This window comes from Zingiber officinale, chromosome 4B (genome assembly GCF_018446385.1).
Source record: "Zingiber officinale cultivar Zhangliang chromosome 4B, Zo_v1.1, whole genome shotgun sequence".
Classification (NCBI taxonomy): Eukaryota; Viridiplantae; Streptophyta; class Magnoliopsida; order Zingiberales; family Zingiberaceae; genus Zingiber; species Zingiber officinale.
In genome coordinates this window covers 36,626,162-36,698,250 of record NC_055993.1, presented here as the reverse complement: position 1 = coordinate 36,698,250, position 72,089 = coordinate 36,626,162, and the positions used below count along the sequence as shown (strand labels likewise).

At 38.6% G+C, this 72,089-nt stretch overlaps 2 protein-coding genes across 2 annotated transcripts; one reads left to right on the top strand and one right to left on the bottom strand.

Annotated features, from left to right (window-relative positions):
- The first annotated feature begins 31,868 nt into the window (after positions 1 to 31,868).
- LOC121978205 lies at positions 31,869 to 34,160 on the top strand. Its single transcript, XM_042530582.1, has 3 exons — positions 31,869 to 32,209; positions 33,459 to 33,770; positions 34,031 to 34,160. The coding sequence occupies exons 1-3, from the start codon at positions 31,869 to 31,871 to the stop codon at positions 34,158 to 34,160; spliced, it is 783 nt and encodes a 260-aa protein (XP_042386516.1).
- An 8,322-nt stretch (positions 34,161 to 42,482) lies between these two features.
- On the bottom strand, positions 42,483 to 44,080 carry LOC121974959 (uncharacterized protein At4g06744-like). The gene is made up of 2 exons (XM_042526259.1): positions 43,232 to 44,080; positions 42,483 to 43,116 (listed from the first exon to the last, which is right to left on the bottom strand). Exons 1-2 carry the CDS (start codon positions 44,078 to 44,080, stop codon positions 42,625 to 42,627), a joined length of 1,341 nt encoding a protein of 446 aa, XP_042382193.1. The 3' UTR covers positions 42,483 to 42,624.
- Between the last annotated feature and the right edge of the window lie 28,009 nt (positions 44,081 to 72,089).

The window sequence follows — 72,089 nt, the reverse complement described above, 5'->3', positions numbered from 1 at the left end:
TGTCAAACTTCCATGCTTGACATCCAATCTCTGATCCACCAGGTCTTTCCTCGCCTCAATGTCTGTTCTACACTGACCCGCTGAGTCCTTTTGCCGGATGTCTAGTCCTTCTAACCAATCTAGATTTTTTAGCAGTCTTGTAACGACCCACCTTCTACTGGCTAAGCTGTGAGGCCGATCGTTACATTAATATGTGCTAAACTATTCCCTGACCATTACTAAATCTAGATGTGGAAGCTATACTAAATAAAATTTTGCTAAACTATTGACATTTCCTGATTCTATACATGCTAAGGGGTGTAACCTAACTATTCATGACACATTATACTTCCCCCATGGTCAAGGAACTGAACTAGAGGCTTCCTAGCACCTTTCGGACCTCCCAATCGATCCACAGGTCGATTGGAACAGTTAAATCGATCCAGTGATCGATTCAGCCGGCTATCGTATGGGGGGCTTGGGTTGGATCGATCCAACACGCTACTGTGCCCGGGACAATATTCTGGATCGATCGGCTGATCGATCCAGACTGGCCAATCGATCCAGTGATCGATCCCAGAGCCTTTTATTCGTGACCGAATTCACTGGATCGATCGGCTGATCGATCCAGAGGCCTACTGTTCGCGAGGCAAGTTGCTCGATCGATCCTTCGATCGATTGGAGACTCTCGAATCGATCAGCTGATCGATTCAAGTTTCTGATTTCGACCAAAGGTCTGATTTCAGCACTTGTTCGTGCCAAAATCACCTATAACAATTCTAACCCAAATACAAAACATTCTAACATCAAAAAATGGTGTTCTAAACACGATAGGAGGCATGATTAACTAATTCATAACATTTAATATACTAAGGTGCAAAATAACGAAAAGCTAAAAGTTCCAATGCTTAAAACAAGCTTGCTGAAGTTCCCTAGATCCTCATTCCAAGTTCCATCCACACACATCTTCATCGCATTGTCCTCCAGCCTCCACTAGTCCATTTTTCCTTTACCTTTATCTGCAGTATAAGGAAAAAGTATCTGTAATCTTGAGAGCTTAGTAAGAAACCATCTACCTCACTAAAACATGCATACGATGCAAATCATGATTTTTAAAAAAAAAAACATGCTATTACACATATGTTAAACTTGTTAAAACATGGCATACTGAAATCACTGAACATGAACACTAAAGCATGGCATAGAAAGCTAATCATAAACTATCATGTGTATCAATAAGAAAGAACTGAGCTGAAACATGAATTGAGCTAGACTGAAGCTGAATTCAAACTCAACTAATATAACTGATCTTTGTGAGTTTTGAAAAGCTAATAACATAATAGATTAAAATAATAATCATGCTGTTGTTTAGGCCCCGGCAACTGTACATGCTATGTGCGCATCCTTAACTAGACCCGGGGTTGCAAATCCCGAATTTAGTAAGGTTTACTAGGTTATCTAAATCAAGGGACCGACTATGGGAGCCCAGCCCAAGGACATCTAGTCCCGTACAGTGCCTCTACTGAAAGTAAAATACTGGATCATAGCTAATTAATTTATCTTTCTTTTACTAGGTTATCTGAACCTAGAGGCGACTGTGGGTGCCCACCCATTGGACCGTAGTCCTATATATGCTGTAGCAAGACTAACTAAGCTATTTTAAATGCTTCTATTGCATTTACTGAGCTATTAAAAATGCATACTGTAGCATTTTACTGAGCTAAGCATTTTATCGAACACTTAGTGTGCTCCAACTCTCCCCTCTATTAGGGAGACCACCTCCAGGCACCCGACAACGTCCAGAATCTCCAACTGAAAGGAGAAAACGTATCTGGCCCATCTAGAGGTGCTCAACTAGATCCCTAAATCTGTGAGGAGGGTTAAATACACCATATGCGTCGAAAAATTTACATATAGCTAATTTAAAAGCATTCTATCGTACGAAAAGCAACTTATACCGCAGGTGAGGGGTTTCTTACCTCCTGTTCGGATTTTCTTACGATTCTAGTCGCTAGATCTCCGGAGGAGACGAACCTTTCGACGATCTTCTTGCGTCCACGCGTTCTTCTCGCGGAGGGGAGCGTCCTCGTGTCGAAGTCGTCGCCGGAAGGTGCCCTTGGGCGGAACTCTAACCTTGCTTGTGGTTGGCGCCGAGAGAAGGAGAGGAGAAGTGGGCGGCGGAATTAGGTTGGGGAGAGGAGAGATCACGTTAAAAATTCACTCCTCACCAATTAATTCCCTATTTCTATTAAGTGGGTATTTCGGCCCAACTTAAACTTAAATTTAATTGTCTTCCTTTCCTTTCAGCACGACCCTGCTGGGTTCACCTAGTTACCATGATTCACCATAAGTCATAGGACCCAATAGGTCTCGGGTTCAATTCCCGCGTAGGCTATTTTACGGTCCTATTTATTTTTGCTACTTCAGCTACTCTAAAAATTCCATAAAAATACTCTAAAATTCCAGAAAAATTATAGAATATTTATAAAATAAGTTTGAGAATTTTCGGGCGTTACATAAATATTCTCAACTTAGAATAACTCTGGGTACTTCTGTCTCATACTGGCTTCTGTCTCCCAGGTTGCCTCTTCTGTTGTGTGACTGTGCCAAATAACTTTGACTAATGGTACTTCCTTGTTCCGTAATTTCTTAACTGATCGGTCTATTATCTGAATAGGCCGACTGTCATAGCTGAGGTCTTCGCGGATTTGTACCGACTGGGGCTCAATCACCTGGGTGGCATCTGGGATATGCTTCTTCAGCATGGAGACATGAAATACATTGTGGACAGCTGACATTTCCTGGGGTAGCTCTAACTCATATGCTACCTTGCCCACTCTTCTGCTGATAAGGTATGGTCCCACATATCTGGGACTTAGCTTGCCCTTCTTCCCAAAACGCATTACTCCCTTCATGGGAGCTACTCTGAGGAACACTGAATCCCCAACTGAAAACTCTAAAGGTCTGCGCCGTGTATCAGCATAGCTTTTCTGGCGGCTCTGAGCTGTTTCTATCCTCTAGCGGATCTGCTGTATAGCTGCTGTGGTATCTGCCACTAGATCTGTCTGAAGTTCTAGTTCTTTCTGTTCACCACTCTCATACCAGCAGATTGGAGATCTACACCTCCGCCCGTAGAGAGCCTCATAAGGTGACATGCCGATAGTGGCCTGATAGCTGTTGTTGTATGCAAATTCTGCTAAACTCAGATATTTGCACCAACTTCCCTTAAAATCTAGGGCACATGCTCGGAGCATATCTTCGAGTACCTGATTTACTCGCTCCGTCTGTCCATCTGTCTGAGGATGGAAGGTTGTGCTGAACTTTAACTTCGTGCCTAAAGCTGACTGTACACACTCCCAGAAGTGTGATGTGAATCTACTGTCTCTGTCTGATATAATGGTTCGTGGGACTCCATGTAATCTAACGATCTCCTTGAGATACAACTGAGCTAGCTGTTCCATGGAGTAGGATATCCGGATAGCTAAGAAGTGGGCTGATTTAGTCAACCTGTCGACTATTACCCAGATGGTATCAAAACCATTCGTGGTTCTGGGTAGTCCCACTATGAAATCCATAGAAATGTCTTCCCACTTCCATTTTGGAATCTGAATAGGTTGCAAAACTCCTCCTGGTCTCTGATGTTCTGCCTTAACCCTCTGACAGGTTAGGCAGGTGCTGACATATTGAGCGATGTCTCTCTTCATCCCAGGCCACCAAAAACGTTTCTTCAAGTCCTGGTACATTTTGGTGGAGCCAGGATGCATCGCATAGGGAGTCTTGTGAGCCTCCTCTAAAATCTTGCTTCGTAGTTCCTCCTGATCTGGAACGCATAATCTGTCACCAAAGTATAATACCCCGCTATCTGATATTATGAACTCTCCACCTTCTGATTCTGCTATCCCTTGCTTGATTTTCTGAATTTCAGGATCCTGTTCCTGAGCTGTCTGAATGTCACCAAGCAAGGTAGACTCTAATGTCATAGTAGAGAGTTGTCCAACTATGAGTTTGAGACCGAAATCTGCGATCTCTTTCTGTAGGGGCGGTGACATGGCTGCTAGTGATAATAAGGTAGCACTGAACTTTCTGCTAAGTGCATCTGCTACCCTATTGGCTTTCCCTGGGTGGTAGAGGATGTCTATATCGTAGTCTTTGACCAGCTCTAGCCATCTGCGCTGTCGCATATTCAGATCCTTCTGAGTGAAGAAGTACTTCAGACTCTGATGATCTGTATACACTCTACACTGAGCTCCATACAAGTAATGTCTCCAAATCTTGAGGGCGAACACTACTGCTGCAAGCTCGAGGTCATGAGTAGGGTAATTCTTCTCATATTCCTTGAGTTGTCTGGAGGCGTAGGTGATTACCTTGCCATCTTACATCAGCACTGCTCCTAGTCCCAACTTAAAGGCATCACTATATATATCAAAGCTATCTATGTTCTCTGATAGAGTCAGAATAGGTGCACTGGTCAATCTCCTCTTTAGCTCGCTAAAGCTGTTCTCACAGTCCTCTATCCACTGAAATTTTCTGTTCTTTCTGGTAAGAGCTGTCAGTGGGGAGGCTATCCTGGAGAAGTCTTCTACGAATTTTCTGTAATAACTTGCTAATCCCAGAAAGCTCCTGATCTCACTGGCATTCTTGGATCTTTTCCAGTTACTCACCGCTTCTATTTTACTGGGGTCTACCATGATACCATCCTTCGAGCGGCCTGCATTTGATGTAACTGAGCTGGCTGGCCTCCATACTGAATCGGCTGTGGTGGAGGAAGACTAGTCTTGTTCGGACACTGCTTGGCCATATGTCCTTCTTGCCCACACTCAAAGCATCCTCGTGTGCCCTTACGACAAACTCCAGGATGGAATTTCCCACAAGTAGCACACTTTGGATAACTGGGTTGCTTACTGGTTGGTCCGCCTTTTGGGTAACTCCCTAGCTTGCGCTTGTTGCTGGAGTTCCCTTTCCAGTTAGAGCCATGGGAGCCGTGGCCCTGGTGTTTCTGGGTGCCTGAGCCTCCTTGACCTTTCGACTCTGAGAGAACTTGCTTCTGCTGCTTGATACTGTTCTGGTAGTGCTCGGTGGTCAGAGCACTGCTGACTAGTTTCTCGGTGGTTTGCGGCCTGTGAACGCCGCCAGCCACGTTCATTGCTATTTCTGGCCTCAGCATCTTGAGCATCAACCGAACTCGTTCTTTTTCTGTACTGACTAGTTCAGGGCATAAACGAGCCAACCTGTTGAATTTCTTCACGGCTTCCTCAACTGATAGGTTGCCCTGACGAAACTCAGTGAACTCGTCGTAGTGGCGGTTTGTGACCCGCATGTGAAAGAATTCTTCAAAGAACTCCTTCTCGAAGTCTGCCCATGTCATCTGGTTTATTGGGCGCTTCGCTCTAATTCTCTCCCACCACATGCGTGCATCTCCTGTCAAGCAGAACTGGCCAGTCTAGAAGCTCCATCGTACTCTCCAGTGTTTTGAACCAGGCTTGTGCATCCCATGGTTCACTGGTGCCTGAGAAGTTCTCGGGCTTGACTCTCTGCCACTGGATCAGATATGCTTCTCTCTTTGCCTCTACTGCTGCTGGGGCTACTGGTGCTGTAGGCTGGACTGGTGGAACCTCTAAGACTACTGGCATTGCTACGTTTGGTTCCGGGGTGACTGTGGGAGTATTCTGCTGATTAGCCTTTAAGGTGGCTATCTCCTGCTGCTGTTCAGCTAACTGCTGCTGTAACTGAGCCACCAATGCTGTCAGGTCTAGGGGAGGCACTGAACTGCCTGCCTCATGTTGGGGCTCAGCGGCTAGTGCCCTCCTAACTGGGCATCCTCGTGCCATCTCTAGAGACATGGAGGACATACATGACTAACACAATCATAAGGGAGTAACTATTGTTATCATGTCAACTAGTATCATGAACAAGCATGCTTTAGTTATATCTAAACATGAAACAAGAAACATAAAGAAAGTGAGAGATGTTCTTACTTGGAAGCTGCAGGTTCAATGCTGTTGTGTGTGTAGGAAGTATGGAAACTGCTCTGATACCACTCTGTAACGACCCACCTTCTACTGGCTAAGCTGTGAGGTCGATCGTTACATTAATCTGTGCTAAATTATTCCCTGACCATTACTAAATCTAGATGCGGAAGCTATACTAAATAAAATTTTGCTAAATTATTGACATTTCTTGATTCTATACATGCTAAGGGGTGTAAGCTAACTATTCATGACACATTATACTTCCCCCATGGTCAAGGAACTGAACTAGAGGCTTCCTAGCACCTTTCGGACCTCCCAATCGATCCACAGGTCGATTGGAACAGTTGAATCGATCCAGTGATCGATTCAGCCGGCTACTGTATGCGGGGCTTGGGTTGGATCGATCCAGTGATCGATCCAGCACGCTACTGTGCTCGGGACAATATTCTGGATCGATCGGTTGATCGATCTAGACTGGCCAATCGATCCAGTGATCGATCCCAGAGCCTTCTGTTCGTGACCGAATTAACTGGATCGATCGGCTGATCGATCCAAAGGCCTACTGTTCGCAAGGCAAGTTGCTCGATCGATCCTTCGATCGATTGGAGACTCTCGAATCGATCAGCTGATCGATTCAAGTTTCTGATTTCGACCAAAGGTCTAATTTCAGCACTTGTTCGTGCCAAAATCACCTATAACAATTCTAACCCAAATACAAAACATTCTAGCATCACAAAATGGTGTTCTAAACACGATAGGAGGCATGATTAACTAATTCATAACATTTAATATACTAAGGTGCAAAATAACGAAAAGCTAAAAGTTCCAATGCTTAAAACAAGCTTGCTGAAGTTCCCTAGATCCTCATTCCAAGTTCCATCCACACACATCTTCATCGCATTGTCCTCCAGCCTCCACTAGTCCATTTTTCCTTTACCTTTATCTACAGTATAATGAAAAAGTATCTATAAGCTTGAGAGCTTAGTAAGAAACCATCTACCTCACTAAAACATGCATACGATGCAAATCATGATTTTTTTTAAAAAACATGCTATTACACATATGTTAAACTTGTTAAAACATGGCATACTGAAATCACTGAACATGAACACTAAAGCATGACATACAAAGCTAATCATAAACTATCATGTGTATCAATAAGAAAGAACTGAGCTGAAACATGAACTGAGCTAGACTGAAGCTGAATTCAAACTCAACTAATATAACTGATCTTTGTGAGTTTTGAAAAGCTAATAACATAATAGATTAAAATAATAATCATGCTGCTGTTTGGGCCCCAACAACTGTACATGCTATGCGCGCATCCTTAACTAGACCCGGGGTTGCAAATCCCGAATTTAGTAAGGTTTACTAGGTTATCTAAACCTAGGGACCGACTATGGGAGCCTAGCCCAAGAACATCTAGTCCCGTACAGTGCCCCTACTAAAAGTAAAATACTGGATCATAGCTAATTAATTTATCTTGCTTTTACTAGGTTATCTGAACCTAGAGGCGACTGTGGGTGCCCACCCATTGGACCGTAGTCCCATATATGCTGTAGCAAGACTAACTAAGCTATTTTAAATGCTTCTATTGCATTTACTGAGCTATTAAAAATGCATACTGTAGCATTTTACTGAGCTAAGCATTTTATCGAACACTTAGTGTGCTCCAACTCTCCCCTCTATTAGGGAGACCACCTCCAGGCACCCGACAACGTCCAAAATCTCCAACTGAAAGGAGAAAACGTATCTGGCCCATCTAGAGGTGCTCAACTAGATCCCTAAATCTGTGAGGAGGGTTAAATACACCATATGCGTCGAAAAATCTACATATAGATAATTTAAAAGCATTCTATCGTACGAAAAGCTACTTATACCGCAGGTGAGGGGTTTCTTACCTCCTGTTCGAATTTTCTTACGATTCTAGTCGATAGATCTCCGGAGGAGACGATCCTTTCGACGATCTTCTCGCGTCCACGCGTTCTTCTCGCGGAGGGGAGCGTCCTCGTGTCGAAGTCGTCGCCGGAAGGTGCCCTTGGGCGGAACTCTAACCTTGCTTGTGGTTGGCGCCGAGAGAAGGAGAGGAGAAGTGGGCGGCGGAATTAGGTTGGGGAGAGGAGAGATCACGTTAAAAATTCACTCCTCACCAATTAATTCCCTATTTATATTAAGTGGGTATTTCGGCCCAACTTAAACTTAATTTAATTGTCTCCCTTTCCTTTCAGCACGACCCTGCTGGGTTCACCTGGTTACCATGGTTCACCATAAGTCATAGGACCCAATAGGTCTCGGGTTCAATTCCCGCGTAGGCTATTTTACGGTCCTATTTATTTTTGCTACTTCAGCTACTCTAAAAATTCCATAAAAATACTCTAAAATTCCAGAAAAATTATAGAATATTTCTAAAATAAGTTTGAGAATTTTTGGGCGTTACAAGTCTGGTCCTCCCAACCCATCTAGATTTTTTATCTAGTATCTGGTCCTCAGGATCCATCAAGTCAATTCAATCTGCACACTTAACAAGTATATCAAATACTGTTGGTGTGGTTAGCACTAATGGTCTAACTCAAGTTTTAATGAATGACAAAATAGGTTAAGTTAGTTTTATTGTTATCTAACACTCTGACCGAGTGTGCAGGAGAAGCCCAGACAGGTCGACGGGCTGACCTAATGTCTGGCACGAAGCCCAAGTAGGTCGATGGGCCGACCGGATAATTGGCACGAAGTCCAAACGGGTCAATGGGCTGACCGGACATTTGGCACGAAGTCCAGCTAGGTCGACGGGCTGACCAGATAGCTAGCACGAAGCCCAGATGGGTTAAAGGGCTGACCGAACGTCTGGAAGGTAAGTGAAGGTAAGTCACTGGAGGGGAGTGACTGTGAGGGCGCGTTCCCCGGAAGGGAACATTAGGCGTCGATCCAACTTAGATCTATTTCGGATATCTAAGTCAAGATAGTGACTAGATTCCGGTCTCGAGGAGATCGAATCTAATTAATATTTTATTTAATGATAAACTGTGCTAACACTCTATTTTACAGGATATATATTTGCCTCGGACTAATGTTTTCTTGCAGGAAGGAAACCGCTGGAAAACAAGGGTCCGGGCGCGCGGAGGTAAATTTTATCCCCAACGTCACTTCTGTTGATTGCTACTCGGAAAACCTAATGGTTCCACTATACAAAAATTTTGAACAAAGGTCTGAACCTTTTTCCTAGCTACCATGTATTCTTTTAAATTAAACTTGGATCGCCTGCGGAACTTAACACGTTTGATCCAAATTTAATCATTTGTTCTTTTAGGTTTTGACTTGGATCTCCTGCGGAACTTAACACGTTCGATCCAAATCACCTAGGTTATTAATTCCATTAAATATTAATTTCCAAAATTAGTTTCCAGTACTGACGTGGCGAGGCACATGGTCTTCTTGGATATGGGAGCAACCACCACCGACTAGACAAAACCTTTTAAGGAAAACTAATATTTAATTTCCTAAAATAACTTTAGGTCAACCGAAAAGAATAATCAAATCACAAGGAAAAGAAAAACAAAAGAACATTACATCAAAAACAAATTCAAAACACTAAAATCGTATGCCTCTTGTATTTGGTATTATTTCCAAAAATAACTAGTATGATGCGGAAAGAAAAATACTAGTTATACCTTCTAGAAAGACCTCTTGATTTTCTACCGTATTCCTCTTCTAACCTCGGACGTTGTGTGGGCAACGATCTTCCAAGATGAGGACTACCAAAACACCTTCTTCTCCTCCTTGCTAGGTTCGACCAAATCAAAAGCTTCACCAAGGATGAAGAAAAACACCAACCAAACTCTAAGGGTTGAAAGCTTTCTCTTCTTCTTCTTCTCCAAGTAGTATCCGGCCACCACAAGAGCTCCAAGGAAGAGAGGGTTTCGGCCACCACAAAGAGGAAGAGATGGAGAGAGGATGGCCGGCCACAACACCAAGGAAAATAGGGAGAGAATAATAGAGGTTGTGTCTTGTGAAGGCACCCCAACCCCCTCTTTTATATTCCTTAACTTTGGTAAATAAGGAAATTTAATTACAATAAAATTTCCTTAATTTTCCTTCACAATAATTAATTAATAAAAATTAAATAAAATTTCCTAATCAATTTATCATGGCCGGCCACATCAACAAGATCAAACAAGACAATTTCAATCAACAATTAAAATTCCTTATTTGTCTTTGAAAATTTTTTAAAAAATAAAATTTCCCTTTAAAATCCCTTCATGGTTGATAAAAGAAATTTCTATAATTTTAATTTTTCAACATGTGATTAATTTTCAAAGAGAAAAAATAAAATATCTTTCTTATCTACAAATAAGGAAAGAGATCTAATTTATTTTCTTAATCTTTTGTAAAAGAGATATTTTAATTTTAATTCTCTTCAATAAATTATATCTTCCACATAAGAAAATTTTAAAATTAAAATTCTTTTAAATTTAATGGGGGGCGGCCACCTAAGCATGGGTTCAAGCTAGGGCCGGCCACCCATGAACCAAGGCTTGGCCGGCCCTAGTTTGAACCACAAGCTAGCTTGGTCGGCCCCCTTAAATGGGTATGAAGGTGAGTATAGGTGGGTATAGTACTCTATAAATAAGAGGCTACGATAGGGACCGAGAGGAGGAATTGGTTTTGGTCTCCCGATAAAATTAAGCATCCCGGGTTCACCCCGAACACACAACTTAATTTTATCAATAATAATTCATTCCACTAGAGAACTATTATTGAACTACTGCACCAATCCCAAATTACATTTTTGGGCTCCTTCTTATTATGAGTGTGTTAGTCTCCCTGTGTTTAAGATGTCGAATGTCCACTAATTAAGTGAGTTACTGACAACTTATTTAATTAATATCTTAATCCAAGAATAATATCACTCAACCTTATCGTCATGTCGAACTAAGTCCACCTGCAGGGTTTAACATGACAATCTTTATGAGCTCATCTTGGGGACATTATCAACCTAGATTACTAGGACACAGTTTCCTTCTATAATCAACAACACACACTATAAGTGATATCATTTCCCAACTTATCGGGCTTATTGATTCATTGAACTAAATCTCACCCATTAATAAATTAAAGAAATAAATATCAAATATATGTGCTTGTTATTATATTAGGATTAAGAGCACACACTTCCATAATAACTGAGGTATTTGTTCCTTTATAAAGTCAGTATAAAAGAAACAACCTCAAATGGTCCTACTCAATACACTCTAAGTGTACTAGTGTAATTATATAGTTAAGATAAACTAATTTCTAATTACACTACGACCTTCCAATGGTTTGTTCCTTTCCATTTTAGTCGTGAGCTACTGTTTATAATTTATAAGGTACTGATAACATCCTCTTCTGTATGTGGCACCACATACTATGTTATATACAATATAAATTAATTGAACAACTACAACTAAATGTAGACAATTTGACCAAATATGATTCTTTATTCAAAATAAATGTTTACAAAAGCTTAGGCTTTCAGTATACACTCTAACAACTTCGCCACATGGAGATCCCTGGTTGGCTTGGCTACGTCATATTCAGGGCGCCCGAAGGGATCCAGGCGCCCCGAACCTCCTATATAAGGAGGGTAAAGGTTAGAGTCACAGAACAACAACGAACGATCTGTTCTCCCGTGCTCTTGCGACGTCTCTCCGACAAAGTGCTGCTCTTTTTCCTTTTCTTATTGTTGGTATTAATTTTCTATTAGCATTCTTGTACTTTAATTGTTGTAGGATCGAAAAGAATTTAGATATCTCCATAATGACATGATATTGTCCACTTTGGGCCTAAGCCCTCATGGTTTTGCTCTTGGGCTCTACCCAAAAGGCCTCATGCCAATGGAGATATCTTTCTCTTATAAACCCATGATCTTTTCCATGTGTTTTCAATGTGGGACTATGTTTACAACCTTGCAACCCCAACAATCCCCCCCTCAAACAAAGGACCATGGGCTTCCCACGTCCGATCCTCGACCCACCAGGTCTTCTTGCCCCTCAGTCTACCCAACCTACTAGGACTTCCTTGCCTAGCCGCAACTAGGACTTCCTGCCCCTCGGTCCACCCGACCTACTAGGACTTTCTTGCCTAGCCGCAACTAGGACTTCCTGCCTGGTGTCTGGTCCTCTTGATCCGAACATAGGAGTCCCCACTTTCTTTTGTTCGAGGTCAATATTGTACTCACATGGTTCAATCAGATCATAACTCTTGTGCACAGTCGGCGGTTAAACCTTCTGGCAGTCCGGGCTCTGATACCAATTGTAGGATCGAAAAGAATTTAGATATCTCCACAATGACATGATATTGTCCACTTTGGGCCTAAGCCCTCATGGTTTTGCTCTTGGTCTCTACCCAAAAGGCCTCATGCCAATGGAGATATCTTTCTCTTATAAACCCATGATCTTTTCCATGTGTTTTCAATGTGGGACTATGTTTGCAACCTTGCAACCCCAACAATTGTAATAATCATTTTTAATTGCTAGTGAATTGCCCAACGAAAGGACTCAATGAGTGCGGGTCTTGGAGTAGGAGTCGACAAAGGCTCTGAACCAAGTAAAACACCTTGTGTTAGCGTTGCTCTCTCTTTTCGCTTTTCTTATTCCGTTGCGTGCTTACTCGATAATTTTTAATCGCTAATCACCCCCCCCTCTAGTGAAACTCTTCGATCCAATAAATGATATCAGAGCAGGTACCACTCTGATTTGGTGCAACCACCAATCAGGCAAAGGGGGGGTCTTTTTAAAGAAAAATTAGATATCGCTTGTTCTTAAAATATATTCTTACACCTTTCATTTATTTCCCTTCAAAAATATTTTTAAAAAATTTATTTTCATTTTTTCACCGTTAGTTAATATTAATAAAATATCACATTTACCAAAATTTGAAATAATATTTTTTATTAATATTTTATTATTTTTTTAATTAGTGAAATATTATATTGTTTCTCTAGCACTGCTAATCCAAGACCAAGTCTTGAGATTTTTTTATTTGTTTCCTTGTGTGCAAGACCAATGTCTCTTCTAGAAGGATGGAGCATCCATGAACCACCTCTATATGAGATGTACGAGAGACATGAATTCAATCTGTGGAGGATGCAGATGGAAACCTTTATTCTTATGAACGACCTCGATGGTGGCATGGCACTGAGAAGACCAACACAAAACTCAGAAGCAAACTAAAGGTAATAAAGTTAGTTTCAGATTTATTACCTAACGAAGTTATTTGTAGGATAGGGAAGGTCAAGGATGCCCACGAGTTTTGGACCTACCTTACCAAGCTTCATGAGGAGCCATTGGAGTTAGATGATCAAGTCGAAATCGAATTCAGACTCGAGCCAAATCCAACAGAAAAGCCTACTGAATTAGGGTATGCGCTTAAGGTTAGTATAGTTTACCAAAATACCCCATCAGTAGTAGGTTAAATAATCTACATAATGATTCAGATAAGTATGAAATTATCCCAAGTATAGTGCATGATAATCTAGATCTATATGATTTAAATTCAATATCACAAAATAATCTAGATTCTGATCAAGTCAATCAAGACTTTGATCAATTTGACATCAACCTTGACTTGGTCAAACAGAACAATGACCAAATCAATTCAAATAATTTAGTTAATTCAGAAAATTTAAAATTAAGTCAACATTTAGACATAAGTCAAACATTAAAATAAATTTGAATTTAAAAATTAAAAATGAGAAAATGGATAAAACTAATAAACACCTTAATAAAGTATTTAATAATCTAGATAAAATTAGTCTAGAAAATACTATCCAAAACCAAGATAATTTAATTAACAAAAAATTAAATTTTAAATATAAGACTTATCTAATAAATTCCACTAATCTAGAAAATTCAAAATTAACAATTAATAAAAGGTTAAAAGATAAACCTTTAAAGAAATATAATTCAAACAACTTAATTAATTCAAATTTAAAAATTAATAAAAACTTAAACTTTAAAAATATGCTATTAAAGAAAGATAATTCAATTAACTTAATAAAACTAAAATTGAATGAAAATTTAAACTTTAAATACAGGACAATTTGACTCATCTAATTAATTCAAAATTAAAAACTTAAATTTAAATTACAAATTAAGAAAAAAAATAAAAAGAAAATCAATAATTTAGGGGGAGGCTCCAAACTAGTTGGCACCTTCAAAAATAATCTATCCGACAGGATAACCAAAAGTAATCTACCCGACAGGGTAAGCAAAAGTAACCTACCCGACAGGGTAATTAGGATTAGAATAAAAAGGAACAAAGTTTAACTTGACTTATGGTACTGGTAAAGTTTAGTAAGTTAGGGAAGCTTAGTCTATGCATGTCTAGGAAGATGTAACTTCGACATGGTGCATTAGATAAGTGGAACTAACTGAAGCTACCCCTTACGGATCCTAACTAGTTAGACCAAGGTTTTGTACTAAGTTCAATGGATAGGACTATCTGGAAAACCTCGAAGGCATGGTTACTCTAATGATTTCCAAGTGACTCACTATAACCCAGAAGTTTGTCCAAAGAATGTCTGTTTATTGAGCCCAAAGCCAAACTTGAATCTAACACAAAGTTAAACCAAACCCTAAAAATTGAATTTAACTCATCTCACAAAATTATAGGATTCCCTGATTGAAAATTTAGATCGGATGAGATGACTAAGGATTTAAAATTAAAATAAAAATAAATTAAAATAAATAAAAATTAAATTAAATTAAAATTAAAATTAAAATTAAAATTAAAATTAAAATTAAATTAAATTAAATTAAATTAAAATTAAATTGAAATTAAAATTAAATTAAAATTAAAATTGAAATTAAATTACATTAAATTAAAAAAAATTAAATGAAATTAAAATTAAAATTAAAATTAAATTAAAATTAAACTAAATTAAATTAAATTAAAATAAAATTAAAATTAAAACTAAATTAAATTAAAATTAAAATTAAAATAAAAAAAATCCTTAAAAAATTATCTTCAAATCTTTAAATTTTTTTAAAAATCATTTTTAAAAATATTTTTAAAAAAAAATTAATTTTTTTTTTAAATTCTTTTGAAAATCATATTAAAAATTCATTTAAAAATCTTATTAAAAAATTCTATTAAAAATCATTTTAAAAATTCTATAAAAATCATTTTAATAATTCTTTTAAAAATCATTTTAAAATTTCTTTTAAAAATCATATTAAAAATTATTTAAAAAATATTTTTAAAATATTAAAAATGTTTTAAAAATTCTTCTAAAAATTATTTTAAAAATCATTTTACAAAATTCTTTTAAAATTCATTTTAAAAATCATTTTTTTACAATTCCTTTAAAAATCATTTTAAAAATTCTTTTACAAAATTCTTTTAAAATTCATTTTAAAAATCATTTTTTTACAATTCCTTTAAAAATCATTTTAAAAATTCTTTTAAAAATCATTTTAAAAAATCAAAAATCATTTTAAAATGATTTTAAAAGATTAAAAATCTTTTAAAAATACTTTTAAAAATCATTTTAAAAATTCTTTAAAAATCATTTTATAAATTCTTTTAAAACTCATTTTAAAAATCATTTTATAAATTATTTTAAAACTCATTTTAAAAATCATTTTAAAAATTATTTTGAAAATCATTTTAAAAATTATTTTTAAAATCATTTGAAAAATTATTTAAAAAATTATTTTTAAAATTCTTTAAAAGATCATTTTAAAAATTCTTTTAAAAATCATTTTAAAAATTAATTAAAAATTCTTTTAAAAATTCTTTTAAAAATTATTTTAAAAATTATTTTTAAAATCATTTCAAAATTCTTTTAAAAATTCTTTTTAAAATCTTTTTAAAAAATTATTTTAAAAAAAAATTAAAAATCATTTTTTAAAAATGCTTTAAAAATTCTTTTAAAAAATTATTTAGAAATCATTTAATAAATTATTTTAAAATCATTTTAAAAATCCTTTTAACAATTATTTTAGAAATCATTTTTAAAAAAAATTTAAAAATTATTTAAAAATCCTTTTAAAAATTATTTAAAAATTGTGTTAAAAATCCTTTTAAAAATTATTTTAAAAGTTATTTAAAAAACCATTTTTAAATTCTTTTAAAATTTTTTAAAAAACTTTAAAGGTCATTTTCAAACTAAGACACTTTAGATAATTAAAACTTAAATTTAAAACTTAAATATAACTTAAAAACTTTAAATATATACCTAATTTATAACTTAAAATTTAAACTTAATTTAAGATTTAAAATTAAACGCAAATCCTTTTATTATTTTTAAAATTACTTTAAATCATCTTAAATTTCTTCAACATTATTTTAAAATCTATTTTTAAAAATAATAATAAGAATAATTTAAAAGTTAGATATTTTATAAATGATTAAATCACCCAAAATTTAAACTTGAAACTTAATTAAGTAATTAATAAGTAAATAACTAAAACTTAATTGTTTAAGTCTAACCTTATTTGAGAACTAAGGCTGACTTGATTAGGAGCTAGATTTAACCTAATTAAAAACATTAAATATACTCTAAATCTTTTTTCATCAAGTTTGACTTTACATTAAAATATTAATGAAATTTTTACTAGTTTAATTAATATATATTTAAAGATGGGCTTAAATTGAACCTTACTTAACTTTGTTTAATAACTTTAACAAATTTAACTTCAAATTATTACTAACCTTAAACTAAGTTAATCCTACTTAAAAGGAAGTAATGGAAAAGTTAAATTATAACGAACACTTTCATTAATCAACTCAATCAATTAATATAAAATTTAAATTATTTTAATTAAATAAGTATTAAATTATTGAATCAAGTAAAAGTTAACTAATAAATTATTGATTAACTGTTATTGAATTAATAACAACTTATCTTATTTAACCTTAAACTAAAGTTTAACTTATTACACCTGAATCTAAAGTCAATTATTTTTAGAATAATTGATTAATCAAATTTAAATGAACAATTATACCCAGGATATAGAAATAATTATATAAATAATATAAGTATTACTAAATCCCCTAAAACACTTAGGCATAAAAATGTGTTAAATTTAACATACCCAAACCTTAATGTTAAATTCAGGGGAAGTAATAAATTCAGGGAAAGATAAATTAAGGGAGAGTAATAAATTAAGGGAATATTAAATTCAGGGGAGATTCAAATTTTTTTATATATTTACTTAAAAAAAATTATGTCAGGTTCAGGGGGAGAATTAATTGTTTTCATACTTATTTTCCCTTTATTTTGAAATTAGTTTTTGAAAAATATTCTCTTAAAAATATTTTCAATGTGTTTGAAAAATCTAACTTATTTTTGCAAATCTAATTTGATAAACCTATATTTGAAAACTAATTCATATAAAACTAAGTTGTTTTTAATAATTGGATCCAACTTAGTTTTGAAAATTGATTTTGAAATTTAGAGTTTACTTAGTTTTGAAAATTTGATTTTTCAAACATATTTTGAAAATGTAATAAAATCAGACTTCCTTGCACTTCTTTCTAAAATAAAAGTTATCTTCTATGCTTCTAGCTTAAAACTCCCCCAAGTTATATGACCTACACTTCTAGACTTCCTTGCATTTTTAATTATAAATTTGTTCTATATTGATTTTTGATGAATGCCAAAGGGGGAGGGTTAGGTGGTTAAAGTTAGTTAAACAACAAAATTTAAAATAAAGCTAACTTAACAACCCTATAAATGCTTTTTTTTCTTGCATATTTTTCACTAACTTAACCAGGTTGTCATTGAGTCAAAAAGGGAGAAATTGTTGGTACGGTTAGCACTAACGGTCTAACTCAAGTTTTGATGAATGACAAAATAGGTTAAGTTAGTTTCATTGTTATCAAACACTCTGACCGAGTGTGCAGGAGAAGCCCAGATAGGTCGGCGGGCTGACCTGATGTCTGGCACGAAGCCCAGCTAGGTTGACGGGTCGACCGGATAGCTGGCACGAAGTCCAAATGGGTCGATGGGCTGACCGGACGTTTGGCACAAAGTCCAGCTGGGTCGACGAGCTGACCAGATAGCTGGCACGAAGCCCAGATGGGTCGAAGGGCTGACCGGACGTCTGGAAGGTAAGTGAAGGTAAGTCACTGGAGGGGAGTGACTGTAAGGACGCGTTCCCGGGAAGGGAACATTAGGTGTCGATCCGACTTAGATCCATTTCGGATATCTAAGTCGAGATCGTGACTAGATTCCGGTCTCGAGGAGACGAAATCTAATTAATATTTTATTTGATGATAAACTTGCTAACACTCTATTTTATAGGATATATATTTTCCTCGAACTAACGTTTTCTTGCAGGAAGGAAACCGCTGGAAAACAAGGGATCCGGGCGCCCGGAGGTAAATTTTATCCCCAACATCACTTCGCTATGTGGAGATTCCTGATTGGCTCGGCTAAGTCATATTCAGGACGCACGAAGGGATCCAGGCGCTCCGAACCTCTTATATAAGGAGGGTAAAGGTTGGAGTCACAGAACAACAACGAACGATCTGTTCTCCCGTGCTCTTGCGACGTCTCTTCGACAAAGTGCTGCTATTTTTCCTTTTCTTATTGTCGGTATTAATTTTCTTTTAGCATTCTTGTACTTTAATTGTAACAATCATTTCGAATTGCTAGTGAATTACCCAACGAAAGTACTCAACGAGTATGAGCCTTGGAGTAGGAGTCGACAAAGGCTCCGAACCAAGTAAAACACCTTGTGTTAGCGTTGCTCTCTCTTTTCGCTTTTCTTATTCAGCTGCGTGCTTACTCGATAATTTTTAATCGCTATTCACCCCCCCCCCCCCTCTAGCAAAACTCTTCGATCCAACAAATACATATGTTCTAACTTTAAACTCTTTAATATACATCAAAATATAAGTTTGATTATCAGTGCATTCTGCACTAACATGTACATATCAAAGTCATTAACAAATAAATTGTATCTCAAGAAAAAGTTATATGGACTGAATATGATAGAGAGAACCAATCTGATCTAATACATCAACTTATTCAACCAGATCATGAGAGATTTGAAGTGAGTTGATGTGAATATTGAGGATGAAGACAAGACACTGATGTTGCTGAATTATCTACCTTCATCTCCTATGTATGAAAATTTGGTTACCACTTTAATGTAGGGTAAGGAAACTCTTAAATTAGAGGATATCATAAGTGTGTTTCTATATTTTCACCAAAAGAATAATACAAGTGATAAAGTTTCTCAGGGAGGACTTATAGTAAATAGCAACCAAGAGCATAGGAGCAAATCTTGACATAGATCGAGTAATGACAATAACGCTCATTTTAAGTCAAGAAGGAAGAAGATGATCACTTACTACAAGTGTGGAGGAAAAAGTCATATGAAGAGAGATTATCTAGAGATAAAGAAACACATTTTAGAGAGTAAAAGTAGTTCAGGGAAGTTTGCAAAAATAGTTGAAGAGTAAAATTTAGAAAGCGGTGATGTATTCTATTAGTTATGTCAAGTTTAGAGTAGCTGACGAATGCATGGATCTTACACTCTGCATGTTCATATCACATGATCCTAAACGAGGAGTAGTTTGACACCTATAGGGCAGTGAATTCAGATTTAGTGTTAATGAGAAATGATACATCATGCAGAGTTATTGACATAGGGAATGTCAGAATTAAGTTGTTTGATAGTGTGATTAGAATCCTATGTGATGTCAAACATATACTAAAGTTAAAGAAGAACTTGATCTCATTAGGCACACTGGATGATCTTGGTTCTAGTTTAAATTAGTGAGTGGGGTGATAAAGGTCAACAAGGGAGCTCTGATAGTAATGAAAGGATAAAAGCTAAGATAAGAACATCAACAAGTTGGTAGGGACTACAGTTGTAGGTGAAGTCACCTCGGTGGAGTCTAAATCAGATAGTATAGTCTTGTGACATATGCAGTTAGGGTATATAGGTGAACGTGGAATGTTGAAACTATTGGATCGTGAAGAATCGATAGAGGGGGGGTGAATATCGAAAAACGTTCGAACAAAGTAAACGCAGCGGAAAAGAAAGAATAAGCCAAAGAGAACACAAGGATTACTTGGTTCGGAGCCTTTGGCGACTCCTACTCCAAGGCCCGCACACGAGGGTGCTTTCGATGGGCAATCACTATCAATTCAAAAATAGAATTATAAGATTAAAGTACAGGAATTGATAGAAAGAAAATACCGACAAATATAAAACAATAGAAAGGAACAGAGCTTTGTCGGAGTAGCGTCGCAACGTCGCAGGAGCACAGGAGAGCAGATCATCAATTCTGAGTTGTGTTTTGAGCTTCGCCTTTGACCCTCCTTTTATAGGATGCTTGGGGCGCCTGGATCCCTTCCGGGTGCCCTGGTGTGACGTAGCAGTCCCAACCAGCGAGCTCCACGTGTCGACGCCGCGTCTTGGATAAAACTTGCCTCTGGGCACCCAGATCCCTTCCAGGCGCCCGAACCTCTGGGTGCCCGGACTCCCTTTCTCCAGAAGCTCCTTTTCCTGCAAGACAAGGTTAGTCCAGGGCAATGTATATCCTGCAAAACAAAGTGTTAACACAGTTTAGAGTATGACTTAGATTCCATCTTTCCGAGACCGAAATCTAGTCAAGATCTCGACTTAGAGTTCCGAAATGGTTCTAAGTCAGATCGGCACCTAAGTTCCCTTCCCGGGAATGCGTCCTCACAGTCACTCCCTTCCAGTGACTTACCTTTACTCACATGCCAGACGTCCGGTCAGCCCTTCGACCCGTCTGGACTTCTCGCCAGCTATCTGGTCAGCCCATCGACCTAGCTGGACTTCATGCCAAGCGTCTGGTCAGCCCGTCGACCCGCTTGGACTTCTCGCCAGCTATCCAATCGGCCCATTGACCTAGCTGGGCTTCGTGCCAAACATCCGGTCAGCCCGTCGACCTGTTTGGACTTCGCCTGCACACTCGATCAGGGTATTTAGACAACAACAAACCTAACTTAACCTAATTTGTCATTCATCAAAACCTGAGTTAGACCGTTAGTACTAACCGCACCAACAGAAACTTCACAAGAGAGCTATTGAAAGGCATCAAGACATGTAAGCTTGAATTTTGTAAATTATGTGTTATCAGGAAATAGAGCAAAGTACAATTCAAGACGACAATGCACAAGACGGAAGGAATTCTGGACTATGTACATACAGATCTCTGGGAACCGACCAATGTAGCAAGTGGAGGACTAATAACTAGCATTTTTATCTATTATTTTGGCTCTTATACTTAACATTTTTACCTCCTCGTATGATAAATTCGGTGTTTATATCATGTTTTATGAGTAGAAATTTATTTTGGACTAATTAATTATAAATTTCCTATAATTATGGAGTTAAATATCATGTTTTTAATGTGATTTTGTAGGAAGTCCAAAGAGCCATGAATTAAGGTCAAGTCAGTTTAAATTTGGTTTAATTTGAATGTCAAATAGAGGAGATCAAGCAGAATCAATATGAACCATTGATCAGTTCTGTCGTTCAGATCTAACATCTTGCCATTGATCTAGATCTAAACTAACATAGATTGTTGGATTCAAGTTGGGGGGAAATTTGATTCGGACCACTCATCTCTTTATCATTTAGATCAAATGGTCAGATTTTAATCTCTCATCCTCATAAGAATGGATAACCCAGATTGAAGGAGAGAAAACCCTATTTTCTCTTATATTCTCACGCGGATGTATAGTGAAATCTGGCTTGGGTTTTCTTTTCTCTTCACTATTGGGGGGTGTTTGGTTGGGGGTTATCATTGATAATCTTGGTAGGTTATCAACAAAAACCTTGTTTGGTTTAGGTAATGAGTGATTCCCGGTAATAAACAATTCCCGCCACGTCAGCAAAGTCGGCATGCAACCCAGAATTGCATTACCTCCGAAATCTAAGGTTTTGGACGATGCCGGGGTTATCAAATTATTTATTCCAAAATTACCCTCGTGTGCGGCTTCCTGATCGGTCTGGTGACCGATCAGGGAACCTCCTGATCGGTCTGTAGATCGATCAGATCATTTTCTGATCGGTCAGAGGTTCCCTGACCGATCAGGAGTTTCCCTGATCGGTCTGTAGACCGATCAGGAGGTTCCCTGATCGGTCTGTAGACCGATCAGGAGGTTCCCTGATCGGTCCAGAGACCGATCAGGAATATACGTGCCGCAGCATAAGCACCGCAGGCTAACATTTCTCATATATATATATATATATATATATATATATATATATATATATATATATATATATATATATAGAACGAGATAGAATTAAAATTTTCAATCAAATATTTAACTTTATTTTAATTATATATATATATATATTAAATTTTAAAAAATTTCAAATCAATTATATTTATTTATTACATATTTCATCAACTTATTATTTATTAATATTATTAATTTAATTTAATTTATTTTCAAAAATTAATTGAATATCAAATTCAACTAAGGGTAATATAGTAAATGTTAAATTAAATTATAGTATTAGCTTGATTGAACCAAACAGCGTTATGGTTATATTTTATTCCCCATAACCTTGGTTATGTGATTACCAGGTAATCACATAACCAAGGTTATGTTTGATAACTTGAACCAAACACGCCCTTGGTGTTTTCCTTATCTCCCCCGACACCCCCTTTCCCTCTTCTCCGATCTTCTCTAATTGCGACAGACGACGACAACTCTGACAACCTAGATGAGCAACAACATCCTCATCCTAGGGTAATATGCCAGTGGAGTGGCTTTGCTCTGGGCCAGTACCTCCAAATCTTGTCTTTGTTGCGATCTTCTCACATAACAACGAACAAATTCAACTCAGGCGACTCTTGTGAACGACGACCTCAACTAGGGTTCACTTCTCTGCGGAGTGGTTTTGCTCTAGCACGGTGGTGAGTCCTCTCATCTCCCGATTCTTGATAGACTCCAGCAGCTCTAAATTAAGGCTTCCTTGCTGGAGTGGTTCTGCTCTGGCAAGGCATCCCTTCCTCAGAGGAGATTTTATTATGGGCATGGTTGCAAAGACAGAGGACTCCAAGGAGGAAGCCAGTTGTTCCTCATCTTCTTCTCCGGCATAAGACCAACTGAGCATTATCTTCACTGTTATCCTCTTTTGAATCTCATTACTGAACATTGTTGTGGACTTTCTGTGGATGTAGTTGCGAAGGCTGGCATGATCCCAGCAACTTTAGTCTTCAATTTCGGTAGAGTAAATTATGTTTTGGTTTCTATTTTTATTTCTATTGGTGTTGGAATTTTGAGTTGTTTTCGTATCCATCTAGCTGCCAACTTCGTGTGGTTTGTGCTAAAGGGAGCAGTCAATCAGAGGTCAATCATTGGTGTTGTTGTTTATTAGGGCTAGTGGTTTTATCTCCGGGACTTTCGTGTGACGGCGGAGGGTAGTCGATTGAAGTCAATCGTGGAAGAGTGGTTTGGATGGTTTAGTTTATTTTCCTATTTGATTGTTTCATGTTTAGTTGTTAGTTCACTTTCATGTTGATTTTTGTACTTAAGTTCTTATGCATGATAGGTTGTTTGTTATTGCACTTTGTTAGTTTCATGTGTGCATGATTAGTAATTTTGTAGCATAATGTGACAATGTGGTGTAGGTTGATCGATTATGCATAATTAGGTTTTGATAATTGCTGTTAAATTATTTAGTCCATTCGTGTTCATATTTTATCTATTGATGATGATTCTTGTATCGTAGTGTGATAATGCAGTGCAGGATAGTCTTCGATAATTAGCTAGGTTTGATAGTTAATTTCATTTATGCATGTTTATGGTGGTACTTGTAGCGTAGAGTGACACTGTCTTATGAGTTCATCGTTGCTTGTTAGATAGGACTTTCATTTATTGTATTAGGTTTCGAGAACAAACCCCCCAAAACATACCCTTTGGTTCGATTTGGTCTGAAAATAAATATCCTGTCATTAGTTCCATGTGAGAGACAACCCATGCCCTTTACTATACTACCTTAGTGTAGTAAAGGATTTGGTTAAGTATAAATTGTTAATTTGATTTGAGCGAGTGATAGACATTTCTATCAAGGACACATGTATTTTATGAGTTTTATTGATGACTACTTATGAAAGGTCTGGGTATACTTCATGCATCACAAATGTGAAACTTTTTTGAAGTTTAAGTTGTGGAAAACAGAAGTGGTGGATCAAACCGGAAGAAAGATCAAATATTTTAGGTCAGACAATGAGACTGAGTACATGAATTCAAAGTTTCAGAAGTTTTGTGAGCAACATGGGATTATGAGATATTTCTCGATTCGCAGGATGCCACAGTAGAATGGTGTGGTGGAAAAACTAAATAGGACAATCATTGAAAAGATAAGATGTCTCAAGCTGAATGCATGATTAGCAAAGAGTGTTTGGGCAAAATTGGTTAACATGCCATGTTATCTCATCCATAGATCACCAAGAGCTGCACTAGAAAGCAAAGTATAAGAGGAAGTATGGATAGAGAATCCAATAGATTACTCTTATCTTTGAGTTTTTAAATGTCCAACCTATATACACATATCTAGTGAGGAAATATCAAAGCTAGATGCGAAGTCAAAGCAATATATTTTTGGGGTATCAGAAAGGAGTTAAAGGCTTCAAAATTTGGGATTCTAAGGAAAATAATGTGGTTATCATCAGAGATATGGTGTTTGACGAAAAGATCATGTTAGAGAGTACTTAGGAAGATGAAAAAGAAACATGACGAAACAACAAACACAAGGACATTGTGAAGGTGGAGCCAAAGACACATGACTCTAATAATGATAGCTCAGGGTACATGAAACATCACACTATTGTTGGAACCCCAAAGTGTTTTGATGTGATCAAACAAGCTAAGTTAGGTCCTGCGTTGTCTAACCCTTGTGTCTAAGTGTGCAGGAGCTTAGGAACACAGGAAGTCGAGCGGAAGACGCGGCTAGCGAGAAGGACGGCACGGGAGAGAGCCGACGGGCTCGGTGCGTCCGAGGGACGAGGTGACCGCGGAAGAGTACACCGGTGGAAGAGAAGAACGTGCATGGCGTTCGAGGGATGAGAAACCGAGAAGGAAGGCTGCTCGAGGAGAAGGTCGGAACTTGGGTTTGGGTGAGCCCTATTTCGGATGGCCGAAATCACCCAAGCTAGCAGAGCTGGAGCGAAAGACCCGGACCGAGGCGAGACTGAACCAGAGAAGAGGTCCCGGACAAAAAGTCAACAACTGTTGACTTTTTGCTCCTGGGCGCCCGGAGCTAGGGGTGGGCATCGGCCGGTTTGGTCCGGTTTTACCCTACTACGGTTTTATTTTTTCGGTTTCGGTTTTAAAGATTTTTGATCCAAAACCAAACCATTTTATTACGGTTCGGTTCGGTTTTTATGTAATACGGTCCGGTTTATACGGTCGGTTATATACGGTTTATACAATGAATTAAATTGATTTTGTGCTACTACAAATATTAGTTTAGAGACAAAGAAAAAGTATTAATTTATTAAAATAATTATGAATTTAAAGTAATATTAAAATTTTGTTATCCGGTAACAATAAGTAAATATAAATATATAATTTGATTATGCTATTATATTATAAATAATTAGAAATTAATCCACTTGTATGATCAAATATCTATAAAAATAATGTTTTAAGTATAATACGACCGGTTCGGTTTTTTCGGTTTTTTGGGAGTCAAAACCGGAAACCGAACCGAATAACCGAATTTTAAAAAACTTAAATCGAAACCGGCCGAAACACCGAAAAAATTGAACAAAAAAAACCGAAATTTTTCGGTTCGGTCGGTTTTTCCGGTTTGAACCGAATTATGCCCACCCCTACCCGGAGCAGTCCGGGGCGCCTGGAGCAGCCCGGGGCGCCCGGAAGTGGATTTTGACCAGGATCGAGGTTTGACTCGATCTGAACGTTGGGGGATAAAATTTATCCCTCCCAGGGCGCCCGGAACCCTTCCAAGAGCCCCGACCAAGGCTATAAATATAGCCTTGGTCCAGAAGCTAATCAATTCATTCAGAACAACAACTTGTAATCAGTTCTTTCATTTCTACTTTTTTGTCTGTGCTCTCAACGCTCTAAAGAGGCTACTCCGCCCAAAGGAGATCATCAAATAGTGCGCTTACTTTCCTTGGATTAGCATTCCCCTGATTGCAAACCAAGTAAATCCTCTGTGTCTGATTTCTGTTTATTTAGTCTCTGCTTTTTTAATTACAAGTTCTTTTAAATTAGTTGAATATCCAAGAAAGGTTTTTGGTTTACTTTTTGTAGGTCAATTCACCCCTCCCCTCTTGTCGGCCTCCAAAGGGACCAACAAGTGGTATCAGAGCAAGGACGCTTTAGGAGGACTAACCGCCAATCGAAGCAACAAGATGGTCGGACCAAGCATCGTTCCACCAAAATTTGAGGGGGACTTCGCAGACTGGAAGCGTTGTATGGAGGTATTCCTAAGAACTGATTTCGAAATTCGGTCTATTATAAAGTATGGTTTTGTAGCTCCGATGAATCAAGATGGAGAAGAAAAATAGGAGAGCCATTGGACAAAGAAGGAGCAGAATGAGTCTGTAGTGAACAGCCGTGCGGAATATCACCTACTGAGCGTACTGCCGCCTCAGGAAGTTAACCGCATCGGAAGCTACCCGTCGGCCAAAGAACTTTGGGAGAAGTTCCTGGAACTCCACGAAGGCACGTCCGAAGCGAAGCTCGCTAGAAGAGACATCCTCCGGAACAAACTGATGAACATCCATCTGGAAAAAGGTGAGAAGGTAGCCAGTCTACATACGAAGGTAAAAGAATTAATTATTGGTCTCGAGAACCTCGGTGAAACGGTAACAAACCGGGACACCATATGCTATGCACTCAATGCATTTCCTCGAACTCCGGAGTGGACATCAATCATCGACGCCTACTATATTTCAAAAGACCTGGAGGTAAGTACTTTAGAAGAGTTGTTTTCTACTCTTGAGTTACATGAAACCAAGTGTGCAGCTACAACAAAAGACTCAAGTCAGATAATGGCGCTGAACGCAACCAAGAAGGATGAACCCGAGTCAGACTCCGAAGAAGACCAAGAAGCATATATGGTAAGAAACTTTAAAAAGTTTTTTAGATCTAATAAATTTAAAGAAATACAGAATAAAAAGAATCCAAGAAATAGAAGAAAAGTGCGTTGCTACCAGTGTCAGAAGGAAGGACACTTAAGAGAGGATTGCCCAGAACTAAAGAAGGACAAAATGAAGACACCCAAGAAACACAAGAACCTAAAAGCCACTTGGCACGACACTTCATCATCTGAGTCCAAGATTTAAGAATATGTCGGGATAACACTGATGGCAAGCTACGAAGGACAAAGTACATCTGAACCCAACATCGATGAAGGGGGAGAGACCTCAGATGGAAGTAGCGAAGCAGGGGGAGATTCATGCTTCAAGTCTGATATGGTAAGTGAGGTATGTCTCTTACCCCCTGATGAACTTTACTTTGGTATTAAGGCAATGGCAAAATCCATGTATAAATTAGAAAATAAAAATACCAAATTAGAAAATGAAATTCTAGAAATAAAAAAGAATTTTGGCAAAATCATGTCTTATAGAGGATTTTGAAAAATTAGAAATTGAAAATGAAAAACTAAAAGAAGAAATAAAAAGATTGAAAAAAATCTAATGGTTCAAATATTTCTACTTTTAGAAATTATAGAGGTTTAATTATAGATTTCATCAAAGTCAAATTAGAAATATATCAAAAGTCTATGTACCTAGGAAATACTTGGTTAATCCTGTAGGTAGGAACCTCTACTGGGTTCCAAAAACCTGTTTAATTTAAAATTAAAATTAGACTTAGCATTTTCAGCAAGGAAATTAAACAATTAATTTTATTATGAGGCTTTGTCTAAGGAAGTGGTTCTTGCTCCAATAACCAAGAAGGCCTAGTGTCTCGCCACGACCTGGAAGCCAAGTATCGAAATGAAAAGTTTAATTGACTAATTGAAAAAGCATTAATTTAAATTACTTAATGCTTTAAAAGAGTTATTCAATTTGTGTTAGAAAATATTTTTAAAAAATTTGACTTAGAAATTTTTTGAAAATTACCTTAGAAATTTTTTATGAAAATTGACTTAGAAATTTTTTCATAAAAGTTATCTTAGAATTTTTTTAAAAAAAAAATTGCCTTAAGATTTTTTTTTAAAATTTTGACTAAGAATTTTTTTTTTATGATAATATTGCCTTAGATTTTTTTTTAAAAAAATTGACTTAGAATTTTTTTAAAAAAATTGACTTAGAATTCTTTCTTATGAATATTAACTTAGAAATTTTTTTCTGAAAATTAGAAAAAAAAATTTTGGATTGTTTTTAAGTTTGCCATAGAAATTTTTTTTTACCTTAGACTTGTTTAAGAACCCCTATTTTTTATGTGATCAAAGGGGGAGAAGGATGTTAAGTCTAGGGGGAGGTAATATATTTTTTAATTGAAAAATCTTTAAACTTATTTGCAAATAAATTGTTTTTATTGCATATGTTTTCCCTAACTTAACTTAGGTTGCTCAAATCAAAAAGGGGGAGATTGTTGGAACCCCAAGGTGTTTTGATGTGATCAAACAAGCTAAGTTAGGTCATGCGTTGTCTAACCCTTGTGTATAAGTGTGCAGGAGCTTAGGAACACAGGAAGTCGAGCGGAAGACGTGCCTAGCGAGAAGGACGACACGGGAGAGAGCCGACGGGCTCGGTGCGTCCAAGGGACGAGGTGATCGCGGAAGAGTACACCAGTGGACGAGAAGAACGTGCACGGCGTTCGAGGGACGAGAAACCGGGAAGGAAGGCTGCTCGAGGAGAAGGTCGGAACTTGGGTTCGGGTGAGCCCTATTCCGGATGGCCGAGATCACCCAAGCTAGCGGAGCCTGCTCCGGGGCGCTCGGAGCAGTCCGGGGCGCCCGGAGCAGTCCGGGGCGCCCGGAGCAGCCCGGGGCGCTCGGAACCCTTCCGGGCGCCCAGAAGTGGATTTTGACCAAGATCAAGGTTTGACTCGATCTGAACGTTGGGGGATAAAATTTATCCCCCCAGGGGGCCCGGAACCCTTCCAAGCGCCCCGACCAAGGCTATAAATACAGCCTTGGTCCAGAAGCTAATCAATTCATTCAGAACAACAACTTGTAATTAGTTCTTTCATTTATACTTTTTTGTCTGTGCTCTCAACGCTGTAAAGAGGCTACTCCGCCCAAAGGAGATCGTCAGATAGTGCGCTTACTTTCCTTGGATTAGCAATCCCCTGATTGCAAACCAAGTAAATCCTCTATGTCTGATTTCTATTTATTTAGTCTCTGCTTTTTTAATTACAAGTTCTTTTAAATTAGTTGAATATCCGAGAAAGGTTTTTGATTTAATTTTTGTAGGGCAATTCACTCCTCCTCTCTTGCCGGCCTCCAAAGGGACCAACAACTATATCTAGAAGCAAGATGAGATGGGTCATAAAGCCACCCACCATATATGGTTTTGAAGACTTGGTATCTTATGCGCTTCTCACTAGTAGCAGAGACCCTACATCTTTCCAGGAGGTAGTATACAACTCTGAGAATGATAAGTGGATGAGTGCTATGGCGGAGGAGATAGAGTCGTTATATAAGAACCAAACATGGGATCTAGTGAAACTTCCTAAAGGAAAATGAGCTATAAAGTGCAAGTGGGTATTCAAGATAAAGGAAACAATGTCAGAGAAAGAAGAAGTGAAGGTCAAGGCTTGGTTGGTAGCAAATAGGTGTTTATAGAGAAAGGGGATTGACTATGAAGAGATTTTCTCTCCAGTAGTAAGATATACATCAATTAGAGTAATGTTGCCTTTGGTAGAACATCATGATTTGCAGCTAGAGCAAATGAAAGTGAAGACGATATTTCTTCATGGTAATTTAGATGAGTAGATTTTTATGTCGCAACCTGAGAGATTTAGTCAATTCGGACAAGAGTAATTGGTTTACAAATCGAAGAAATCACTCTATAGATTGAAAAAATCTCCTAGGTAATGGTACAAATATTTTGATTCATACATGATTTAAAACAGATATAGAAGATGTGAGTATGATTGTTGTATATATACGAAGTGTCTTGAAGTCACTAATTTTTTTACTACTATACATGGATAACATGCTCATTGTTGTAAAGAAGATGAAAGAGGTCGACAAATTGAAGAGGCTACTGAGCCAGAAATTTGATATGAAAGATTTGGGAGAGACCAACAAGTTTCTTGGGATGAAGATTCACAAGGATAAAGTTGCAGAGAGATTATGGTTGTCTCAATATAGCTATGTGGAGAAGGTTCTAGATAGGTTCAATATGAAGAATGTAAAGTCGATGAGCACACCCCTGGTGCATCATTTCAAGTTATCCAGTACACAGTGTCCAAAGATAGATGAGGAGATCCAAGAGATGTCAAAGGTTCCTTATGCTAATAATGTTGATTGTCTGATATATGTCATGGTTTGTACGAGACTAGATTTAGCGCAAGCTATTAGTATGGTGAGCAAGTTTCTCTCAAATCCTGATCGACCATATTGGGATGCAGTGAAGTGAATTTTTAGATACTTGAGAAATATAACTAATTATGACATCATGTTCAGTAGACAACGGGAAAATCCTTAAGTTACTTGGTATGTGGATGCAGACTCTATAGGAGATTTAGATGACAAAAGGTCTACTATAAGATATGTATTCACTGTGACAAGAGGAACTATCTGTTGAAAGTCAGTGATACAATCTATTATTGCATTGTCCACTATGGATTCAGAGTACATGATAGTAGCTGAAGCAACGAAGGAAGTTTTATGACTTACAGGGTTGGTTAGAAAATTTAGTATTCAGCAAGGTGGAGTCAAGTTATTATGTGATAGTTAGAATGCTATCTATTTGGCGAAGAATCAGATGTATCATGTAAGAACCAAACACATTAATGTGAGGTTTCATAAGATCAAAGAGCTGATTTGTTCCAAGAAAATTTAACTTGAGAATGTTCACACTGTAGATAATGTTGCAAATATATTGACAAGGCCAAGGTCGGACCTTCTATAAGGCCCGCGAGGCAGCCGCCTCAGGGCCCAACTGAAGAAGGGGCCCATTTTTTTATTAAAAAAATTATATTTATCGAAATATAACCCTACAGATCCATATGAAGTGTGCAGCCACTGCCGCTCAGGGCGTTAAAGGATAGCTAAAATTATCGCTCTATCTTCCTTTATCTCTACCGCTAGAAAAAGAGCCACGCTGATCTCTTGATTCTCTTTAACAATCAAAGTTTTGTTGATCTCTTCCTCTCTTCGAGGAACAGAATCCTTTAAAAAAGGTAAGTAGGTCACTTTCTTTCTATTTTTATATGTCATGCAACTGTTGCTTCTTTTTTTCTTTGTCTCTCACATTTCTTATCATTAATCTTATGAATTCTTATTTAATTCAATAACCTTTTGTCCCTTGTTAAAGATACGCTATTGAAATGCTAATGCGGCTTGATATTAAATATGCCAATGATAGTTGAACTTAAAGGAAAACTATATTAATTGACATCCAATTTCTCTGATTTTTATTATTTTTGACTTTTTTGTTGAATGTTTTCGGTGTTCAAGCCCTTAATAAACATTTCGTTTAAGTCGCCATAGTTTTAAGTAGATAAAAATATGATATGATTTAGCATGATGGTATTTACATGTATTATGATTTAGTGAATTTTTCCTGCATTTAGATGTTGAAACTATTTTAATCTATGAACTATCGGTGCAGATTAATATTTAGGCTTCTAGCAAACATGCCTCCTATAAGAAAACAATTGTCTGGAGCAGAAAAAAGGAAGAAAAACAAAAGGAAGAAACTTTAATTCAAAGCCAAGCAAGAAGTCTTAATAAGTATTTCACTAGCAGCCAAAAAGCAAAGCAAACAGAATTAGTAGAACAAATGAATCAGGATGACACTAATAATAAGTTGAATGATCAAGAACATAGTGAATTGAATGAACTTCACAATAAAGATCCAAAACAATTTGAAAATGATAAAGGTGAAGCCAGTATGCCTAAAAATGACAGTGATATAGACATAAATCAAGAGATCTTGTTTCCTTTAAATGTTGATGATCCAGGAAATTGGGACAAAATTCCAAATATTAGGGACTTTCTAGTTGAAAGAGGTAATAGAAAAGATGATGGTATTTTGTTTCATCTTGATAATACCGGAAGACACTTCAATCCATCACATTATAAGAGGCAGTTGTCAAATGGTGAGAAAAGTGACAAAAGATGGTTAGTGTATTCTATTTCAATGGACAAGGTCTTCTGTTTCTGTTGCAAATTATTCAAGACTCAAAGGACCACAATAAAACTGGGTCATCTAGTTGATGAAGGATACGAAGATTGGAAGAATATCAGTTAATGTCTCAATCTTCATGAAACTAGTAAAGATCATATTGATTGCATGACTAGTTGGATCGAGTTAGAAACAAGACTTTGAAAGAAAAAAAACAATTGATGAAAATATGCAAGTAACAATTAACAAAGAGAGAGAACATTGGAAACAAGTATTGAAAAGAATAATTACAGTTGTGCAAAGAATTGTAAAAAATAATTTGGTACTCCGGGGAGATAATGAGAAGCTTTATATTGAGAATAATGGAATCTTTTTGCAGCTAATTGAAATAATTGCTGAATTTGATCCAATAATGGAGGAACACCTTCGGCGTGTTCAAGAAAAAAAGATTCATTACACTTATCTTGGGCCCAAAATCCAAAATGAATTGATACAGATGTTGGCGGCTGAAGTAAGAAGTTCAGTTGTTGCAAAAATTAAACATGCAAAGTATTTCACTGTCATACTTGATTGTACTCCAGATGCAAGTCACGAGGAGCATATGCCTCTTGTAATTAGATGTGTGGATGATTCAGAAAATGCAATAGTGATTGAAGAATTTTGGATAGGATTTTTAAAAGTTAATGAAACTTCAGGGCTTGGGCTTTTTATAGAGCTTAAAAATATTTTGAGCAATCTCGAACTTGACATTGATAATATAAGAGGTCAATGATATGACAACGGATCTAATATGAAAGGAAAGCACAAGGGTGTGCAGAGTAGATTACTTGAAATTAATCCTAGAGCTTTCTACACTCCATGTGGATGTCATAGTCTTAATCTCACATTATGTGATATGGTGAAATGTTGTCCTAAAGTAATGTCTTTTTTCGGTGTTATACAACGCATATATTCGTTATTCTCTTCTTCTACCAAGCAGTGGCAAATCTTCAAAGATCATGTGCAAGGTCTTACAGTCAAGCCATTATCATAAACATGATGGGAAAGCCATGTTGAAAGCGTGAAGCCCATAAAAGATCAAACTTCAAAAATACGAGATGCTTTAATTGATTTAGCAAACATTTCTGATGACTCAAAAATAAAGAGTGAAGCTGAGGGGTTGACATCATTTGAACTTGAGAATTTTGAATTTGTGTCTGGAATGGTAATTTGGTACAAGTTGTTATATGATATTAACATTGTTAGTAAGTTTCTCCAAGCAAAGAATATGGATATTGTTATGGCTATTAGACAATTAAAGGGACTTATTTCTTCTCTCCAAGAATTTAGAGAATCTGGATTTGATCAAGCATTGATCGAAGCTGAACATATTGCAAGTGAAATGGGAATTGAACCTATTTTTCGAGAAAAACGCATCATTCGAAGAAAGAGACAATTTGATGAAATCAACAGGGAAGAGGTAACCCAATCTCCTAAAGAATCTTTTCGAGTTAATTACTTCTTATTTATAGTTGATCAAGCTCTTTCTTCACTTCAAACTCGGTTTGAACAATTTCAAAAATATAAAGAAACATTTGGATTTTTATTTAGTTTGAAGAAATTGAAGTCTATTGATGATGATGGTCTCTTGCACTCATGTGTCAATCTTCAAGATTCTTTAACACATGATGGTCACTCCGATATTGATGGATCAGATTTATATCTAGAACTAAAGTTGTTAAGACACTCTTTACCAAGAGATTCAAAAAGAGTGATTGATGTGCTAAATTATTTGAAGAAAATGGATGATTGTTATCCAAATGCTTATATCACTTATCGAGTTATAGTTGCATATGCCGAAAGGAGTTTTTCCAAGTTGAAATTGATCAAAACTTATCTCCGATCAACTATGTCACAAGAAAGACTAAATGGCTTGGCTATGTTATCTATCGAGAAAAAAGTGGTTGAGAAAGTTGATTATGCAAACTTAATTAATACTTTTGCTTCTAGAACTGCGAGGCGAGCAATTTTCAAGTGATTATATACTTGTTCCTAATATGAATTTTATATTTTGTTTGAATCATCTTGACTTTATCTTCATTTGTTTATGACAAATTATTTTGTATGATATATTTTGTTTATCTTTAATTTTTAGAATTCATGTTACAAATATGGTTATATTTACGTTGAATTGAAAAATATATGAATATCAAGGTTTGAGAGCACCATTTTTGATGCTCGCCTCATACCCCAAAATTACAAGTCCGACACTGGACAAGGCCAGTGACCGCATAGAAGTTCAAGCATTGCTTGAACTTGATTCATATCTCTAGATGCTCTAGGAAGGATGCCCGAATCTAGAGATCCAGGCAGAGTTTTTGCTCAAATACTAGTGTTCTTCAAATGAGTGAATATTCGCTAAAATGCAGATTGTTGATGAGTGACTCATATCTGAGTGAAGGCCAATGCGAGGGACGTCACATATGAAAAGAAAGAAATGATAGAAAAATTCTATTACGATTATTTGTAATAGAATTATGTTAAAAAAAAATTTATAACAGAATTCTGTTACGATTTTTTGGGTCTATTTTGACATGTTGGAATTTGGGCACTATTTATAGGGATAATTATAAACCTATTAGTAGTATCATGCATCATTATGATGAGGACTCTTTTATGTAGAGATAATTCCAATAAAGCTTCGATCATTTTGTAAAGAAGCACGTTGCCGAACCATAGTAACTCTTCTTCTTCTTCTTCTTCTTCTTCTTCTTCTTCTTCCTAGTATTTACTTTTTCCTGTGTATTTTTGTCTCATTGTTCCATGTGATCTCTTTCTCTCTTCCCCTTATTTTTATGTTAGAAGTTGAGAGGTATTGCCCCCTTTGTGCAACGCACCTTTACATAGACAATGAAGAACCCAAGTTGGCATGTAATAATGGCAAAAATTAGATGCTCACCTCCCAAATGGCTATTAGACATTAGTTCCCCCAACTTTCTCTACAAATATTCTTGATTCAAAATGGTCTTCCACAAATATTGATCTCATTGTTTTCTTAAATGGCACAAAACTCACCTTATATAGATAAATTTCATTAACAATCAAGTATTGATTTTAATAAGATATTTAATTTAGCTGTTAAAATTATAATGCCCAATTATTATTATCATAAGTAGTTATTAGCTTTAATGGGTAGATGTGACAACTAAAACTCTCAAATGTCTTTTTACCTAATAATTTTGAAGAAATATTTGTTTACGAAGAAACCATATAAATGTAGGTGATGTAGAAGTGGTTGGATCGCTAGAGAGGAGGAGTGAATAGTATATCTCATGTTAAACAATCTTTTTTTTTACTAATTACTTAGCAAGGACACACGTCAATTAAAATAAGCTAAAAACATAAGAGAGATGGGCATGAGTATTTTACTTGGTTCACAAGCCCCAAGTTGCTACTTTAAGGTCTATGCACATGAATGCTCGTCCACTATCCTTCTCCTCTTCGATAACGTGCTAGAGGTGGAGAACCTTTTACAACCATTTAAGTTAATAATTAAAGAGGAAGGAAAACAGAATGCACTTAAAGCTTTGGTCATGGTTGTGTGTTGTATCTTCTAACTTAGATCCTTGTTTTCTTTTGTAGACTATAGTCAAGTATTGACATGGTCCATTTTGTCTATTGAAAATGCTGACAATGCAAGTCAATCATCCATGAGATAGTTTTCGCTCATTCTTTTGCTAATGTGACATCCTTCTGGTTGCCCGATCATCATTCCAATCAACTAGAACTTAGTCAGCTTAGGAAACTGTTCGGATCTTCTGCCACATGTCATCCGGTCACCCGATTCCTTTCTCAAGTCATCGCCTAATCCCGCTTACATTGGATTCATGTTGCTAGATCAGCTTCCACGTATCTTCTGGTCGCCCAATCCTGATGTCTAGTTGACCAATCCAACTCTAACGATAATCTGCAAACAGATAAGGATTATCCTATGTATTGGTCACCGAACCGGTTGGTTTGATTGACCAAAAGATCCAATCCAAAACCTTTTTCTAGTCGCCTGAACCTTCTAACTCAGTTGTCTACTCTTGAGTCCGCCTAAGGTTGAGTCTACCCTCATCCAATTACAGGTCACTCAACACTCATCTCACCATCTTACCTTGCACATGTTGTTGGTGCAGAGAGCACCAGATGATCGAACTTATGTTTTGATAATGGCAAAGGAGTTCAAAGTTAAACTGTCTTATTGTCTAACAAGTTGAACTAAGTGTGCAGGAAAGTCTTAAGTGATTTTAGGCAAAGAAAAGTCCTAGCTTCTGTTAGGCAGGTGGAAAGTCCTAGCTGCGATTAGGCAACAAAGCCCTAGGCCGGGGGACTGGGCAAAGTCTTGGAGGCTTGAGGACTTTAGGTGAAATCCTAGAGTCGAGGACTCTAGGTGAAAATCCTAGGGGCATGGACACCAGGTGGAAGACTGGACGGGTCATGGATCAGACGTTCAACATGAAGACCTGAAGTCTCGAACGTTAAGTAAAAGTCCAGATGGTCTGGCGGACCAGTTTGACAAAAGGTAATTTCTCCTGAAAGGAGTAGGTAAGGATGTGTTTTCCAAAGAGGGAACAATAGACTTCAATCCGACCTAGAGTTTCAACGAAACTCAAAGTCAGGACTGGACAGTCCGAAGATTGTCAAAACTTGTCATTCTTTAAATATTATTTTTCTGGACTAAACTTATTTTGCAAAAAATAAAAATATAGAAAATGGTGGTCTGAGTGCTCGGAGGGAGTCTGGGCGCCCAGAGTTGGTCTGGACACTCAGGATGCCTTTGCCCAAAGCAGGGTGCCTGGCCAAACGCCCTGGCGGTCCAAGCGCCTGGAGTCGCTCCAGATGCCTGGACTACAAAAAATCAATCTTCACGGTGAGCTAGCGCGCACTGATTGGCAAGGCTACGTTATGGTCCGAGCTCCCAGAGGTGGTCTAGGCCCCTAAAGTGGTCTATAAAAGAAGGTTTCGACCAGAAACTAGAAAACATCAATCTAAAGAAGTTCTTGTCTTACGCGCTACTCAGAAAATGCTTCCACGACACCCATACCCTCCTCCAACGACCGAATCCTCACTACTTTAGATCTTTAAGAGTTTTCGGTATAATTTAGTTTACAGCTTTAATTTATTGTAGTTCCTATTCATAATTCTTGTAACATTTTCGAATTACTAGTGGATTGCCCAACCAAAGAGATTAACGATCGCGGGCCATGGAGTAGGAGTCGTCACATGCTCTGAATCAAGTAAATCAAAGTATTAGCATTTTCTTATTTTCTTTTTCTTAAATTTACTGTGCTTTACTCCAATTGTTTTTAAAAGAACATGAAAGCCACGAGCACTATTCACCCCCACCCCCCACTAGCACGTCTCCATCCTACATATACTTCCTCTCGGCTTCTCATCCCTTGGATGCTCACTCCTGTGTCATCCTTCTCGCTCCACCAGAGTACTCTTCTATAACTTCTCGTTCTTCAGATACACTGAGTTTGAGGTTTCTCTTCTTGTGTCATCCTTCTCGCTTGTGCTTTCTGCCAAGTTTTTGTCATCTTTGGCATTCCTCATCCTTTCCAATCTCTCATGTGTCTCATACCATCATTCACCATACTCCATCGGATTTTGAGCCATAGGCTACTTGTGTGTTCTCCTAAGTCCCTACACATTTAAACACGTACATTAGTAACACAACAAGATATAATTTAAACTCATTTAATTTGATAACATATCAAATTAATCATGACTCAATCACAATTGGGGTTCAGACAATAGGAGTCCTCCCCCTCGGCACGGTACGATAATATTGAATTTCTTGGATAAACTGAATTGCTTGGATAAACGATATCATATTTTACTTCAATAATTAAATTATTAATATTTTCACCACATCACATAACAAAGGTCTTAGCTAATAGAAATCATGTTAAATTTAATTATATAGTTTGATTAGACCCACACATTAAATCTCTTTAATGATAAATTAAATATTTGTTAAATAGATAGAAAAATAATGTGGTATTTATGAGATAATGAAACATAATGCTAACTATCATATAATATTATATTATATATATATATATAAATAGTCATCTTCCATAATGCTATATATATATATATATATATATAGTGCGCGACTGTGCGCGCGCGTAGGAGATCGCTCCGTTTTTTTTTTATTTTTTTGATTTTTTTAATATTTTAAATTTAAAAAATCAATTAAAAAATTTAACATTTCCTTATATAAATTTTTAATACCTTAATATATCCCCTTAACATATTACAATACTCAATAAATACTTAAATTAATTTTTTTTTAAAACCAAAAACTATAACTTAATTGGAAAGCCTAAACCCCAGAGGTAAAATCTAAAAAAAAAAAAAATTTAATACTGTAACTAAAGCCTGAACCCTATATATAGTTGTGCACTATATATATATTATATATATAGTTAGCATTATGGAAGATGACTATTTATATATATATATAATATAATATTATATCATAATTAGCATTATTGATATCGGTTATATATATATTATATTATAGTCAGCATTATGGAAGATACTATTGATGTCGGTCATCACCACACTCTCGGCTCGATCGCACTGTCTCTTTTGAGAATACAATGTCTTGTCCAAGAGAAGCTAAGTACTCGAGGATTAAAGATGTACAGGAAGAAGTTTTTCATTTTTTTTTCTTCCTTTATATCATATTTATAAAAGTAAGTTTCTAAGTCATAATGGGTTATAATCCTCAGGTCTACTGAGTTGGAAGTAACGGAGAACCCAGCATACATTAATTGCATCGATATGCATTACAGCTAACATTGTGATAATTTTTTATCATCATAATTTATCATATTTTAAATCAATATTTTCTTAAAAAAGGAACGCTATATCCCGTTTGTCTAAATTTTTTAACCTTAAATATTATAACTTAAAAAGGTAGTCTCAATCTTAAAGGAAAAATTTTATTAGCTTAAACTTAGTATAATCAAGTTTCTAAATTTTAAAATTTTAAATCTTAAATACATATAATATACCATTGAGCATCTAAAATTTTTAATTTTGAGCACTATAACCCAATAAGTAAACCTAAACTCTATAGGAAAAATCTTATTAACTCAAAAACATTGTAACCCAACTGCTAAATCCTAAAATCTTGAATCATAAATATATATAATATACCTTAAAATAAAACAAAAAAAAATTACTACATGAATCTAGGCGCCTAGATTATTGTCACGCACGTGAGCACATATGGTCTTTAGCAGAGCACAGTCGTTCGGCATCGGCGGTCCCCCCCCCCCCCCCCCCCCCTTTTTCTTTCTGCAAGTGGTGGAACCCCTAGTATTATGGGGTTCCACCAGTAGAGATGAAGGATCCCTTAAAATAAAAAAAAAATTACTACATGAATCTAGGCGCCGAGATTATTGTCGCGCACGCGAGCACATGACGAATGGTCTTTAGCATAGCACAGTCACGTGTATCGGTGTGTGTATATATATATATATATATATATATATAGTGTGTAATGATATACTACGGACCGTTTACTATATCCACAACAAGTTTCTCAAGGCATCTAGAATTAATTCAGGCATCTCGATTCATTTTTTTTATTTTTAAAAAAAAAATTGATCAAGACGTCTGTATTTAATCCAAGTGCCTGGATTCTTTGTTTTTTTTATTTTTAAAAATAAAAAAATCCTTAAATCTTAAATCTAAAACATACCAAATACATATATTATATCTAATGGGTACCTTAAATTATTTATTTTAAAACTATAATCTATAAGGGAAACTTGGACCCTAGAAAAAAATCTTATTAGCTTAAACTCATTCTAACCCAACGTCTAAAATCTAAAATCTTAAACCCTAAATACATATAATATATCCTGTGAGTATCTAAAATTTTTTATTTTGAATACTATAACCAAGAGGGAAACTTGAACCCTAGAAAAAAACCTTATGGACTCAAATCCGTTATAACTCAACTTCTAAATGTTAAAATTTTGAACCCTAAATACATGTAATATACCCTAAAATAAAAAAAATTACTAAATGAGTTCAAGCGCCTGGACCATGTCATCCACGGACGCCTAGATTAATTTAGATGCTCCGAATCAAGACTGGACGAATTCGTAGGCGAAGGCCAGCAGAACTCATGGTTCTTGTGATCTTCTTAATTGATACTAAACACACCCTTTGCGTCATTTGGCGAATAGGAACGAGCACATAATGGCCAAAGTTGTACTTGTGTTCGACGATGCACGAAGTGTATACTAAAAAATGATTCTTTCGTTATGATAACTAATAATAAAGTTCAATTTATAAATAACATATATACTAAATATATAAATAAACTAAAAATAAATATATTATATCAATAAAAAGTTAATAAATATTTAAAATAATTATACAAATACTACTCATCTAGCTATTTTAGAGATAAAAATATTTATTAAATCTACATAATTCAATTGTCGAACTTTTTCTTTCTCAATCGATAATATTGATAGTTCATTTAGTGTATCCTGTAACACTGAGACCAATACGGTGGTCGCAGACAGTAGCAAGGCGACATGTAGTGACCACCATGCAATTAGGTCGCAGTTCGCACAAGCGACTGAGGTAGCGTGTGACAGCCTCATGCTATGCAATTAGGTCACGCGAGTAAAGGTCAACCGCCAGCCCGCGTCGAGTGAGATAACCACAGCGAGAATCGACGCGATTATGTCACACAAATGATCCTTGTTGCACAATTAGTGTCATGTGTTACAAGACGAAGAAGATGGTTGAAGAAGAAGATTATGTTTACTTCTTGTTCCGTAGATCCGTGCCTTGGTAGAAAGAACATCGTAGAAGAAGTCGTGTGCAAATAAGAGCAACACCGGAGAAGAAATTGTGTGCAAAGAAGAGTCATGCGTCGGTGTGTGTCTCAGAACCATGAGAATAGGTTTAACGACCATTTAAGGATCATGTCTCTCATTTTTTTTTAGTATAATTAAAAAAAATGAATCCTTCATTGGATTGAGCCCTGAGGCGATTACCTCTCTGGCCTCATGGAAGTTACGGTTCTGATAATGGCACATGAATAAGCGTAAGATGTTCAATGCAGTTGCTGTGCGTCCATGTACAACAACCTTGCTCCTCCTAATGGATTGGTGCCGTATCACTGAACAAGAAAGGGAAAGAGACACAAACTTATTAATGGCTTTCAGTACGAGAGACGCTCCTCCTACTGAGGCATTGTTAATGCTGTTGCCAGCCAATTGTGGATCCACAATAAACATCGTCATTAATTTTCCCTGTGCCATATTAAATTCGAAGTAGAGAATGGGCATCATAAAGTTGAATATCTTTTTTTTAAAAATAAAAAATATTATGAATTAAATAGATGACGATTAGCAATAACTTTTGAAATTTTGTTAGGGTGCCCCTCTTTGGCAAAGCATCCGCACAATCAAACACATTCAAATTAAGAACTTGCAATAGTATTTAAAGGAATCAAGTTTAACGTTAAATGTATAAAAAAATTAAAATAAACTTGACGTTTTAATGGTTCAATTTATTTTAACCGGACTCAACTTAATTATTTTATCAAATAAATTTGAATAATATAAAATTTAACTCAAAATTTAAAACACAATCGAATATTGATCTCTAATAGAATTCGAGGTTTGATATTCCTATTGTTTTTTAAAAAAAATATTTTATCATTGTTTTCCACTCAGTCATTGATTTAAAAAGAAAAAATTGATGAATCAAGGAGTATCAAATATGGAATGATCAATTCAATCTTAAGAAAATTTTTCATCAATCATTTAAATAAATCAAAAAATAAATATAGAAGATAATTAATATTTTCAAATCCACTATTTATTAAATTGAAAATCATCCCTTATATAAATTTTGAACTCCAAATGTCTAATTTATCACTAGAAAATCTGACTAGAACACTCTACCCCTAATGAGGGTACGAGAGTTGGGTTAATTAAAAAATATATAAAATCCAGTTAAAATAGAAAAAATATGACACCTCTTTTAAACCTTTTGACATAAATATTTAATTTTTTTTATTTCTGGACTCGTCAAAAAAAAAATATTATAGAAGACTCTAGTCCCGTCCCGAGTTTGGTTTGTAAATTTTCTATTTTTATTTTTTAAGAAAATGAAAATATTATTTACTTCAAAATTTCTATATTTTTTTAAAAAAATATTATTTTATAAGAAAATAAAAAATATTTTAAAGTTATCTTTTAAGAAAAAGAAAAACATATATTTTTTTAAAAATAAAAATAGAAACCAACGCTCTCACAGCCTCCATCTTCCACGGATATTCTTGTCAAGTACTAATCCATAATTAATTAATTAATCATATTGACCGAGTGATTAAGATCTAATTGCGGGGCGGCGGACGAAGCGCCTCATACGTCACGTACCGCGGTGGCGCCGCCGCCTTCACCGCGCACGTGGTCAGACTACACGGCACCTCGTACCGGAAGGGGCAGTACTTCGCCCGCAACAGGAAGCGCGCGCACTCCGTCGGCGACCTCTGCTCCGGCAGACCTAGTATGCAATTCCGCCTCACGTCCAGCACTCCGGCGTCGATCAAGCCCCAGCAGGAGTGCCCTAGCCAGGTGAAGTAGTTTCCCGAGAGAGATAGATTAGCCAAGTTGCCGTCCGTGGCGAGCCGGCACACCAGATCTGGCACCTCGCCGTAGAGCAGGTTCTCCGCCAGGTTGAGCTGCTCCACCTTGAGGAGGCAGGCAAAGGACCAGGGAATCGGCCCCGTGATACGGTTGGATCCAGCGTCGAAGACCGTCGCGACGCTCAGCAATCCAATTTCCTGAGGCAAGCAGCCGGAGAGATTGTTGTTGAGGAGGAGCACCTGTTCGCGCCAAAATTGCCGAAATTAGGCTTTAGGCGTTAATTGAAATGAAATCGCCTTCGAACAGGGGAAATACTTGTGCAACAAGTTGCAGAGTTTTGTGGTTTGACGGCACCTCAATTAAGGTTTTCGAAGCTTTGGAGATCGACCGTGGAATTGGGCCGGTGAAGCCGTTGTTGGCCAGGGTAAGGTACGCGACGGGCGAGCTTCCGATGGCGGCCGGCAGTGGCTTGTTGAGATTGTTGTCGTTGAGGAACAGCACGTCGAGGTCGAGGTTGAAGACGGAGGCCGGGACAGCGCCGGCGAAGAGGTTGAAGCGGATGTCGAGGAAGATGAGGTTGCGGAGAGAGAGGACGGCCGCGGGGAAGGCGCCGGTGTGGGCGCTGTTGCTGACGTCGAGCTCACGGAGGTACCGTAGCCCAGAGAGGTCGGGGATGGGGCCGGAGAAGTTGTTGGAGTTGGAGTGGAAGAAAGCGAGGTCCGGGAGATGGTCCAAGAAGCCAGACACGGAGGGGGCGCTGAGGTTGTAGCCGTTGAAGTCGACGGCAGCGATGGTCGGCTCGTCGGGGGAGTCCTCCGGGGCGCCGCAGTGAAACCCCTGGTAGTTGCAAGGCCGGGGGCCCACCCAGGAGTTGGTCACCCCGCCGGGGTCGCAGGTGATGATCTTCTTGAACCGCTGGATCACAATGTACGCTTTGTACTGCTTGTCGTTGAGGAATTCGGTCTCATTGCCGACGCCGATGCTGATCTCGATGGCCTTTCTCTCAGGCGCAATGGTCGGAGAGCCACAGAGGGAGGAGGCGAAGAGCAACGCGAACAGGAGCATCAGGAGGACGACTCTCCCGTGAGCCATTTGTTGAAATGCTCGCTTCCTTCCTTCCTTCCTTCCTCGCTTCCTTCCTTCCTCTGTTTTCTGCCACTGTCGAAGCCTGTTTGTTTGTGTGCATGTGTTGGCATGATACATATTTTCTAAAGGGAGAGGGAGAGACAGACCCACCACAGGCCGGGCCCGGTTACACCGGGTCAATTATTTATTGATCCGGTTATACTGGTTTGAACCGGAATCGGTCCGGCTGGGATTGAACCGGTTAGGTTCAAGATAAAGAATAATCGTCGAACTGACAGTTCAATAATATTTTTTTTAATTTATTTTTATTGTTGGAAAGACCGTGCAAATCAGAGCGACAACTCTTCGCCGGTGGCCTCAGTTAACTTTGATGAGATGCAAGGACATTCGGGAAAGAAAATGGTAATGATAGTTGGTGATATGGGATGTAACGAGTAGATTTAAATAAGAATGTGATAGTCAATATTAAGATGATATAACAGTCAAAATTAATAGAAGAGAGCATCCCTCACCATGATCTAATTGTTTAGCATTGATCTAATTGTTCATCTAATGCTAAGGCTCCTCAGTCTAACACAACAGAAGTGCAAGTCGTTCAGATAAGGGCTGACCCTTAAGCTGATCGAATTTAAGGAGTTTAGTGTTTTACTCTGGAACTAAAAAGACAGCGTGTCTAGTCATTCAATAGCCGCTCGAGTTTAAAGACGATCAACCTTATAGATCGGCCGGAATGTCTGATCCACCTCACAACTGACTAGCCCTAGGTCTGGATGAAGGGCTAAACTCATTTATATTAACCTCTCTACACGTGCCCGGCCGACTCTGTTACTGTTCAGTTCTATGACCGAATGAGTTTACATGTCGGACCGGATAAAAGGTCGACCGGACTTAAGGCACCTCGGCTTACAATACCGACCGAACCTTTCATAAGACAGCTTCATTTCTCTAGGTGACCCATTATACTCTCGGACGAACAAAAGGTTGACCGAGCCTGTCGTACTTAACTTCATATTACTTCCTAGATGGATTTCCAGTACACCCAGTGCATCATATTTAAGGAACCTGAGCGGATTTCCAAATAGTCTTTAATACAAAACAAAGTAGCTTAATGCGAGGACATACATAAAGACGACCGGTCTTATGAGCTGACCGAGATATACTCAGTCGACAACATGAGAAGAAAATCCTGACAACCTGTCAGAATAACAGTTATGTGTCATAGAATATTTTTCTGGAACCTTCTTCAAGAATCATCATGTCTCCCATCAGCAGACCACTTATGACAGAATATTCCTTCAACAACCCCAGTAACAACATAAACTATAAATGACAAAAGAGATATACATAAAAGGAAGATTTTTCGGACAATTATTGCATATTACCTAGGTACTACACTCTCATTTACCTAACAACCTCTGATACACTTTGTCACCTCATGATTCCGGAGGTTATGAGAGATGGTATATAAATGAGGTCCTCTCTATTGGCAAGGTATATTCTCTGAACATCTAAACTCTACTCTCGCATGCATGTTCCTTACCATTCTTCATTCACTCGTCTGGACTTGTACTGACTTGAGTGTCAGAGCGCCTTTGCCAAGGACTCCTCTTGGTTTCTAGGTGCTGATGTTTTGTCGGCTTGTCTCCGTGTGTACAGGATAAAAAGGAAGCCTCTCCATGGAGTAGAAAGTTTTCTCTCAATCAACCATTAAACCACCGTGCCCAGCGCACCATCTTTGCAGTTTTTAGACAAGATCAAATTTGACGTCGTCTGTGGGAACTTTCGCCTGAATCTGGAGATCAGAGATGGAAAAAGCTGGATGACTCACCACCGCCACTTTAACGCAAGAAGATCTAGATATGCTCATTAACGCTCGGGCATAAAAACTATTGCAGTAGTAATAACAAGCAGCTATTGGTGGTACTTTGCCACCACCTAATCATGTCGCATCAACAACAACACATCAGAGGGAGAGAGGACTTAAGGAGGAGGTTCTGGCTCATCTGCCTCCTATGTCTCACTCACTAGTTCCGCGCCATCACATGCTCTTCTGTACGCCGCCTGAGCACTTGGGCCAAGAAGGGCCACACCAAGAATCCTTTGGAGAAGCTCTTGTCCGATACGAGCTCAAGGGAAAAGCCCCAACAACTTACAACTCCCGAGCAAATTAGCACCCCATTCTCCCAGAGGGTGCTAAAAGACAAGCTACCAAAGCATTATCAATCCCTGGCGATAGGCGAATACTCGGGATCGACTGATCCTACAGATCACCTCCTCAAGTTTGAAAATGTCGCTCTCCTACATCAATACATGGATGGTGTAAAATACCGAGTGTTCCTCACCACACTTGCCGATTCAGTGCAAAGATGGTTCAAGTGATTACCGGCTAAATCCATCTACAATTTCAAGGATTTTTACAAGGTCTTCCTTCACTTCGCCAGTAGTTGTCATTACCAGAAGACCCCCTGAGTCTTTTCTCACTCAAGCAGGGGCCCAAGGAGACGCTCAGGGCCTACATTAAGGAATTCAATTAGGTGGCTATGGTTATCCCTACAGCCACCATAAAAATTCTAGTGAGCGCCTTCTCCCAAAACCTCACCGATAATGATTTCTTTCGCTCTTTAATCAAAAGACCACCAAGGAACTTCTACCACCTACTTGATCCCGCGACCAAGTTCATTAATATCGAGGAGGCGCAAGCCGCCCAAAAGAAGGAAGTCATCACACCATCTGCGACTCCAATACCCGAGCGCCAAGCACAACTCGCTCTGCCACATAGAGGATCCCAGACAGGTCCTTAGCATCGTCATCGAGAACCACGATCCCAAGCCATGCAGCATATGGAGGTAAAGCAAGAGCGATATCCTGTGCCTCCTTGGGGAACCCCGCGACAGTGGTGCACATACCACCGGCCAACCAACCATGATACCCAGGATTGTTATAATCTGGCAAATCGCCAAAATAATAATTAAAGATTCTTTCTCTAACCCCCCCCCCCCCCCCCCCCGGTCACCCAATCGCCGCCCTTATCAATGGCCTAACGGCTCGCCTAGACGGGACTGGCGGGAGGCCGAGCGGTGCTAAAGAACACCCCCATCGTCAGCAGACCATGCATAAGCTCCCGCCTGGGTCCAACAAGAGCTCCCAACTCGGCAAGAGGAAAATGAAAATAACGCCACCCAAGGCGATATTGGCATGATAGCCGGGGGTCCAACCGATGGAGACTCTAACCAAGAGAGAAAGTTACATGCTCGTCGATTGGAGATTCACGCGGTCGGCTATAGTACACAGCAGGCGGCCGTACTAGAAATCAACTTCAGGCCTAAAGATTTAGAAAGGGTGGAAATACTCTCTGATGCCACTTTAATAATTATAATTGTTATAGCTAATTATAACATTTATCGTAGTTTTATTGACACAGGTAGCTCCATCAACATCATCTTCAAATAAGCGTTTGAGCAGCTGCAAATAAATCTGAGCGAGCTTCAACCCATGGTGACTCCTTTGTATGGGTTCACGAGCAATGAGGTCCAACCGCTCGGTCAAATAAAGTTAGTCATATCCTTAGGGGATGAGCCCCGAATGAGGACACATGACTTTCATAGTCGTGGACGCACCCTTGGCCTACAACTTCATTTTGGGCCAATTAACCCTAAATGAATTTCGGATAGTCGTCCAAAAAATAAAGTTTTCCGTGGATGATCAAGCTGGGGAAGTCAAAGGAGATCAACTTGTAGCATGCAAATTCTATCTAGAAATCGTCAAGACAGAGGTTAACTCTACCCGAAAAATGCAACGAATAAAAGTCAACACCATCTAGGAAGCACTGCCCACCCTGGTCTATGAAGAGAAAGAGGAGGTTCAAATTTGACCAGGCTGGCCAGAAGTCACTACCCAAATAGTGTCTGACCTACCTCTGGAGCTTAAAGAAGAGCTTGTTGTGTGTTTAACACGTAACAATAATATTTTTGCTTGGGAGCCCAAAGAGATCACAGGCATCTCACCCATAGTCATGGAGCGCATACTCCATGTCTTCCCTAAAACTCAACCAGTCAAGCAGAGAAAGAGAGACTTTGGGGTGGATCAATACAAGATCATTTGTGCAAAAGTAGACAGACTATTAGAGGTCGGCTATATCTGAGAGGTGCAGTTCTCGAGCTATTTAGCCAATGTGATCCTAGTGTTTAAGCCAGGGAATAAATGGAGGGTGTGCATAGACTTTAGAGACCTCAACAAAGCATGCCCCAAGGATTACTACCCCTTACCATTAATTGACCAGATAGTAGATTCAACTTCTGACAATGAGCTAACTTGCATGTTAGATGCCTATCAGGGGCACCATCAAGTATCGCTCACCAAAGACGACCAGGAAAAGGTTAGCTTTATAACTATTGAAGTCACTTACTGCTACAATATTATGTCATTTAGACTAAAGAATACATGTGTTATTTATCAATGGCTTATGAATAAAGTATTCTGAAAGCAGATTGAGTGAAATATGGAGGTTTATATGGATGACATCCTCATTAAGTCCCTCAAGGCGAATGACCTGTGCACTGACGTGGAGGAAACCCGCCAGACTTTAAGGCAATACAGACTAAAGCTCAACTCCAGTAAATGTTTATTCAGAGCAAAGAGCCGGTGGTTCTTAGGCTACATTATGACCAAACAAGGGATAGAAACCAACCTGAGCAAAGTCCAAGCCCTCCAAGACATGGCTCCCCCACGCAATCTGAAGGAGGTATAAAGACTAGTCGGTCAGATAACAACCCTATCTTGCTTCATCTCCTGATTGGCCGATCGAAACTTGCCTTTTTTCAAAATCCTCCTTCGGGCGACCAAATTCCATTGGGATGTTGTATGTGACAAAACTTTTGAGGAGTTAAAAAATTATTTGTCTGCCCTACCTATACTTGCTAAGCCAGTAGCGGGCGAACCTTTGTGGGTATATTTGTCAGCCAATGAGCACACAGTCGGATTAGTATTGGTGAGGCAGGAGGGGAAAGATTAATAATCTGTATACTTTTTAAGCCATTTATTAAAAGGAGTCTAATATCATTACACTGCACTTGAGAAATTAGCATACACATTGATCTTAGCTGCTCGAATGTTGCGTCCTTATTTTCTTTCTCACCCGATCATGGTACTTACTAATAGCACTTTGGGCCGAGTACTTGTCAATCTAGAAGTCTCTGAAAGGTTGATCAAATGGACTATTGAGCTCAGTGAATACGATATACAATATCAACCCCAATGACCATCAAGACTCAAGCCTTAGCTGATTTCATAACAGAAGTGCAAATCCCTGAGCCTAAGGGAACTTGGAAAATATACATGGATGGATCCTTCACTCAGCAAAGGGGCGGAATAGATATTCTTATGATACCACCCAAAGAAGACAGAATGCAACTATCTATTTGGCTGAATTATCAGTATACCAACAATGAGACAGAATATGAATTATTGATAGCCGGTTTGCGAGCCGCCAAACATGTTGGAGTTTCTCGGGTTTTAATTTATTCAAATTCTCAGTTAGCCGCTAAGCAATTATCAGGAAATTGTGAGATCAATAATGAGCGGCTCAAGCTCTATACAGCTGCATTCGAGAAGCTCAGGGTCGGATTCCAAGAAGTGATCATACAAAAGGTTCCGCGGGTAGAAAATCAAATAGCAGACAACTTGGCCAAGTTGGCTTCCGCTATAGATACATGGACCCTGGATAAGCCTATAGAACAAACACTACTAGTAGTTTGCATTGAGTGATTGGTTGACCTGGAATTACAGAGTGATTGGAGGACACCTATCATTTTATTTCTACAGCAGGGAGTCCTACCAGTAGATGGAGAGCAAACACACATGATTAAGAAAAGAGCTGGTCGATTCACTATAATTGGAGACTGGACGATGTGCAATACATTTTACAGGAAGTGCACCAAGGTTCCTGTGGAAGTCATGCTGGCAGCTAGTCTCTTGCTCGGAAAGTATTACTGGCTGGATATTTTTGGTCCACTTTGTAGGCTGATGCAGCTCGGTTAGTAAGAACCTGCCTATTCTGTCAGAAGCACCAGAACATTCCACACCACCCTCATGGAGTCCCTGAAAACTTTCATTGTCTCCTGTTCGTTCAATCAGTGGGGTATAGATATAGTGAGACCTTTCCCCTTAGCACCCATCCAGAAAAAATTCTTGTTGGTGTCAGTGGGCTATTTTTCGAAATGGGTGGAGGCCAAACCCTTGGCTAAGATAACTGAGCAAATGGTTATCAAATTCCTATGACAGCATATTATTTGCAGATTCAGAATTCCACATAATCCAATTTTAGATAATGGAAGACAATTCCAAGGCAGGAAAATCTGAGAGTGATGTTTAACCTATGGTATCACATAGGCCTTTACATCTGCGGCTTACCCCCAGAGTAACGGCCAAGCAGAAGTAACAAAAAGAGAAATCATCAAAGAGCTAAAAACTAAATTGGACCATGTCAGAGGAAGCTGGGTTGACGAGCTACCCAGTGTACTGTGGGCATGTCGTATAACCCCTCGAGAAGTGTTAGGTATAACTCCTTTTCACCTGGTTTACGGTGGTGATGTAGTGGTCTCGATCGAGATTAGCGTGAAGTCCGATCAAAGGCAGTTGTACAACGAGGATAATGTTGGTTGGCGCCTCATGGACCTTGATCTGATGGAAGAAGTCAGAGATAAGGTGGCAGCTCGGCTAATGACATATCATTAAAGGATAAGGCAAAATTATAATAGAGGAGTTATCCCTAGATTTTTTTCAGGTTGGCGATCTGGTCTAGAAGTAAATCAAGCTGGTCAGGGATATTAGCAAGCTGAAACCACAATGTGGAGGACTATACAAAGTGGTGTGAAAGCTCGCCTTAGGCTCCTATTATATCAAGGACGTGGAGAAAAGGAATTTAGAGAGACTTTGGAGTGCCAACCACTTGCAGCCTTATAGGACCTAAGAGTACACTTGTAATGCATTGATGTAATACTTTCAATATTTTTTACTCAATGAAAATATAGGCGATTCTGTCTCAAAAGGTCCTAATATATTCCAGACTCCTAAGCCTCAGGCCGGGTTATAAGCGATCATGCTCTCACGCCTTCAAATTCCAGACTCCCAAGCCTTTGGGTGGGTTATAAGTGAGCATGCTCTTGCACATTCAAATTCCAAACTCCCAAGCCTCTGGGTGGGTTATAAACAAGCAAGCTCTTGCGCCTACAAATTCAAGACTCCCGAGCCTCCGGGTGGGTTATAAGTAAGCATGCTCTCGCGCTTTCAAATTCTAGACTCCTGAGCCTTTGGGCAGGTTATAAGCAAACATGTTCTCGAACCTTCAAATTCCAAACTCCTGAGCCTCTGGGCAGTTTATAAGTGAGCATGTTCTCGTGCCTTTAAATTCCAGACTCTCAAGTCTCCGAGCGAGTTATAAGCGAGCAATGCTCTCACATCTTCAAATTCCAAACTCTCGAGCCTCTGGGCAGGTTATAAGATAGCATGCTGTCACACCTTTATATTTCAGACTCCCGAGCCTCCAGCCGGGTTATAAGCTAGCATGCTCTCGTACCTTTATATTCCAGACTTTCGAGTCACCGGTCGGGTTATAAGTAAGCATGTTCTCGTACATTTATATTCTAGACTCCCGAGCCTCCGAGCGGGTTATAAGTGAGCATGCTCTCACCCCTTCAAATTCCAGACTCCCGAGCCTCTGGGCAAGTTATAAGCGAGCATGCATGCTCTCGCGTCTTTAAATTTCAAACTTCTGAGCCTCTGGACAGGTTATAAGCGAGCATACTCTCGCGCCTTTAAATTTTAAACTCCCAAGTCTTTGGGTGGGTTATAAGTAGCATGCTCTTGCGCTTTCAAATTCTAGACTCCCGAGCCTTCTGGAGGATTATAAGTGAGCATGCTCTCGCACCTTCAAATTTCAGATTCCCGAGCCTCCAGGCGAATTATAAGTGAGCATGCGCTCGCGCCTTTATATTCCAGACTCCCGAGGCTCCGGCTGGGTTATAAGCGAGTATGCTTTCACGCCTTTATATTCCAGACTCCTGAGCCTCTGACTGGATTATAGGTGAGCATGCTCTCGTGTCTTTAATTTTTAGACTCCCAAATTCCTATACAAATTACTCCGGCCGGGTTGTATCAGTCGGCCTAATTATGTCGCTCGACATCATTGTTTTGTCCGATGATTGATTATGAAGAATTACCCTGGGGTTATTGTTGGAACCCCAAGGTTGTTTTGGTGTGATCAACAAGTTAAGTTAGGTCATGTGTGTTTCTAACCTTGTGTCTAAGTGTGCAGGAGTTTAGGTGCACAGGTACTCGAGCGGAAGACGCAGCTAGCGAGAAGGACGGCATGCGGTGCGTCCGAGGGACGAGGTGCTGCGGAAGAGTACCCTGGTGGACGAGAAGGAAACGTGCGGTGGTTCCGAGGGACGAAAGCTAGAGCGGAAGATTGCTCGGAGAGCAAGAGACGCAGCTAGCGAGAAGGTCGGCACGGGGTGCGACTGAGGGACAAAGACTGCGGATGAGTACGCTGGTGGATGAGAAGGAAACACGCAGCGATTCCGAGGGACGAGAAACCGGAGCGGAAGGCTACTCGAGAAGACCGGAAGTTGGGTTTGGGTGAGCCCTTTTCCGGATGGCAGAGATCACCCAAGCGAGCGGATCTGGAGGAGAAGAACCGGACCGAGGCGGGATTGAACCAGAGAAGAGGTCCCGGACGAAAAAGTCAACATCTATTGACTTTGGGCTCCGGGGTGCCCGGAGCAGCCCGGGGCGCCTGGAATGGCTCCGGGCACCCGGACCAGGATAGTTGATCAGATCACGTCAAATGCGATCTGAACGTTGGGGATAAAGTTTTATCCCCCCAGGGCGCCCGGAACCCCTTCGGAGCGCCCCGACCAAGACTATAAATATAGCCTTGGTCCAGAAGCTTTTCAACGAACTCATTACTTGTAATTCCAACACTTGTGCGCTTTAGTTTAGAGTTAAGCTTATGTTTTCTGCGCTTCATTGCTGTACGAGGCTTCTCCGCCTGAAGGAGATTGATAGTGGGCTTTATCTTCCTTGGATTAACAACCACATCGGTTGTAACCAAGTAAACCTTTTGTGCCTCGTCTTTTTAGTGCTTTATTTATTTGCTCTGCTTTATTTATGCAAGTGTTAGCTTAAAGAGTTCGAGGAAGGGTTGTTTTGCTTTTATTTTACAGGACTATCCAACAACCCCTTCCAGCCGGCCGCAACGGACTTACAAGTGGTATCAGAGCCGAGACGCCTTAGAAAGACTAACCGCTATCTGAAGCAACAAAACGATGGCCGGAGCTAGCGACTACCCACCAGCATTCAAGGGGGAGTTCTCTTTATGGAAGCAACAAATGGAGGTATATCTAAACTCTGATTCTGGTATTTTTTCAATAATGAAATTTGGTTATGAAGAATCGAAGAACATGAATGGAGAAGAAATCGATTTACGCCTTTGGACCAACAAACAACGTAATGAATCGATGGCAAACGGACGGGCAGAATTTCATCTTCTAACCGTAATACCAAATGAAGATCTCGACAGAATCAGCGAATACAAAAGCGCAAAAGAACTTTGGGAAAAGTTCTTAAAACTCTACGAAGAACCGGTTAAAGTCGTCCCCTCAATAGTCATCGAGCCGTCATCAGAAGAATCCGAGACGGAAGAAATTACTGAGACAGCCCCAATAGCCGAAGTACATCCCGAGGACACAGAAAACTTTTCTTCAATGAGAATCGATGAAGGGGGAGAATCTTCGGAAGAAAGTAATTCAACAGGGGGAGAACCAACGGCCGACGAGGTAAGTAAGGTATGGACTCGAACCTCTGATCAATTGGTTCAATCAATCAAAAAATTGCCTGAAGATATTTGCGAACCAGAATTTGAATCATCGAAAGAATTTTTTAAATTACAAAATGTTTTGATGAAAGATTCTTGCAAACTAGAAATATTATCGAAAGAGTTTTTCGAACTTCAAAATGTTTTGATGAAAGATTCTTGCAAATTACAAATTATTTTGTCAAAAGAATTTTACAAATTAGAAATATTGCCAAAAGATTCTTGTAAGTTACAAAATATTTGGTCGAACGAATCTTGCAAATTACGAAATATTTTTTCGAACAAAGTTTGTAAATTAGAGATATTATCAAAAGAGTTTTTCGGAGTAGAAAGTTTATTATCCACAGATTTTTACAAATTAAAATTTATGTTGTCAAAATACTTTTGCAAATTACAAAATATTTTGTCGAACGAAGTTTGCAAATCAAAAGTATTTTCGAAAATTTTTATCAAGTTTATATTATCGAAATATCTTTGCGAATTAGGAATTCAAAATACAATAGAAAATGACATGTTATAATTTGTACAAATTTCTACATGTTCAAATTTTCTTGCTTCAAAGTTAAGAAATTATGATAAATTAAAATGGGAATTTAAAATTTTCTGATAAAAGCATTAGAATAAAATAAAAATAATAAATAAATAAATAAATAATTACATAGAATTTTTTTTTAATGTTATCAATTTTCTTAAATTTTCTTGCATAAAGTTTTAGGCTTAGAAAGATATTTCTTGATGACGAAAACTAAGAAACTTTTCAAAAGTTATTTTTGACTTAGAAATTTTTCCTTGACTTGGAAATATTTTTTCCCTGAAAATCACTGAAATATATTTTCATAATTTTTCTAAATGTCAACCCTTAGATTCTTTTTGTACCTCATTTTTTTATGTGATCAAAGGGGGAGAAGAAAGTATAAGTCTAGGGGGAGGTAGAAATTGAAAATTGAAAATTTTCAAATTTAATTTTTTTTATCATGTTGCATGTTATTGCAATAGAAATTATTTCATTTTCATATCTATTTTTTGTCTCTAGCTTAACTTGGGTTGATCACATCAAAAAGGGGGGAGATTGTTGGAACCCCAAGGTTATTTTGGTGTGATCAACAAGTTAAGTTAGGTCATGTGTGTTTCTAACATTGTGTCTAAGTGTGCAGGAGCTTAGAAGCATAGGTACTCGAGTGGAAGACGCAGCTAGCGAGAAGGACGGCACGCGGTGCGTCCGAGGGACGAGGTGCTGCGGAAGAGTACCCTGGTGGACGAGAAGGAAGTGTGCGATAGTTCCGAGGGACGAAAGCCGGAGCGGAAGATTGCTCGGGGAGCAAGAGACGCATCTAGCGAGAAGGTCGGCACGGGGTGCGACTGAGGGATGAAGACTGCAGATGAGTACGCTGGTGGATGAGAAGGAAACACGCACAAAACGATTTCCTTTACTCATATGAGTACGCTGCAGATGAGTGCCACTAAAATTGTTTTAGCTTATAGCAAGGTTTTAAAATTTGAGTTAACTATATGTTTTACTGTTTACTACATGATTATGATAACTTACTTCATGTTCTACTGTTCAACTGTTTCTTTTACTCATATTTACTGAGTCTAGTATATTTCCTTTGCACAAAACGATTAGTTTCCTTTTATAGTTTTTCATTTTTGGATATTGCAAAGTATGTATTTATTTTAGCATACATAGTTAGATCTCCATTGCTATGAAATTGTTTAAGACAACATTTAGATTTGCATATAACATTGTCCACAGTCCACATAAAATAAGGGATATCGAGGAATCTGCCTAGCGACGCCTAGCCCCCGCCTAGGCGGCCTAGGCACTGGTCTGCGGCCCGACTAGCGCCTAGCAAATTTTAGAATCTTGGCCAGTGTTCGAAAACAAGGGCTAGGTGGTCGCCTAGGCGCTGTGCGACAGCAGGCCGCACCGGAAAACTCCCAGGCGGGTGACCTAGGCGGCCCAACCGCCTAGGCGGCTCTCGGCGGCCCTCAGCGGGGCTCGACGTAATTATTTAGGTTTTAACTTTTAATATTATGTACCAAATTTGCTATTTCTGTTGTCATCTCTCAGCGCCGCTTCATCTTCTCTCATCGTCGTTGCGTCGCTGCGTCGAAGGCTTCGTCGCTCCGGAGCTCCGGTAAGTTTTTACATGTTTTTTTTCTTACGTTCTGTTAATTTTTTTATTCCTGTTGAGTCATCGTCGTGGGCCTCGTGGCACGTCTCCGGCAGCGCCGGACGCGTCCGCAGCCACCGAAAGCGACGCAGGACGCGTCCGGTATCATCTCGTGATGCTTCCAGCGGCACTGGAAGCTTTCCGCGACGCTTCAGGTGTCGTTGGAAGCAACGTCGAACTTCGTCGGACGCACCGGACACGTCCAACGGAGCTTCCGGCGGCGCCGGAGGCCTATCGCGAGGCGCCGGTGCCGTCCGCGCCATCGCGCGAGTCGCGACAGTGTCGAAACGGCGTTTTTTTTTTAGATTTAATAAATTAAAACAATTCCTAAGGGGGATAATTTCAATAATAGGATATTAGGGTTGATTCATAAAGCCTAATAAAATTACGATCCCAATTAAATATATTTAAAATTTATTTTTTTTTTATAATATATATTATTAATTTAAATAAAACAAATTTAAATATATAAAATTATATATAAAATTCTAATAATCATTATTAATTTTATAATTTATATAATCAAATTTAATATATAAATAATATATTTAATTTTTTTAAATAATATTAAATATTAATTTATATATTAACAGATTTAAAAAATTATAATAAATATTATCATTTATCATATTTAAAAATATAAAAATATTTAAAATTTTAAAAAATATAATACATATTATTAATTTATATAAATCATATTTATAAATTTTATATATTATTAATTTATATTAATCGGATTTCTAAATATTAAAATTATATTAAAATTTTAAAAATTCTAATAAATATTATTAATTCTATATAAATCAGTTTTAAAAATATGAAAAATTAAATTAAAATTTTAAAAATTTCAATAAATATTATTAATTTATATATAAAAGTATAAAACAGATTTAAAAATATATTTAAAATTTAATTTATTTAACCAAATATCTAATAAATTTTATTAATTAGATTAAGATATAAAAAAAATATTTTCAGACTTGTTAATCACTTAATGTTATATTTCATTATTTTGTATTGTATATCTGTATGGTATAATTAAATTTTATTATCATGTTATGTCTTATTATATATATTTTTTTTCAGATTATTTGTTATCAATGCCAAGCAATCCATCTTCGACAACATTTGTCACTCAACCCAAATCCGGGATTCTTAGAAGAAAGTCAAATGATATCAGATGGGAGTTTGGGATATTGATTGATCCTAAGAACCTCGACAAAATTAAATGTAAGTTATGTGGAAAAGCAATGTTATGGGAAGTGTATAGATAAAGGAGCACATTAGAAATATACCAGGAAATGTATCTAGTTGTCGAAAAGCATCTCAAGAAGACAAAAATAAGTGCAAACAGGCTATTTTAGAAGGGAGGAACAGAAAGAAGAACAAAATAATGGAAGAACAAAGTTGTATAGCAGAGGTGGATATTTCTCTAGATGAAGAAGAAAGTCTTAAAATTGAAGGGATTGATGGAATTAAAAAACCTTTTCTACTTGGCCCCATGGATAGATATGCATCGGCAATTGCTCCAGAAAATGCAGGCTTCAATGGAAGTAAAGTGGTTCGCCAAAAAAATATAAATGAGGCTCTTTTCAAAGAGAGAACTCAACAAGTTCAACAATATGTTGGGAGATGGTCTTATGAAAATGGAATCTCATTCAATGTTGTTGATAATGATAGTTTCAAGCAACTAATGGAGATAGTAGGTCAATTTGGACTAGGATTCAAGCCTCCAACTCAATATCGACTCAGGGAACCTCTATTGAAAGCTGAAGTTGAAAGAACAAAACAACTGTTGAAGAAACATGAAGAAGAATGAGCAAAGAATGAATGCTCGATCATGACAGATGCATGGAGTGATAGAAAAAAAAGGAAACATCTTAAATTTATGTGTTAATTGCAATGAGGGTACTATATTTTTAGAGTCCAAGGAGTCTTCAGACGAGGGGCATACAGCTGAACCTATCTTTTAGTATGTTGACAAGTGTGTTAACAAGTAGGAGCTCAGAATATTGTTCAGATTGTAACAGACAATGCCACCAACAATATGGCTGCAGCTAAATTGATGAGAGAAAAGCGACCTGGGATTTTTTGGAGTTCATGTGCAACTCACACGGTTAATCTCATGTTTGAAAATATTTACAAACTTCCACGATATAAAAAGGTTATTGAGTAATCCAAGTCTTTTACCATTTTCATCTATGCTTACCATAAGACTTTGTCATTAATGAGAAATTTCACGAAGAAGAGAGACATAATCCTGTTGGTGCAATTTCCAGTAGGTCAAGGTTGACCTAGTTGACCAAGCGTAAACCTTGGTCATGGTTTCGATGTTTGACAATACAGAAAGATATGTAGAGATGGACAATGCAGGTGCAGTTGTCCATACAGAGAGATACTGATCAGGGTCTGATCAGGTTGGATGAAGAAGAGTCAAGTAGGTCAAGGATGACCGGATACTTGACTGGGAAGTCCTAACTGGGATGTTAGGCAGTTCGGAAAGTCCTGGTGAGTAAAGCCAGGCAGTCAGGAAGTCCTGGTGAGTAAAGCCAGGCAGTCAGGAAATCCTGGTGAGTGAAGCCAGGTGAAAATCCTAGTGAGTGAAGCTAGGTGAAAGTGAAAGTCCTGGTGAGTGAAACCAGACAGTTGGAGAAAGTCCTGGTGAGTGAAGCCAGGCAATGGGAAAGTCCTGGTGAGTGAAGCCAGACAGTTGAAAAAGTCCTGGTAAGTGAAGCCAGGCAGTTCGGAAAGTCCTGGTGAGTGAAGTCAGGCAGTTGGAAAAGTCCAGGTGAGTGAAGCTAGGCAGTTTGGAAGTCCTGGTGAGTGAAGCCAGGCAAGGGGAATCCAGATGGGTCAAGGTTGACCAGACATCTGGTGAAAAGTCCAAGTATGGAGACTTGGCACGGGTAAAGTCCAAGTATGGAGACTTGGCACGGAAAAGTCCAAGCAGGGAGCTTGGCACGGGAAAAGCCCAAGTATGGAGACTTGACACGGGAAAAGTTCAAGTATGGCGACTTGGCACGGAAAAGTCCAAGCAGGGAGCTTGGCACAGGAAAAGTCCAAGTATGGAAGCTTAGCATGCGAAGTCGGAGAGGGCTCGGTAGCTCGTTCTCCGGACTAGGTCAGAGAGGGCTCGGTAGCTCGTTCTCTGGACCAGACGAAGTCGGAGAGGGCTCGGTAGCTCGTTCTCCGGACTAGGCCAGAGAGGGCTTGGTAGCTCGTTCTCTGGACCGGACGAAGTCGGAGAGGGCTCGGCAGCTCGTTCTCCGGACTAGGTCAGAGAGGGCTCGGTAGCTCGTTCTCTGGACCGAACGAAGTCAGAGAGGGCTCGGTAGCTCGTTCTCAGGACCAAGTAGGGTTTAGGGCTGGGAGCTCTAAACCTGGATCGGTCTGATGACCGATCCAGTGATACGCTGGGTTATCTGATCGGTCTGGTGACCGATCAGTAACCAAACAGAAGCATTCTGTTGCTTATCTGATCGGTCAGCAGACCGATCAGTGATCGATCAGTAGCATACAGTGAAGTTCCTGATCGGTCTGCAGACCGATCAGGAGGCGATCAGAAGGAGACGATCAGAAGGAGGGAAAGGTCTTGATCGGTCATGGGACCGATCAGGAAAGGACCTGATCGGTCCATGACCGATCAGGGAAGGGCCTGATCGGTCTTGTGACCGATCAGGACTCTTGTGGACCGATCAGGATGAAGCATGATCGGTCCACGTCCTAGCCGTTGCGTAGCAACGGCTAGTTTCTTCTGTGTCTTCCTCGCAGGTGCAGTGCAGGTTGAGTGTAGATTATAAAAGGAGTTCAAGGGTTTCTACAGTGAGCTCTGACTCTTCTTCTTCTTCACTGCTGTGTTTTGAGTTTGCTGAGCTCGATTCTGCTTGAAGCTTCGCGTGAGCTTCCTTTCGGCTGGGTTCCTGCTGTTGTAGGCGTCGCGTGAAGCTGCTGCTTCATCCAGTCGAAGAGAAGGCAAGTAAGCGAAGGTGTTTCATACATTTGTATTGTATTTTGCTTCTTGCTGCTTTCTACTCCTGTATTGCTGTTGCAAAGTTTGTGGCGAGGTTTCTCCACCCACAAGGAGTATTTATTAGCCGGTTACCCGGGGACTCATCCACCGATGGATTGATAGGCTTCGTCCACCTTACGGACACGCCGAGGAGTAGGAGTATCATCTCCGAACCTCGTTACATCTTCGTGTTGAGGTTTGCTTCTCCTTTTGCGTTTCTATTTAGTTATTTCCGCTGCGCTAACCCTAATCGTAGGAAGAAACGAAGATTTGGGGTCGGCTATTCACACCCCCCCCTCTCTAGCCGCGACCATCGGTCCTAACAAGTGGTATCAGAGCGAGGTCGCTCTTCGTCGGATCAACACCCGGGAGAGCACGAGCTAGAGAATGGATCGTTTTGGAGAAGACGTCACAATCCCGCCCTTCTACGATCGCGACGACTTCGCATTTTGGAAGGTAAGAATGAAATATTTTCTTATGACTAATCTTGAGAATTGGAGTTGTGTTCAATTAGGTTTCAAGCCTCCAATGGATAATGAAGGAAAACCACTCGAGAAGAAGAAGTGGACAAGGGAACAAATCCACCATTCCACAATCAACGATGAGGTAATGAAAGTATTTGAATTCTCATTACCTAATGACATTCTATGTAAGATAGGTGGATACAACAATGCCAAGGAGTTGTGGAACAACTTGGCTAAGTTCCATGAGGGGAACTCCACTTCAAGCCATGAAGAGGAGTCAAGTGAGCCAAGGAGCTCATTTCATGGAGGAATGGATTTAGAAGTTGAGGGCCACTCAACATCTAAAGAAGAAGAGGAGGAGAGTTCTTCTTCAAGAATGGAGCAAGAGGAAGAAGCTTCTACCTTCGGAAGGGATGAAGAAGAAAGTCTTCATCCATCCTCAACCCTAGGTAACTCAAGCATTTCAATTTCAAATAAATTACACATAATGTGCTTTGAGTGTAGGGAGTATGAACATTACAAGAGTAAATGTCCAAAGAGGGTTAGAAAGACTCCCCCGGCGCCAAAGGTCAAGGAAGCCGGAGTCCCAACACGCAAAGGCAAGGAGCACGTGGTGTGCTTCGAATGCAAGCGAAGGGGACATTATCGGAGCCAATGTCTGAGGGGGAGGCAATCTCACAAGGACAAGAGATCGAGCACATGTATAGGGGGAGCTAGGGCAAACCCTAAGGTAATTTCTAAGGCACATTCTTGTAATTCTAGTAGGATGCATGCTAGTAGCCTTATTGCTATTGTCAAGAATGATAAGCATGTTAATTATAGAAATCGATACACATGCTTAGGTGCCAAACATGTGAGCCTAGATAAGGATAACACTAGGAAAGCCAACCCTAGAATTAACCCATCTAAGGCTAAGGAAAATCTAGGTAGAAATCCCAAATCATCTAGACATATGCCTAGGAATACCTCAAAGAAAAATGATAAATTAAAGCTTGAGGTATTAGAGAAAGAAAATCAAGTCTTGAGGTCAAGACTTGACTCTCTAGAAAAGGCTCTTGAGGATTTGACTCTAGGGTCTATAGGTCAAAAACCCAAGTCCAAGGACATGAAAGGTTTGGGTCACAAACCTAAGTCCCAAATGGTCAAGCCCACTTATCACAATGTTCCATTCGATTATGGAACAAAATCTAGGGCTAGGAAGATCATCACCAAGGTCACAAGGGGAGTCACCCCTAGAGTTGATCTTGATGAGTCCCAAATGACCAAGGTTTCAAAGCCTAGGAGGGTCATTAGGAGGGTTGCTAGGGAAGTCATCCCTAGTGAATATTTAGTGAACCCAATGAGCTCCAATAGGTATTGGGTTCCTAGGAGCGTGATCTCATCACGCTAGATGAGTTAGGGTGTGCCAACCTTACTTGAATAGGTAGTTAACCTAATCATGGCAAAAGGTGGCACTTTAGGAATTTTCAAGGTGTGATCAAGCGTTGAAAATGAAATTAAGAATTATTCCTAAGGTGATTAAGATGTGCCAATCACATTTGAGGAGTTCTCTTAGGTCAATCTAGTTGGCACATAGTGATCTAAAAGTCTTGAGAATATGATTTTATGTCTATTACACTTAGGAATATAGAATCTATGGCAAAATGATCAAAATTATCAAAAATGGAAACTAAGGCTAGAATTAGGTATTTCCTATACCTTTATGTGCTATTTGCCATATATTGTTTGCCATATGTCATGTCATGACATCATATTTATTTTATGATCATTTAAAATGTCATGATAATGCTTAGGTTATTTATATGTCATGCTTTATTTAAGTTTCATACTTTATGCCATGACATCATGACATTGGCACATGTTATTATGTATGATATCATTTTATGCCATGTCATCATTTCTTGCATTTATAATCAATGAAATTGATTTAAGGTTAAAAACACAATTTGATATGGAGATCAAATTGATGTTTAGAAAATGCATGAGACCTTAGCCTAAGATAACCTAAACTCATATCTCACATCAAAATTGACTTGGATGTGTTTGATACACCTTAGATGCGTGTGAGATATTAGGATGATGAGTTAGGAACAAGGTGCATAGTTCTTGTACCTAGATGAGCCTAATTCGAAATTGGGGATCATAGGGAAAGCTTGTGTACAAGTCATGTACATTTAGCCCTAAGATTGTGGTCCTAAATTAAAGGGTTTAAAATCATTTTAAAATTGATTTGAAAAACCTTGATGAAGCTTTTCTAGTGATAGCATTCATCATTGAACAAGTGATACAAAGAGTGAGTTAAACTTGAACTATTTCAAAGTTTTTCGAACTTTGTATCAAGTTTTGAAAATGGAAGCTATTTTCATAGAAAACTATTTTTCCATGATAGTATGTGGTATGAGGAATGTATCCTCAAAATTTCACAATTTTTCGAATTTTCTGTGATTTTCTAGAGGTTTCTGAATTTCGGGAAGGAAAAATTCAGAAATCTGTCCATCAGTGTCTGGATCGGTCACTGGACCGATCCAGGGCTTTCCTGATCGATCACTGGACCGATCCAGAGGAAGCCTGATCGGTCCGGTGACCGATCAGGGCGTGCCAACTTGCTGAAATTCGACTGGTTGTCTGAAATTTCAGCTCGGGAAGTTGTGTTTTAGGTTTCTAAAGGTTTGGAACTCTCCAAGACATTGTTGGTGCAATGGTCAAGGGGGAGTTGACATTTAGGGGAAGTTTTACCTATTGGTCAAGGGGAGTTGACCTTTAGGGGGAGTTGTCATGAGTGATATGGGATTATCACTAAATTGACTATTGACATTAGTATCAAGGGGGAAATTAAGGGTTTCAATGAAAGGTATGGGACTTTCATTAGGAAGAAACTCTTGACCTTGATTCACTCTTTTTGATGTGTGTCAAAAAGGGGAAGAATGTCTAGAGAATGTTCAAGGAAGAACATTGGAGTTAGTGGGAGAGTTTGTTGATCACGACGAGTGAAGTTGTGAACAACGATAACTTACTCTTCAGGGGGAGAGTTTGTTGATGTGTGCCAATAGGGGAAGAATGAAGGGTTTAAGTTAGGCCTTCATTATCTAAGAAGGAGGTTGCCTTCTTAGAAGGAGAATGTAAGGTTGTAACTTATGTTTCATTACCTAGTGGCATGAGGAAAGTTGAGGCTATTGGATTAGCCTAACTTAAAGGTATTGTCAAACATCAAAAAGGGGGAGATTGTTGGTGCAATTTCCAGTAGGTCAAGGTTGACCTAGTTGACCAAGCGTAAACCTTGGTCATGGTTTCGATGTTTGACAATACAGAAAGATATGTAGACATGGACAATGCAGGTGCAGTTGTCCATACGGAGAGATACTGATCAGGGTCTGATCAGGTTGGATGAAGAAGAGTCAAGTAGGTCAAGGTTGACTGGATACTTGACTGGGAAGTCCTAACTGGGATGTTAGGCTGTTCGGAAAGTCCTGGTGAGTAAAGCCAGGCAGTCAGGAAGTCCTGGTGAGTAAAGCCAGGCAGTCAGGAAATCCTGATGAGTAAAGCAAGGTGAAAATCTTAGTGAGTGAAGTTAGGTGAAAGTGAAAGTCCTGGTGAGGGAAGCCAGACAGCTGGAGAAAGTCCTGGTGAGTGAAGCCAGACAATGGGAAAGTCCTGGTGAGTGAAGCCAGACAGTTGAAAAAGTCCTGGTAAGTAAAGCCAGGCAGTTCGGAAAGTCCTGGTGAGTGAAGTCAGGCAGTTGGAAAAGTCCTAGTGAGTGAAGCTAGGAAGTTTGGAAGTCCTGGTGAGTGAAGTCAGGCAAGGGGAATCCAGATGGGTCAAGGTTGACCAGACATCTGGTGAAAAGTCCAAGTATGGAGACTTGGCACGGGTAAAGTCCAAGTATGGAGACTTGGCACGGAAAAGTCCAAGCAGGGAGCTTGGCACGGGAAAAGCCCAAGTATGGAGACTTGGCACGGGAAAAGTTCAAGTATGGAGACTTGGCACGGAAAAGTCCAAGCAAGGAGCTTGGCACAGGAAAAGTCCAAGTATGGAAGCTTGGCATGCGAAGTCGGAGAAGGCTCGGTAGCTCGTTCTCCGGACTAGGTCAGAGAGGGCTCGGTAGCTCGTTCTCTGGACCAGACGAAGTCGGAGAGGGCTCGGTAGCTCGTTCTCCGAACTAGGTCAGAGAGTGCTCGGTAGCTCGTTCTCTGGACCGGACGAAGTCGGAGAGGGCTCGGCAGCTCGTTCTCCGGACTAGGTCAGAGAGGGCTCGGTAACTCGTTCTCTGGACCGGACGAAGTCGGAGAGGGCTCGGTAGCTCGTTCTCAGGACCAAATAGGGTTTAGGTCTGGGAGCTCTAAACCTGGATCGGTCTGATGACCGATCCAGTGATACGCTGGGTTATCTGATCGGTCTGGTGACCGATCAGTAACCAAACAGAAGCATTCTGTTGCTTATCTGATCGGTCAGCAGACCGATCAGTGATCGATCAGTAGCATACAGTGAAGTTCCTGATCGGTCTGCAGACCGATCAGGAGACGATCATAAGGAGACGATCAGAAGGAGGGAAAGGTCCTGATCGGTCATGGGACCGATCAGGGAAGGACCTGATCGGTCCATGACCGATCAGGGAAGGGCCTGATCGGTCTTGTGACCAATCAGGACTCTTGTGGACCGATCAGGATGAAGCCTGATCGGTCCACGTCCTAGCCGTTGCGTAGCAACGGCTAGTTTCTTCTGTGTCTTCCTCGTAGGTGCAGTGCAGGTTGAGTGTAGATTATAAAAGGAGTTCAAGGGTTTCTACAGTGAGCTCTGACTCTTCTTCTTCTTCACTGCTGTGTTTTGAGTTTGCTGAGCTCGATTCTGCTTGAAGCTTCGCGTGAGCTTCCTTTCGGCTGGGTTCCTGCTGTTGTAGGCGTCGCGTGAAGCTGCTGCTTCATCCAGTCGAAGAGAAGGCAAGTAAGCGAAGGTGTTTCATACATTTGTATTGTATTTTGCTTCTTGCTGCTTTCTACTCCTGTATTGCTGTTGCAAAGTTTGTGGCGAGGTTTCTCCACCCACAAGGAGTATTTATTAGTCGGTTACCCGGGAACTCATCCATCGACGAATTGATAGGCTTCGTCCACCTTACGGACACGCCGAGGAGTAGGAGTATCATCTCCGAACCTCGTTACATCTTCGTGTTAAGGTTTGCTTCTCCTTTTGCGTTTCTATTTAGTTATTTCCGCTGCGCTAACCCTAATCGTAGGAAGAAACGAAGATTTGGGGTCGGCTATTCACACCCCCCCCTCTCTAACCGCGATCATCGGTCCTAACAAATCCGACCAGGAGTTACCAGATATGCATCAAATTTCCTCACATTGCAAATTTCATTGAAAAAAAACTAGTTTAAGGGTCATGTTTACAAGTGATATGTGGGAGAAATGTAAATGGTCAAAAATAAAGAAATAAAAATTGGCTTACTCTACAGTGATGAGCATGAGTTTTTAGAATGGTGTGACACTTTGTTTGAAAATATTTGCTCCTTTGATAAGAGTTCTTTGATTGGTAGATGGAGATAGAAAGCCATCGATGGGGTTTCTATATGGGGAGCTTCTTCAAGCTAAAGAAGATATCAAGGTGGCTTTGAACAACGTGGAATCAAATTATCAACCTATCATAGCCATTATTGAGTAAAAAATGAAGGATAGACTTGATACATCATTGCATACCACTGTCTTTTTGTTGAATCCTTATTTTTACTATAAAGATAGTTCTATTACTCTCTATGAGGTGGTCGCGATGGGGATTTTTGAATGCATGGAAACATTGCATGCTAATGAGTTAGATCTACAAGATACAATTATTAACAAAGAATTTCTAAAATATAGAGATAAGACAGGGTTATTTGGAAAAATATTGACAGCAAAAGCATGTGAAAAAAATGATGATACATTTGATCCATGTGCATAGTGGAGTACATACGATGCTCACACACCTAACTTGCTAAGGGTGGCATTGAGGATACTTTCATTAACGACAAGTTCATCTGGGTGTGAAAAAAATTGGAGTACATTTGAAGGAGTAAGTTTTAAACTTTCGGTCTTTAATTAAATTAGCTAAATTTTTAACGTCTATACTCTATGTTTAGGTACTAACTATAATATTTACTTTATCTGTTTTTTTAGATTCATACAAAGAAAATAAATAGGTTGGATGCCAACAGGTTGAATAATCTAGTATTTATCCAATTTAATGTTAGATTGTTGAACAAACAAAAAAAAAAAAGGAATGTCGATGTCCTTCTTGCAAAAGATGCTTCAAATGCACAAGGTTGGATTGTGGATGGTGGGGAAGATGATGAAATTGAACTAGGTTCCGTGCTCACTTGGCAAATGGTTGATGAAGCAAGTGGAGCAGATGAAAATCTACAACCTCGAAGAAGCTCTAAAGTGAGAGAACTTCATGAAGATGATTTTGAATCCGAAGAAGACGAAGATCACAATAATGACATTGAGTTTGTGTTTGATGAAAAACAAGTTATTAAAAACTACAGAGAAGAATAAGTAGAATAAATACGAGTCCATGAGATATTATTAGTTGTGTAATTTTGAACTCATTTTGTTAAGACATGATTTATGTTATTCAACAATTATATTTTGCTTAGTGGTTAGTGGTTACTGGTTCACAATACATTGTAATCTTGAATTGAACTATTACTACTATTTTCTAATGTTTTCTACCATTAAAGTTGTTTTAGCTTATAGCAAGGTTTTAAAATTTCAGTTGGATATATGTTCTACTGTTTACTACATGATTATGATAACTTACTTCATGTTCTACTGTTCAACTGTCCACAGTCCACATGAAACAAGGGATACCAAGGAATCCGCCTAGCGGCGCCTAGTCCCCGCCTATTTGACCTAGGCGTTAGGCGCTGGTCTGTCGCTCGACTAGCGCCTAGCGCTTAGCGAATTTTAGAACCTTGAAACTACCAAATCAAGGTTTTGGTAGGACTTAGATGAAATATTACAAGATATTCCACCAAATCAAATTATGTTAATAGGAGGTGATCTAAATGGACATGTCGGAGTAAAAAATGAGGAATATGAGAGAGTACATGGGAGTTATGAGTTTGGAACAAGGAATGAGGAAGGGAAAACTATATTAGATTTTGCGATAGTATATGACCTTATATTAGCTAATACATTTTTTAAGAAAAGAAAAGAACACTTAGTCACATTCAAAAGTTGGTATAATAAATCGTAAATTGACTTTCTTATGGTTAGGAAGAATGATAGAAAGATTTGTAAAGATTGCAAAGTCATCCTTGGAGAAAGCTTAACTACCCAACATAGGTTAGTAGTGTTGGATATACGCCTCAATTATAATATCAATAGAAAGAAAGTATATACGATTTCTATAATTAAGTGGTGAAAGTTAAAGGATGGGAAACAAAATGTATTTAAGGAGAAGGTAGAAATACAAGCATTAGATGAAACATACGATGACTCTAATACAACATGGGATAAGATGATATCAAAGTTGAAAATAGTAGCTAAGAGTGTACTCAGTGAGTCAAAGGAATATGTACCACTAAGTAAAGAATCTTGGTGGTGGAATGAGAAAGTACAAGAGAAAGTGAAGGAAAAATTAATAGCTTAAAAATATACATTAGGCAAGAAAGAAGCTAAGAAAGTAGTGAATGAAGCAAAAAATGAAACTTTTGAACGATTATATCAAAAATTGGGTACAAAAGAAGGGGAAAGAGACATTTATAGAATAGCTAAAGTGAGAGAAAAGGAAAACAAGAGATCTTAGCCAAATAAAATGTATTAAAGATGAATGTAATAGGGTATAAGTAAACGATGGAGAAATAAAAGAGTGGTGAAAGAGGTATTTTCATCAACTTTTTAATGAAAGTTTAGGTGACCAACTTAACTTAGGTAATTTAAGTAGGTCAAATGAGCATAGAAATTTTAATTTTTATCGTAGAATTCAAACTTCAGAAGTAAAACAAACTTTAAATGAGATGCACAATGGAAAAGTCATTGGACCATATGATATTCCGATAGAGGTATGGAAGTGTTTAGGGAAACAAGGTATTGAATGACTTATAAAATTATTTAACATGGTATTGAAAACGAAAAAAATGTCTGATCAATGGAGAATAAGTACTCTAATTCCCTTATATAAGAACAAGGGAGATGTATAAAATTGTGCAAACTATAGGGGTATTAAACTAATGAGTCATACTATGAAATTTTGGGAAAAAGTAATAGAAAAAAGATTAAGGAATGAGACCACAGTAATAGAAAATCAATTTAGGTTCATGCTTGGAAGGTCGACAATAGAAGTTATACATCTTCTTAGACAATTAATTAAAAAATATCATGAGCAAAAACAAGATCTACACATGATATTCATTGACTTAGAAAAAACGTATGATAGAATCCCACGAGAAATTATATAGAAAATTTTAGAAAAGAGAGGTGTTAGCGTAACATATATTGAACTAATTAAAGATATGCATGATGATGTAACAACCAGAGTAAAGACTTCAGGCGAAGTAAGTGAAACATTTCCAATAAAGATAGAGTTACATCAAGGATCAGCTCTAAGTCCCTATCTTTTTACACTAATTATGGACGAACTCACTACGCACATTCAAGACATAGTACCATGGTGCATGTTGTTTTCAGATGATATTATTTTAGTAAATAAAACACGTGAATGAGTAAATGCTAAACTAGAATCTTAGAGAAAAACACTAGAAGAGAAATGTTTTAAGCTTAGTAGATTAAAGACAGAATAAATGGAATTTAAGTTTAACAATATTAGAAGTAATGAAACAATTGTTAAGATAGGAGAGGATGAGTTATCCGGAATCGAGAGATTTAAATATTTAGGATCATTTTTACAAAACGATGGAGGAATTGAGAGAGATGTCTTACATAAAATACAAGCAGGATAAGTGAAATGGAGGGAAGCGTCGAGTGTTTTATATAATCGTAAAGTACCTTTTAAACTTAAAGGTAAGTTCTATAAAATCGCAGTTAGACCTGTTATGTTATATGCAGCTGAATGTTGGGCTATGACTCGAGCACATGAGCAGAAGATGAGAATTGCAGAGATGAGGATGTTAAGGTGGATGTGTGGACATACGAGGATAGACAAAATAAGAAATGAGAGCATTAGAGAGAAAGTCGGAGTTACATCTATTGAGGAAAAACTCCGAGAGACGCGTTTAAGATGGTACGGATATATACTTAGACGATCAATAAATGCTCCAGTTAGGCGATGTGAAACTATGATAAACATGCATATCAAACGAGGAAGATGAAGACAAAATAAGACTTAATTAGTAACAATAAAATAAGATAAAATTTATTTAAATATAGATGATGATATAATAGGAGATAGAGCTCAATGACATAAAATGATTCATACAGCCGACCCCACCCAGTGGGAAAAGGCTTGGTTGTTGTTGTTGGATGGTAGTGAAATGTTGTGACATTGAGTGAACCCCCACTTCCATGTTTGAGTGTGAGAATTAGAATATGCACATTTACCTCGTGAGATTGAATCTTTCTTAATTATTCTTATGGATTAAAATCATCATATTGATTAATGTAGAGATTGTATTCATGATTATTTTGATGTTTAGATGGTCTTAATTAAATTTCTTTTACTATCTTTTAGGTATTACTAGAAAATTATTAGGGAGATGATTTTTAATTTGTTGCATAGTTTTGTTCGCTTGCCGAGGATGTGCAAGAATAAGTGTGGGGATTTGATAACCGTCATTTTATTATGATATTTAGTCTTCTATATTCATACTTTTTGATCTTCTTGTGTATTAATTTTGCATTTATATCATGTTTCACGAGTTGTATCCATTCATAGGCTTTAATGCAAATTATATCCTATTTGTGGTATTTTGGCTAACTATTTAAATGTGATATTTGTAGGTGATCAAGTAATAAAAGGCAATTCACTCACCCCCAGCGCCACCACCAACCCGTCTCTAGATCAACACGGAGGCGGTAAACCATGAGTGACTACTAACCATTAGTGTAGGTGGTCAAGGCATGGGGGAAGGCATACTTAGTTGTGCCGAGTTTCGAAGACCTCATGTGGTGTCACCCCATACTTTAACCACCGTACCGCCCGAGGGACAATCGTAAGTGATCAAGGATCATGGATTCGAGTCAAATCGATCAAAATTGAACCCAAATATGGGTTTAAATGAGGATATCAAGCTCTGGAGCAATCTGATCCATCCATCCAATATCTAAGGAGATCTAAGCCATTCATTATAATCCAGTCCATCCAACTCAAGGGGGAGTTATCACAACCATCGAATAAGATCTAAAACCTTGATTTAAGATCTGAACTAATTTCCACCAGTGGATCATATCTGAGTTGATTAGAGCTACTGATCCATATTTAATGAGATTTAAAAAAGCAACCACGAGCTACAGTAATAGGATCATGATTTAGAGAAGGAGATTGTAATACCCCGATTCTGAGATTCTGGTTAAGTATGGCTTAAAAGGTTAGATGGTACTATCCATATCACCAAGATGCACCTTCTTTTTTGGAAGCCTAAACTTAAAAACTCCAAAGTTAAACGTGCTTGGCTTGGAGAAATCTGAGGATGGGTGACCTCCTGGTAAGTTTTTCAGGGTGCGTGCGAGTGAGGACAAAGCATGCTGAAAGGACCTCCGGTGGCCTGTGGAGCTAGATGGCTACTTAAATCACTCTTAAATCAAGGGTCTAGGGTTCAAATCCCAACCCGAGTTATTTATTGATCTTACCTCTGGGAAGTTTTCCAAGGTGCGTACGAGTGAGGACAAAGTATGCTGAAAGAACCTCAGATGGTCTGTGGAGCTAGTCTTCAACCCGATGGACAATTCTAATAGCGTTCCCGGTTCGGTCTGGGTGGGGCCCGCCCGGGCCGAGCTGTTACAAATGGTATCAGAGCGACCTTACGACCGTGAGTGCGCCTGTGTCAGGAGCACCCAGGGCACCACCTAGCGAAGAAGATTCTGGGATTTATCTGTGGTGTGATTCGTGGTTACTGGTACTGGACTGTAAACCGATAATTAATGATTATGTCGTTGCGAGGTTCACACTACAATACCAACTTAATTTCCGTCTCGTATGTAAATTAAATAACAGATATGGAAAAAGACACGGATCATTTCCCAAAGAAATCACAGTGGAAACTACTCTAAAGACCACTTTTCTTATCAATCGTAATATCTTTTTAATTTGCTTCTCAGTTGAGAGTCATGTAAATCAACAACTAAACAACTAAAAGGCTAACCAGAAGAATAAAGGGACATAAACCAAACATAACTTAAGGAAATAAGCCGATAACTAATTTCAAACACACGAACAAACACTATAAGTGCAAAACCAAAGCTAAACGAACATTCACTGCAGAAACAGGGAATCGACAGTAAGGGAAATTAATCAAGTAGTAAGTAACGTGAACAAGAAAGTAATAGAATGAAGGTGACCAATTCCACCAGAATGTGCCCGATGATGAACAACGCAACCCAGCGCGCATCCATCAGAATCTCGATCGAAACTCCTAAGACAGATGGCGGAATGGAGGTGAGGTGTGACAGGTTTCCTGCAC

Bases quoted from the DNA above. Each gene is read 5' to 3' on its own strand.
- LOC121978205 (XM_042530582.1), top strand. From the start codon at position 31,869: ATGAATCAGGATGACACTAATAATAAGTTGAATGATCAAGAACATAGT. The intron at 32,210-33,458 runs GTTAGTGTATTC...TAACATTGTTAG, and splicing joins GAGAAAAGTGACAAAAGATG to TAAGTTTCTCCAAGCAAAGA. The intron at 33,771-34,030 runs AAAATATAAAGA...ATATCACTTATC, and splicing joins ACTCGGTTTGAACAATTTCA to GAGTTATAGTTGCATATGCC.
- LOC121974959 (XM_042526259.1), bottom strand. From the start codon at position 44,080: ATGTATCATGCCAACACATGCACACAAACAAACAGGCTTCGACAGTGG. The intron at 43,117-43,231 runs GTGCCGTCAAAC...TGGCGCGAACAG, and splicing joins CTTCGAAAACCTTAATTGAG to GTGCTCCTCCTCAACAACAA.